At 40.5% G+C, this 72089-nt stretch overlaps 3 protein-coding genes across 4 annotated transcripts; 1 reads left to right on the forward strand and 2 right to left on the reverse strand.

Annotated features, from left to right (window-relative positions):
• Positions 1-2131: 2131 nt before the first annotated feature.
• On the reverse strand, positions 2132-4109 carry sowahaa (sosondowah ankyrin repeat domain family member Aa). The gene has a single exon (XM_028595749.1). The coding sequence runs from the start codon at positions 3890-3892 to the stop codon at positions 2441-2443; it is 1452 nt and encodes a 483-aa protein (XP_028451550.1). The 5' UTR covers positions 3893-4109; the 3' UTR covers positions 2132-2440.
• Positions 4110-5992: 1883 nt separating this feature from the next.
• Positions 5993-38911, forward strand: septin8a (septin 8a). Its single transcript, XM_028596372.1, has 10 exons — positions 5993-6384; positions 17856-17970; positions 18238-18433; positions 22526-22712; positions 27486-27647; positions 29265-29361; positions 35364-35532; positions 35671-35803; positions 36374-36543; positions 38609-38911. Exons 1-10 carry the CDS (start codon positions 6355-6357, stop codon positions 38610-38612), a joined length of 1263 nt encoding a protein of 420 aa, XP_028452173.1. The 5' UTR covers positions 5993-6354; the 3' UTR covers positions 38613-38911.
• A 6546-nt stretch (positions 38912-45457) lies between these two features.
• On the reverse strand, positions 45458-55744 carry ccni2 (cyclin I family, member 2). 2 transcript variants are annotated; one of them, XM_028596373.1, is made up of 7 exons: positions 55408-55744; positions 54202-54358; positions 53590-53724; positions 52001-52075; positions 51682-51822; positions 47972-48271; positions 45458-47151 (listed from the first exon to the last, which is right to left on the reverse strand). In XM_028596373.1, the coding sequence occupies exons 2-7, from the start codon at positions 54313-54315 to the stop codon at positions 46825-46827; spliced, it is 1092 nt and encodes a 363-aa protein (XP_028452174.1). In that variant the 5' UTR covers positions 54316-54358; positions 55408-55744; the 3' UTR covers positions 45458-46824. The 2 variants fall into 2 exon arrangements, with proteins under 2 accessions (XP_028452174.1, XP_028452175.1); XM_028596374.1 differs by lacking the exon at positions 55408-55744 and adding an exon at positions 54738-54822.
• Positions 55745-72089: the final 16345 nt, after the last annotated feature.

Below are 72089 nucleotides of genomic sequence, written 5' to 3' on the forward strand. Positions count from 1 at the left end.
TGACATCATGAAACACAAGAGAAATAGAGGGAGACGACTTGAGGCAGGAACCAGATGAATGTTGGTCACCACAGGACGCCTACCAGTTTTCTAACATTGCTTTTTCTTTACCCACGATTCCTTTAGCTCCCAAACAAGCTGCACCTAAACATGTCACCTTGACACATTCAAAACCTTACTTTTATTCTTCTCTTGTCAACCAGGACCAGGAACCAAGACAGACAGGAAACAGGCCAGCATTAATACAAACTTTCAGCCACATATGCAAACACACACACATTCCTAGTCAGCTGCTCATGTGGCTGACTCACAGCTGTCTCAACAAGCCAGAAGATGGATCCAAGCCACATTTCAGAGACGTTTTTGCACCTACGGGGACTCTAATGATTCATGGAGCACCTGCACACCTCTTTATTAATGACACACCCTATGCCTTTTCAAGTAAAATACAGTCCAGTGTAATCCAGTGACGTTTTCTTTCAGGGAATTTCAGTGGGATGTTTGTTTCTTCCAAATTCAGTGTTAAATAATGAATCTGTGATAAAGTGAAGCGATAAAGAGGCAAGTCCTCTAAATCCTCCTCAGAGGTACAAACAGTATTTATTTTGTTGCTTCTAGAGGTCTGATTCACCGATAAGTCAGCACATCCTCAATTGTCAGTTTGCCTCTGGAAATCGAGAAGATGACCACTTTATTACGCAAGTTCATCTCAGTTAGTCAGAGGTGAAAACACACACAAGTCCAGGCTTGATCTCTCTTCAACTTCAGTAGCAGAATTTATTTGTCATAAATTGATGTCCTTGTTAGCACTGATTCATTTTGATCAAAAGCGAATTAGGGAAGACATTTTTTTTGTGATTAACACTTTTTTTTTTATAACATACAAAACATACAATTTGTAACATGAACACACACCACCCTTCGTTATCACCACCCACCCTAACCAAAATCAAGAAAAGATGACACAGTAAATACAATATTCAAGACCATTCAACAAAATAGACAATACACCATAAACAAAATATACATATGAATAAATGACAACACCATAAGCCCATCATAAATGTCTCTCCCCAGCACAAAGCTTCTCTAGAAAGCTGGAAACTTTCCCCATTTTCTAGTTTAACTCTTGTGTTGTCTTCCCGTCAACCTTGAAAAAAAACACTATTTTTTGACGTTTTTTACGTCTTTTTTCAAATTGTTTTTTTTTGCCTTTTCCAACGTTTTGAATTGTTAAATTTTTCCTCTACACATGTTCAGCGCTTATTTCTACGTCCCATATTTTCTGATATAAAAAAAAAATTTAAAATGTGTCAATGTGACCCGAAGTCAACATTCAATCTGGCAAACCGTTTATATTACATCTTTTCAAATGCCGCCACCCTAGCCATCTCACAAGCCCACTCCTGGATTAAAGTAGTCTGAACCCAGCTTCTTAGTGCTTCTCCATCCCGTTAAGGATTGACCCATCTCCCAGAACGAATCATCTTGGGCTGAATAGAACCTGGGTCCCTGCAATCCGACATAGGTTATCATGTATCCCGGTCCAAAACTCCTGGACTTCATCACAGGACCATAGGACATGAAGTATTTGGCCGTCCCCTGTCTTACATTTCCAACAATTTGGTGTGTCTTTCAGACCAATTCTAAACAATCTGGAGGGAGTCCAATAGAAGCGTTGCATAATCTTGAACTGAATGAGGCACACCCTCACATCAGTGACATACTGTAGTTTTAATATTCAGCTTCTGTCCCACTCCTCATCCTCCAGTGTAATAGGGAAGACATTTTTGAAAAGAACTGGCATTTAAAAAAAGAGTTATGAATGCACCTAGGGAAAAGAAGTAGTGTACAGTCTGACTTATTGAGTGCAGTTCATTTAAAATCACAATAACTGGGACTATATGACACAAGTGCATTTTTTTTTTTAAAATGTAAGTGAAAAATAAAAACTCTTAATTTAAAAAAAACAGGGATTCATTACAGTGATTAAACATAAAATAAACATGATTTAGGGTTGTTTTGTTAAGCTTAGCTGTGAGCATAAAAAGGCAGAGTGAAGATGAAGATGATGCCTTTGAGATACCATAGACGGGTGAGTAATCATGATGACTCACAGGACCCACTGGAATATTCTCTGAATCATGTTTTATTTACACCGGTTTACCTTTGAATACAACTCATGGGCCTACAGGTAACATCCAAAACTAAAACCCTACTTTTATAACTAAAACAATTATGCTGATAAGAGCATCTTTTCATTAATTTCCTCTTTCATATTTGATGTCATCTGACAAATATCAATGCCAAAAAATGTAAATAAAACAAAAAAAAGGAGTATTTGCTTTTTTAGTCACTGTTGAAGACGGACTGAAAATCAGAGGAATGCCAGTCCCACTCTCGAATGACTGACAACGCTATTCCTCACGAATATAAGACTTTACATAAAAACATCTGATACGGTTCTGTGTCTGAAGCTGCTGTCTTCTCGTTCCTGGCTGGGGTCATGATCGCTCATGGAGTAAAGTCCTGGCCTCTGCTTGTGCTTCTTCTTGTGGCCCGTCACGTTGGGCTGGAAGAGACGGCTTATTGAGTGCAGGCCCTTGGAGAGATCCGGGAAAAGCTCCAGCTCTTCTTTCTCATGCGGGCCCTTGTCCTGAGGCTCCCGGGCTTTGGGTTCGCCCAGCATCTCTCTCACAGTCTCAGAAACGCCTCTGTGCACATAGTGATAGGCCTTCTTCCCGTAGTTGTCCCTGATGCTTGGATTGGCCCCGTGCTCCGCCACCAGCATGGCCATGATGTACTCCTGGTCGTGCAAGGCAGCAATGTGCAAAGGAGTGTATCCGCCGTGTGTTTTTGCATTAACGTCAATGTCAACTCCTCCTTGCCTCGACAGGTCGATAATCTTCACAAGCATGTCACCGTTTCCGCATTTGGCTGCCCAGTGCAGAGCGGTGAACCCTGACATGAAGTCCCTTTTCTCTGCAAGCTGGTTGTCTCTCAGTAGCATGCCGTAAACTTGGCTCCAGTGGCCGGCTGCACACTTGACCAGCCATTCATGCTCCGACGGCTCCAGGGGAACCAAGTAGGGGGCCTTTGTCTCTTTGGGCTCATCTGACGCCTTAGTGCTCTTCCCTGACCGTCTCAGCTGGGGTGAGCTGATGCCAGTCTCCACTGCAGGGGGCCTTTTCTTATTCCTTGAGGAGTCCAGTTTGGGGCTTTCAGGATCTTGTTTCAGGTTATCTGGGGCCACATTCAGTTTGCGGATCTCCACCCTGGTCGTGGTGGGTGGCATCCTCAGAGGTAAGCCATATGGTTTGCTCTGGATGCCGGTGGGCTCATTTACTGCACCCCTTCTTGAACAGTTATCGCCATTTGTGCCCTGCCTTTGGATCTCAAAATTCAGCGTTCTTTTAACTCTAACATCCGAATATTTGGTCCTTTGCATCGCCAGCTGCATTGGAGAAAGTAATTCAGTAGGATTTTCACCACTTTCACTCGCCTGTTCTGGGTCAGGCTCAGAAACAGCTGATATCTCCCCTGCTGCATCATCAGAGCTTCCTGTCTGCTCACTCCGCGCAGGTGGGCGCTGCTGCTCACCTGTCAGCGGGATCTCTTTATTTTCAGTCTTTTCCACAGGGCTCTCCGCAGTCTGGACACCGTCCAACAAATGCTGATACACTTTCTTGACGACAACGTAACGGACTCCGTCGATTTCTTTGACAAAGGCGACATTGTTGACAATAGTCTTAAAAAGCTCCCTGTTCCGTTCTCTCTCTGCGGGATCGTCGCTGTCTATCGAAGCTTTGAACTTCCCCACCAAGTCGGATTTCTTCACTTTGCCCCCCTCCGCTATCAGCGAAAACAACACGGACTCTTGCGTCAAAACCATTATTAAAACTGTAGGCTTCACGCGGATTGAAGTTAAAACGCCCAATGAGCCGCGATACCTGTTCCTGTTCCACCTTTGTCCCGGTGACGGATAGCCTACAGTAGCCCTCACTTCTCTCCTCCCCACCTGGAGGAGTCATTTTCCGGGGGGAAAGCGCAGACGTGGTGGACACAATTTGAATAATATATGCATATATTTTTCCTACAGGCAAAGCGAGTTCAAAAATACAACAAACATCAAGTTTATTTTTCTGTCATAATAAAAGTAAACTTTGGTAGGCTATAGCAGTAAGTAGCCTAGGCCATTAGGCGTAATGTTTTTTTGTTTTGTTTTTTAAGAAATTGAAATAAACAAATGTGAAATGCTTTTGTCAGTAGACCTATAGCCTACTCCAAAAAGACCACATAGAAACTAGTAGGCCTAGGCTAGGCAACTCTCATTCCCATTTAGATGGTAGGCCTACAACCAATTTTAACAGTATTCATGTAAAGTACATATAGAATAGCCTATAGGCTACTTTAAGCTAGGCACACACACACACACACACACACACACACACACACACACACACACACACACACACACACGAATAAGAAAGACGTGTGTAGATCAGATAATATTATGGTATTTATATTTTATATTAGCCTATCTGAGCTGGCCAATTTTTAATAACTAACTAAATTTAAGGATGACCAAAAACGTGTGTTAGGCCATCATTAGGCCTAGGCCTACCAGGTTTGTGAAACTATCAACATCACCTTCAAAATCTAGTATTGTTCGGTGGGATTCTAAAAACACAGATAGGCTACACAAAGTTGATAAATGTTTAATGTAAACGGGACGCCAGCAGAATTAAGGCTGTAAACTGTGGCCAACAAGTCCCCAGGGCGCGTGCACAGTAGGCTACAATGCACACAACAGATAGGCTAGGCTACACTGGTTTTATAATTGGAGTTATAGTATTGGAACAATAGCAGATAGCTTGCTCTGATTGGCTGAATCGCGTAAAGTCAGTATGTGACCTCAATAATTAATTTAAATTAATATGAATGCCATATCTTAAAAACGACACACATAGTTGGCTACACTTATGTAAAGTTTAGCTGTTATATTATCTCCACCGCTCTTCCCCTGTCGCTCTGCGGTGCTACTCGCTCCTGTCCTGGCTTGCATGTGTGCAGCATGACATTCCTGACTGAATGGGAGTTCCCGAGAAGTGGCCATATTGGAACGTATCTGTCCCGCCCAAAGATGTAACCCCAACGTCAAGATAGTTCACCTCCTACTTTAACGTAGGAATAAACGTTGACCTTTACACTACCCGGAACACTCTGAGGCAACATAAAACTGCTCCACATTTAAAAAATACATATCAACATTTATTTGGCAAGCACTCTTTGAAATGAATGTAAATAGAAGCTAATTTGAAAATAAAGTGAGTATTTTTTATTTTTTTTATGTGTGTCCCATATACTTTATTCATTCATTCATTCATAACATGCATGAATGGAAAAAATAGAACAGGAAGAAGAAATCTTATGGTACCTGTCACTTATTTGTGCACATCAAAAAAACAAAAACAAAAAATAGCTGCTTCATGAGTGGATCAACCCCAATCCTCACCCCAAACACCAACAATTATCAGTACTACCTATCTTTACATTTAATTATCATCATTTTAAGCGTATTAGTCATAATTTTTCTTATAACCTTCCTGTATTTTTTTCTTATACAAATTCTTAAATTTACAAACACTTTTGCAGCACTTCAGTTCATAGCCCAAGGTGTTCCACAGTTTAACTCCATAAATGGACAAACACCTCTTGTTTTGTATAGTAGCCTACGTGCGAAAAGAGTTTTAAAATGATATTGCCTTCTATGGCCATCTTCCTCTGATATAGGAGTAAATACATTTTGTAAAACCATAGGCAAAACTCTCTGCTTAGCTTTCCACATAAAAATCTAAATCTTCAAATCAACCAAATCTTTGAAATTTAGAAGTCCAGATTTTATAAATAAACTATTAGTGTGTTCTCTGTAGCCTAGTATTTATTAAACGTTTATATCCGCATTCATACGCATGCGCAAAACATGAGTACATTCCAAACTGCTGTTAGCTCTGTTTACCGACTTTTTTTCTACTATCCCGTGCTACATAACAAAGAAATATCAGGCAAGCTCTTTTACAATCGTATCGACTCCAATCCAAAGCCGAAACGAAGAAAAGAAACGATTTAGCCTGAATGGGCGAAACAGAAGCGAAGTAGCAGTGATTCCTCTTGTCGCCTCCCTGCCCAGTTACCAGCTCCTTCTCCGCCTTGTGCCTCTCTTCCTATCCTATCTCTGTGTCAGCTCGGCTCAGGCAGCCTCTCAGTAGTTTAGCAGGCTAGTACGGAGAGACGAGGGCTGCTCCCTTTCGCCTCTGCTCAGTAGTCTGCCCAGCACACCATACATTCCGCACCATGGCTGCCATGGACGTTGACGTATTTTCGGTAAGTAACCCACCGGGTTTCTTATTTTTTTCTGCCCGTTGCAACCGAACCCATTGCAAGTGCAGCCACGGAATACTTGTTGTGGTTAGCAAAAGTGTGTGTGTGTGTGTGTTAGCGGCTGTAAAGCTAAGCCTCCCCCGCTTTTGAAGACTGTAATGTGGGCTCAGCCGAGATGGTGGAAGTGATTTTTGTGATGGTGACTGGGGTTTCTTTCAGTTAACGTTAAGACAAATTAAAATTACGCTGCTATTCGTTGACTATTTTAATGTCGTGTCGTGTAACGTTAATTTCCGTATTTGCGTTTCTGTCCATTTAACGTTACGTGCGTTGCTGCACATTTGGGTGTAAGTTAACGAATAGCACCAGTACACTGTTTGCTGTTGACGTTATTAGAAATGGTTGTAAACGCAAAACATTTAGCTAGGAAAGGTAATATATCATATTATTGTTTTTGAATACAACGAACACAGTGGCTAGTGTGTGAACTTGCATGAAACATTGTTTTTCTTTTTTTATTCAAGTTTGTATTACTGATACTCTGCTCACCTGGCTCCTCTGTAAACAGAAGACTACTGTTTCTACATGATGATGTACACATGACCATTTTATATTTTATCAAGACAATCATGCCCTTTTTCTGAAGAAACTATATTTTATATATTTTCTTTTCTCCCTGGTTTTCCAGGGTGTTGTGACAGGGTTGGTCTTTCTTTTATTGTACAATAATTACTTTAACTATCAATCCATCAGTGTTGGTGTGCATTATGTCATACTTGTTTGAGTGCTTTCAGATACATTCCACAACGCTAGATAGCAGTTACTACAGTGTGTGAGGAGTGTCAGTCCTAGGTAACAATGTGTTGACAATGACCTGGTTTAATTTTAACTTCCGATTCAGGGGTGCAAAATTAAACTTGTGGTTCACTTTCTTGACTTTTAATGTGATGTTTACACCAAAGGCCATGTCACTTTTACCAGCCAGATGCTAAACAAGCTCTGGCTACGTTGCTGATGGCCTGTGTTTCTCTATAGTATTCGGTTGGGCATACTATCAGATGATAGTGGAATGTATCCTGCATTGTTTTCATTGTGACAAGCCCTGTTGCCAGTCAGGTGTGTCCCTGTAGTTACAGTATCATGGTGATGCAATTCAGGCTAAAGGGGAAAAAAGAACAATAACATACGGTAGGATAGTCAGTTCTCAAGCATGTCAAAAATGTACAGTCACCCAACAAAGCATTTGGAAAACCATTATTATAGTGTTTGTACACAGGATGGGATTTAAAGAAGGTGATTAACTTTTTGGCAGAGGCTTGAAGAGATCCTTGCGGTGGTGAATTGGACAGTAAGCAGCACTGAGTTTCAGGGATAAAGAGATTAAGAACACAATCCGGGCCACTCCTAACACTTGTTGGTGGAACCTGCGAAGAAAGGCAAGGATCAAAAAAGAAGGAGCATGGGATATAGCACACTTGGCATTTCTTTTATTAGGAAGGTGTCCAAGACGGGGTGCGTGGTTGCAGAAGATACTGCAGACTTGCGATTTCTAAAATGTCTCTTTTGGAATACAAAATTAGAGCATTGATGAATGAGAAAAATGCTGATATTGCAGTGAAACGGGGCAGTGGAACAACAGTGTTAACAGTGTTAGCAGTAGCACGGTTGCCTGACTGTCTGTCCGACTTCCTGTCTAACTTTCTAAACTAAGTGAGACCATATTAAACAAACTGAGGGCTCGCCTGGCAGTAAGCGTAAAGCCCGCGCTGTTAATTATGTGCAGTTATTGATAGGGATTTGTGGTTGGTTGCATTATTGGACAACGGCAATCCCATCCAACAGATATCGTAGCTTTGGGATAACTTTCTAGGCCAGAGCCACATGAGGCGACCAATGGAGCCAACTACCCATATATTGTTTTCACTCATTGATTGCATTGTGTGTGTGTGTAGCATATAGAAAAGGGATGCTGTTCATTTAAATGGTTATGTAATGAAATGCCCTACAACATATTTAGCATGTACATTGCTTACTGACCCTAATGAGAATTGTCTCTCCCGTGACATGTTTGCATGCATAAAATGAAATTAGCTTCATAAAGTGCTTAAAGGCTAGAGACAAGGAATGAGGAATTATGGGGTAAGTCGCTTGCACTTTAAAACTGCAGCTTTGCTTGTTTGTGCAGAGGGTGATGTTAACTTGTGAATACATTATCTCTATATGGGCTCTAGTTCTTAGAGATTTATTTAGTGAGTTCAAATGTTTTCATTTTAAACACATTCTAGGACTTAAACCACACTTCCTACAAACCTTAGCCATTGCCTTGTCCATGTTGTGCAGCTGTATGTGGCTCACAAACGATTGCAAGTTGAGTACACTGACTGTTGTGCGTCAGCAGTAATATTAGCTCTTTAAAGAACATACAACCAGAACTGCCTAGAGGCAAGCTTGTCATATCCTATATTGTCGATGAATCACGACAGCCGAGCTGCATTCACTGTGGTAATGAGTCTACACGTCTATATAATGGGTCAGAATTTCTCAAAGACCTGTTCGGAGCCCAAATTGTGATGCTCTAAGATTACAGTAGCTTTCCAAATAATGTTGGCAAAAGCTGAATGAAGATTTTGAGGCGGTAATGTTTGTTTTGATGTTGAAATACCATCAGAGCTCTTTCTGTTTGCACAAAGCAAGGCAAGTTCACCATAAAATGTAGTCCACATTGAACAGCTGTTGACAGGATGGCCGGGAAGTTGGACTGTAGCCTCACAAGTTTAAAACTCGCAGCACCCAGTGAATCCATCAGCAGTCCTATATGTTGGTGAAAGGCTTTATAGCTCAAAGGTCCCTAATTCTAATGTTTATTTGCTTCAAATGGGATATGGATGTGTTTTTATAGTAAAAAGGCAGCATGGAGTCACATTTTTTTCGATTCTGAACCATGCAACTTGCACGAGGCATGTGAATGCCGACTTGACTGAGACAGCTCTCCAGCAGGGCGGACAGCGACACAAAACCGTAAATAAGAAAAATGCAGTAGCTTGCTGTTTTTTCAAGTCCAAACTACACGTATGTGTGACAGTGCAAGAAATGTCTTGTTTTTCTCTCTGATTAATCGGTCCTATCAAAACAAAATGAAAGGAGGATTTACTGCATCCAAAAAAGGCACAAAATAATACATTTAATTCCCTGAGCGGTACATGTCCGATTTCAGTTACTAGCTATCATTTTAACAGCATTCAATAACATGCAGAATTAGTCTAGATCTTGAATACTTAGCACTTGTGAAAGCTTTTTACATGCATTTGAGAGAGAAAAGCTCAGTCTTGTAAAATGGTTCCTGTCTCCTCTCCCGTCTGTCTCACTCATTTTTTTTGTTTGTCCTGTTGGGCATAGATGAGTGATGAGGCTGAGCAGTAATGTGGCCGTGCAATTATTGTGCGCAAGTGTGGGACTAGAGATATAGAGAGCGAGGACATTTTGATTGTAAGATTATAAACCGATGAAAACTTGTTTTTATCTCTGTGCTTGTGAATTCCTGATGGAACACACATGTCATCCAAATCTCGGCCATCAACATTTTTACCATAACCACGTCACCGCCAACACAAGTAGCAGCAGGAGAACGGCTATTGCAGTACACAAAATCTGTTGGTGTGGTTAGAGCTGCTTGTCAATATTGCAAAAACATATTATCCAAGTATATTAATTGTTTGATGACATTGGATGGGATGTAAAATACTTTGTGCTGCAATTTATAATACAAAAAAAAAAAAAAAACTTTCAGATCTCAGAAGTATGATGTACTGGTCCACACACAGCATGACCACAAACAGAGGGCATCAGGCACTTCCCTAAATCTACATGACAGTCAGTGGACAGGAAGCTCCAGCCACCACCCACCTGATCTAATGAGTACTAAATGTGTGTGTGTGTGTGTTTGTCACTGAGGTATTGTGTGGTCTCCTTTAGGGTTGCACGATATTGACAAAATGTGATATTGCGATATTGATTATGAATATTGCGATATCGATATTAATTTTGATATTTTTAAACTTATGCAAAATGACAAAAGTTACAGGGAAACGCATCAAAATATATTCATAACAAATTAAACAAGTTTTCTTACAACACAAGGTCTCGAGGTCATATTGGACTGGTAAAACGTGAATAAATAAATAAGGACCATGTCTACAGAACAGGACATGTTTTACTGGTTGGACAGTATAAAATATATAAATATGTTCCATGTCTACAGAACAGGACATGTTTTACTGGTTGGACAGTATAAAATATATAAATAAGGACCATGTCTACAGAACAGGACATGTTTTACTGAGAACAGGACACAACTTTTCTTTCTCTTTTCTGATTCGTTCCATTTTGTTGTCTCTATTTCTTCACTTAGACTGTCACTCTGTCGAGATACGCACACACGTGGTACGCTCCATAGGGTTTGTCACGTAGTGGACCCGTGCGCTGATGTGCACTAACATGTGCAAGTGGCACGGTAACTGGCCAATGAAACATGATCATTATAGCGTTTCAAGCGGCCTCTAAATCGAACACAACTAAGCCACACAGCCAACGGACGGGACGCAGCGCTCCACAAAATAAACAAAATATTGCATATTTATTGCGACACTTTCGATATATTGCGATAATGATACTGAGTCGATATATCTTGCACCCCTAGTCTCCTTCCCTCACAGATGCTAAGTTGAATTAGTGTGTCAACAGAAGCCACCAAACCTATATCCGCTTTCAACACGATATGTAGCTCATGTGGCTTGCAGTGAGTACGGCTTACTTCCCCCAATTTGTCAACCTACCACAGCAGGCTAATGAGATGTCTCATCTTTCAAAATCAAAAACCCCATCCCAGACCATGTTAGCTAAGCTTGAGTCCTTTGACACTCTTGAGTATATGCAATGTCTTCTACAGGTCTCAGTTTAAGTGCAGATTCTATTGTCAAGTTAAGTCTAGGATACGAAGGCAAGTCATTGCCATTAGTGTCCATTATCAGATTGTGTGTCAAGTTCAAATGTTAAAAAAGTCAATTGAGAAAAACAAAAAAAATATATCCGTCTATTCAGTGAAATATAATATAATACAATATGTATATTTATCTCTCTATCCATCTCAAGTAGTGCTGCAGCAAACAATTATTTTCATTATTGATTAATCAGTTGTTTTTTTTCTCAATGATTTATTTATTTTTACTTTGACAAAAATGCAATTTTTAAAATATTGATTCACAATCATAGGAAAAGGAGCAAAATCCTGCATTTGAAAAGCTGGAACCAGCAAATGGTGGCATTTGTGCGTGATAAATCACTTCAATGATTAATTGATTATCAGAGTGGTTCTTTAGTTGTGATTCTTCAGAATCCTGTGTCAGTATAGACTATGTCTTAAAAATATCGAATATAAATTATAGATATAGGAAGCGGAAAATGCCCAGTGAAGTGAACGAAAGAAAACAATACCATTGCGAAAATATTGAATACTATCTGCTAGCAGTCGATCTGACTGCCTCCTTAAAATTTTATGTGAAAACAAGACATTTAAGGGAAACCAGTTCTACACAAAGTGCACATCAAGTTATTGTAAATATTTGAAGCCTTCAGAGGCCTTCCCTTAGTGTGTATCCCCCCACACATGCATCAGCTGCAGCAGTGTTGTCAGGTTGCTGCTGGCTGTCGGGTAGAGGCTCACTGAGGCAGTAGCAAGCTGCAAACACAAGTCAGACACAAGTCAGCTGGGAATGGGGGCCAGAACGTGATAGAGAAGCTGAAGATGGGTCTGCAGTGGGAGAGAATAAATCGTAGGAGAATTTCAGGTCGTATTAGGACTGTTAAGGAGTGATGGGTGCATTAATCAGATCTTGGTTTTACCCTTAGTTTGTGTCAGGTTGGATCTGTGTAGCACATTTATTTAACCTTTCGGAAAGTCGATATCAAAGTGTCACTGGACTAGACTAGTGCTGGAAAAATTAGTTGAGTTCAGAGGTTTTCAAACTATGAGGTGTGGGAGAATGTATACCTGGGTACGTATATATCTAGATTCACTGTGACTTACATTTCCCAGAAATATAATTCTCTTTGTCCAATGTGAATAAACCTCCATGAATCGGTTTTCATAGAAGAAAGATGCTGCTTATAACTTCAGAGCTTGCCAGACATTAATCACCACTTTTTTTAGTTTTCTTCAGTATCAAAGGAATCCAGAAATAGTTCTGTATATCCATGGGTAAATTGCTAATAGCACATTCTGCATACTTTTTTTATGGTGCTAAAATGTAAACTATGTAACTCACTGGATCCATGGCAATATTAGGGTTTTGGTCTAAACGGGTGGCACCCGGTGTTACGCTTTAAAAAAGAACTGGTTTTTACATTAGTTCATAGTGTTTGCTCTGTATACCTGCATATGGCGCTGTAAAAGATATTTCCAGCTGCTGGATTTAACATTGCAGGACTTTTTTTTTTTTACTGCAGACATTTTGACTTGTCATAGTAACAAAAGCACAAGTGTTACTAATAATGTAAACGATGGCTCTGTTCTATTCATTTAAAGTGCTCATATTATGCTTCTTGGCTTTTTCCATTTCCTTTATTGTGTTATATATCTTTTTTGTGCATGTTATAGGTTTACAAAGTGAAAAAGCCTTACCATCTCCAACAGAAAACACTGTTCACAAACTGCTCCAAACAGCTGTGTTGTAGTCCAGCCTTTACTTCCGGGACGAAAGTGCGTCACTTTGTAACACATGTTATAATGCTCGCCTAGCTGCTGGCACGCCCTCATACTCTGCTTCTGACTGGCTAGTAGTCCTTACCTAGCTACTGCGCATGTGCGACTCCCAACAAAGATGGAATAGAAGTGTGATGTCTAACTCTGTAACTAAAACAGAGAGCTCAACACATAGGGTGAAAAGAGGAGCTGCAGCAATAATAATAATAAATTTAATTTATATAGGCTAGTGCTTTTCAAGGACTCAAAGTCGCTTTACAGGGAAAGGTAGAAAACAGAAACAAGGCAAAACAAGATTCAGCCACAGATGAAAAGGGAGGGGGGCGTGGGGCTACGGATAGGCAGAGGTAAAGAGATGGGTCTTGAGGCGGGACTGGAAGATGGTTAGGGACCCAGATCTGAGGGACCGTGAGGGTTGGTAGGGGGAGAGGAGGTAAGTGAGGTATGAGGGAGCCAGATGGTGGAGGGCTTTGTAGGTGAGGACGAGGATTTTGTAGGTGATCCGGTGGGAGATGGGAAGCCTGTGGAGTTGTTTCATCACTGGAGTGATGTGGTGCCAGGATTTGGTCCGGGTGATGAGTCAGACGGCTGCGTTCTGGACCAGTTGGAGTCGGTTGATGTAGGTAGAGCTGATGCCAAGGAGAAGTGAGTTGCAGTAGTCCAGTCGGGAGGAGATGAAGGCGTGAATGAGTCTTTCAGCAGCGGGGGTGTGAGAGAGGGTCTGATTTTGCGGAGGTGAAAGGAGGAGGTTTTAATGACATGACGGATGTGGGATTCAAGGGAGAGGGTGGGGCCTGGGGAGATGGGGAGACAACGGTGCTGTCGATGGTGAGAGTGGGGTAATTGATTTGGCTGAGTGTGGATTTGGAGCCTATGAGGAGGAATTCTGTTTAATTGCTGTTGAGTTTGAGGAAGTTGTTAACCTGACTCCGCCAGATGGATTGCTTTGCATCGGCATATCCATCTGGGAACTTTCCGTTGGAGAACTTTTGGGAAGGGGCGGAAATACTGGTTAGCTTATTGGATGAACCATCTGTTTATCACCTATGTTGGTGATAGACGGGCCAAATCAACCAATCAGATCCACGAAGCGTATGAAAATACAACCACAAGCCCGCCCCTGCTGCTGCAGGCAAAGCATAGCTCGTTAGCTCAGCATGCAAGCAACATGTCGGTAAAGGATATTTGCCGTTTGTGTAACGAGAATTTAGGAATAAAAGACACCATTTCAGGTTCCCGGACCATATTCCAAAAGAAGGATCCAAGAGAAAAAAAGCATTAGCGAGCGGCTAACAGAATTAGGGCTACCGCTGTCTGAAAATACTGGTTAGCTGATTGGATAAACCATCTGTCTATCACCACCTAACCCACCTCAAAACCAACGCTGATTGGCCCGGTCGTTTGGCTAACGGCTCCAAATTTTCTCTGCCTCAAGATGCCAGACTGATCTGCGAGTGGAAAACTGGAGCTCGCGAGATCAGGACGGTCTCACGAGGCTAGGAAGTTGTGTGCAGTACAACGAAAATATGGTGTTTTTTGAAAATTAAACCATGTAAACCTATTTTGATATAACCTCTAAATACAATTATGAACCTGAAAATAACAATAAAATGAACACTTTAAGTGTCCTAGTAAGCCGTGACAGTGAGCATGCACAATACCAGGACCCTGAGAGCGAGAAGACTGTAAAGAAAAGGCCTATTGCTGACAGACATTTTTTTTTCTCCATCACTCAGCTACAAACATTTTGAACTAGTGAACTGGTTTATGCCTCATTTCACTCTGAAGCACCTGGGGCCCTTCTCTGCCATTTCCTGTTGGCCTGGTGATACGGTGGCTTGAGAACTGACTGTGTTGTTTCCTCACTCTGAGACAGTTAACCAGAAGCTTTTCATTCCTGTCATACTTTGCTGCTCTTCTCTGAACTAGCTTGAGTGGGTGGACAGATGCCTTGTTCAGACTGCCAGCCCAAATCCAGTGTTGCCCCACACATAGACTAATATTTAGACCAGCTATCTGTCTGGATTTACCCTGCAGAGATCTGAGGAGCAGTTAACCATAGTCCTCATAAATCCAGCAAACTTTAAAATTCCAACATAAAGAAAGTGGAAGGTAGCGGATATTTGGCTGAAAAGAGGGACTTTGCGGAAGTGGAATGTCGTGAATATAGATTATATCCTGATTGATTTTAGAAAGTCTGAATAGCAAAAAAACACATGAAGTGTGATTTTTGCAAATCAAATCAAAACCATATTTGGAGGTGGTTTGAAATGCGATTCCTACTGATGCGTGTCAGTCTGGACGCTCTGGCTGCTCAAATCAGATTTCAAAGTGTATTTGCATCACTTGTGTAGCCAAGGTTTATAAATTGTGCCTATACTTATGCAGATAATAGAATAGAAGCACAGAGGCTCTCTAGTCTGAAGCAGTGTAAACCAAGATGACCTTTATTTACTTCCACGTTGTCAATGGCAGTGCAGCTTTCATGTTTTACCTTTCACAATAAAAGCCCAACTTAAACTCACTGATAAAGTGGCCGGGTTGGATCAGTGGGTAGAGCGGGCGCACATGTGCTGAGAGGTTTGTGCCTCGACGCAGAGGTCCAGGGTTCGGGTCCGGCCTGGGGCAGTTTCCTGCATGTCTTCCCCCTATCTCTCCCTTTTCTCACCTAGCTGTCCTGTCAAATTAAAGGCGGAAAAGCCTGAGAAAAAAAAAAAACTCACTTGTTAAAGAGGCGAGTCAATAAAATAGCTTAATGTCACTTGCAAGCTAGTACACTACGACGAAGTCAAATCCAGAGTGACGGAAGTGCTGAGCAGATGCTTCTCCAAAGGTTCAGATATGCATTGAATAAGCACAGTGAGTTTCCCGAAGCAAGCCTGTGTGACCTGAAGTGTAAATTTCCAATGTGGTGTGAGGGAGAAAAAAAATCGCTCGCACAGAAAATGTTGTCAAAGTGGTCCTTGAACAAGACGCCTAAGTAATCACCAACTTTCTGCAGTAAGGCAGCTACCACATGTGAAACTAAACAAAATGGGGTTGATGGAAAATGAGCATGCCATGCAGGCCTTTTTTTATCCTTCCCTGGAATAAATAAAAGCTTATAAATCGTCGACTTCTCCTATTTTAAACAACTCATGAGAGTCATTGCACCGGTTTCCTTCCAGGCCTGTGACCAGAGGTCCCACCCTCCCCCTCCAGCAATCTATCTGAATATCTCCACAAGCAATAATGTTGTTTGACAAGCTCTGCCTTTACAGTGATTAATAAACAAAAAAATGGTCACTTCCTCTTCCTCATCCCTGTAAACCTGTTACTGAGTACCACAGGCAATACAGGATTTTGGCAAATGCTTCTATTCAAAGCAACTCACAATAAGTACGTTCAGTCTCAAAAGGAACGAGCTAGATGTAAAAAAAATAAATGGCAAGTGCAACCTTCCATAAAGAATTTCAAGCGTTTGACTGTGGCTATGCTGTTACCTGACTTGCCATAAAACACATTCCCTTGGCTTGGCTGTATGTTTCACAAACAACAACACATGTTAACATGTGTTAATGTAATAAACTCACAGGGCGCTTAAGCTCATTATTGCTTAGCTCAGCTCACGTCAGATTACTTCAGTGGTGTTGCCTGACACATTAAGACACACACACACACACACACACACACACACACACACACACACACACACACACACACACACACACACTCTCCTCATCCTTTACTCTGCAGTTCGGTGGGGTTTCTAACTCGTCTACTGTGTATGCAGAGCCTGCCTCCACCTCTCAGTTCAATACATTTGGGTTCGTTCAGCTGAGCTGTGCTCTGCCCTCAGGCTGCCTGTGTTCTGTGACATCAGCCTTCAAATATGCAATCCTTCGTGGCTGAGCCAGACGAGCTCGGGTGGCCCCATTCATCTCAAGGTGCTGTCTGTCTGTTCCTCCACAGCTCTTACACACTGTCTCTTGTCACGGACCGACTCTCCCTCTGATGGGTTAGATAAGGGAGATCAAAGGTGAAAACGCTTACAACCCAATAGTTTTGTCTGTCTGTCTTTGGTTGGTTGTACATCAGTAATCTTTCTGCTTTTAGTTCCACGATGCTCTCTCCTAAATGCAGATTGATTATGGAGGGGTTGTGCGTGGTCAGCAGCGGTGGTGATTGGAGATCATTCTTAGTTTTGAGGACAGGTTTGAGTGGTGCATCTTGTTGCATTCAATTTGATTGTATGAAAAACATGATGATACAGGGGCTAAATTACGGTTTTATAACACATATTAACATTGCTTGTACTATGTGGCTGTGGTGATCAGTGCTGAAGTAATAGAAAGGAGTATCTCTGAAATGTTGTTGTTGTAATTATTCCAAAGAACTGTTATACTTACATCCTGCAACTTTATAAGTGACATTTATTCCCAACCGAGGATGTTCTCATTTTCCGCACTCTCTGCACTCTGTAATGAATCTCTGAATGAGTTAATTTGTCTGGCTGCCTCTTATAAAGTGTATATTTTCTCTGCAGGCCCTAATTACCTATCTCATAATGTTAGGCAGATGAGTTTTGCATCTGCAGAATGTACGCAGGGTCTTTTATTTGCATAGGAATGTGAATGCTTCAGCTTCAGCTCTTCCTACCTCTGACTAATGTGTTCCCCGTGTGTTTTCCTCACATGCAACCAGACTTTTAAAGATTTGTTTTGTTTGTGTCCCTCAGAATGAAGAGAAGCGTAACCTGAGTTTGGGCGGACATGTTGGATTTGACAGCCTCCCTGACCAACTGGTCAGTAAATCGGTCACACAGGGATTTTGTTTTAACATTCTCTGTGTAGGTGAGTACAAAATGACAGCGTGTGAGCAATGGGTGTGAGTGTGACAGAATGTAAAATACTGTTTACAATTAGCAACTCACAGAAATGCCATGCTGTGATTATTTTCCCTCCAAACATGTTTAACTACAACAGTACAGTAGTGACAATCTGTTGTTTTTCCTGGCCTAACAGAAATGCAAAACTGTGTTGCTGAAATAAAAAGTCAGGTCTGAAAGCTGATGACTGACTCTCTCTGTCTCATCTCTCTCTACTTGCTACCACTCACAGGGGAGACTGGTATCGGCAAGTCGACGTTAATGAACACGCTCTTCAACACCATGTTTGAGAACGAAGAGGCGAGCCATTATCAGAATGGCGTGTATCTGCGGCCGCGAACATACGACCTGCAAGAAAGCAACGTCCACCTCAAACTGACGATTGTTGACACTGTTGGCTTCGGCGATCAGATCAACAAAGAGGACAGGTGAGGATGGTGAAATGATGGATCGATTCGATGAAGTGATGTGTGCAGGTCAAAAGATGTCTAGATGCCAGGATGCAAATAACGTGCTTCAACAGCATTATAGCCACTATATTTCAGTGTGAAGCTGCTCCTAGTTCATGACCTGTAGCCGTTGCAGTTGTGGAAGAAGCACTCCGATCTTTTTGTTTGAGCAAAAGTACCAATGCAGCAAAGTAAAAGTACTCCATTAAAAGTAGAAGTATTTCATTCAAAATCATACGTACTTAAAAGTACAGAAGTATTATCAGAAAATTGTACTTAAAAGTATCAAAAGTAAAAGTACTTGTTGTACAGAAAAATGGCCCTGTGAGCTATGTATTATCGTACTGAATAGATGAATACTGATGCATCAATGTGTAAGCAGCATTTCGCTGTTGTCAGATAAGTGTAGTCGAGTAAAAAGTAAAATATTTCACTTTTAAAATGAAGTGGGAGTACAAGTATAAAGTAACATAAAATAGAAATACTCAAGTTAAGTTCCTCAAAATTACACTGGGTACATTCCGTGAGTAAATGAGCGCCGTTAGGTTCCAGCTCTGAGTCATCAAAAAAGCTTCTGAAACAGTGGATATATATTTAATGCTTTTAAACCAATTTGAACCCAGTTTTAAGCCATACTCTTAGATGTTAATTAGGGTTGGGTATCGGTTTTTTTTTTTTTCGATTCCGGTGCTAAATCGATACTTTTAAAACGGTGCCGGTGCCTAAACGGTGCCTGAACCGGTACTTTTCAATAAAGTAAAAATAAATAAATAAATAAATAAAAAATAAAGGGTAGTAAACAACAGTCAGTGACTTGTTTATTGCTAAGGCCATGGTCAAAATTAAAGATTTAATAATAACGTAATAACTATAACAATAACAATAACTTATTTCACCAGTAAACTGCTGTTGAACCCCAGATGGGAAAAGGGTATTTTACAATTACTGTCAATGCACCACGAGGCTACCAGTTTTAAGTGAATCTGTGTTGTTTAATTCCGACAACGGCAGCTGCAAGTGAACGCACCGTCTGTGTTGTTTAATTCCGACAACGGCAGCTGCAAGTGAACGCACCGTCTGTGTTGTTTAATTCCGACAACGGCAGCTGCAAGTGAACGCACCGTCTGTGTTGTTTAATTCCGACCATATAAACATACTGTATATCTATGAATTGCGACAACGGCAGCTGCTGTGCTGCAGAGCAGACCGTTACATCCCGCTGTTGAAGTCCTCCACAGTGAAATACAGTCACACTTTACACTGTTTAACGTTAGCTGTCAGCATTTTAACCGTGATTAATCCAGCTGCTAGCTAAAGGCAGGCTAACGTTACATGCTGTCAGGTGTAGTGTAAAGTCAGGCACCGAAATGAGGCACCGAAACTTTCGTTCTTATTCTGTCTCGTTACTACCGTGTACGTCGGCACCGGTTCCCTATTGGCACCGAGTTTCGGTACCCAAACCTAATGTTAATTGACCAGCTAATCACCAAAACCACACAGTGCATGTTTTAAATCGAGCTGTTGCAGAATTTAGATGAAACTGTGGATGAAACAAATCGTGGTAAATCTCACAAATGGTGCCATTTACCGCATTAGGACAGTTTTGATGTAGTCTGAAAAACAGTACTCATTGTATTGTCCTATGAGTGAAATCCCATTCATCTGGTCCTCTGAGTACATGCATTAAACACACACGTCAGTGTGTTTTCCATTTGAATCCTGACTGTTGCAATGACAGTTTCTTGTCAATCTTTATCCAAAGCTACCTTTCCATTTTCAAGGTGGCAACGTCATAGTTTTGCCCAGATTAGGTCCATGTTGCTTAGGGATACAAATGAGAGAAACAGAACCAAACTAATATCAGTCCAGGTTTGGGTTTTCTCTGTAGGATGGAAATAAGACAAGGTGGAAAAGCATAAAGAGGAAATAGCTGTTTTTTTTTCTAACATGCAGCTGTTGAATGGAGTGTTCTTGTTGTGACCTAGCCAGCAAGCAGCACTCTCACGCCCTTTGATAGCAGAATTCTCTGTAGGCTGTATAAACCAACATGCTGAAGGACAGACCCTGCAGCGGACTGTAAATGCACACAGAGAGAGCCTCAAAAGGTCAGAGTTGATGCATTGCTCAGAGAAGATTGAAGATAGATGTGAAGAGAGAGGACAGATGACTGTAAACATGGTGCTGGCTGAGGATATAGAATATATTGTTTGGATGTCTCACTCTGAGCTGTGAAATGTGGGGGGACTTGCTGTTGAGAATTTAACATTATATTCTGCTGTTAGAAGTACTTAGCTACCAATAAAGAGCATGCAAGAAACAGCTGGCTATCCCATTTAAAGATCTATCTACTTTTACCCCTGAGACAGTGCATTTTGGGCTTGTAGGTGGCTCTGAGTGGCACTTTTACTGTAGCAGGCACTTCACGTAGACCTGATAATGTGGGTCGCACTTCAGTCACTTTGAAACATTTGGGGTGCCTATGACTGATGGGACGTCGATTCAGATGTATGACAATTTTACAATTGTTTTCAAACTTGTCTGCTTGTCAGTCTTGCCAGTGAGAGCTGGAGGAAATGTGAAAGCAGAGGTGACACGAGCTGCAAACAATGAGGCTGAGGTGGTCATGTTGTGCCCAAATATAGCAACATAACATAAGCAATGCACATCTGTTTGAGAACCACAGCAATGTCTGTTTAAAACATTTTTGAGACATAAATTGGAGGCGAGGCTGGTGGAATTGTGGAAATGGAACAAATTTATTGAGCATCTCAAACACACATTATCACAACGGCAGATATGTAGTACCAATGCCAAGTGATGTCGTGAGAATTAAACTATGAGAGGCTTGTATCTATGGTGACTGATAAACCACAACCTCACTTGAAAGAGACATTTCAGGCAGCTATGATGCAGTTTATTAAATATGTGGCTGGCTCTCTCCAAATGAACTGAACTAAATGAGTTAAAGCTGCAGAGTCAAATAAACTGCTCCAAACACACTTGCTGTGAATGCAGCATTGATTTCTTTCAAACTGTCTCATGACCTAACATCAGGCTGGTGACCGTTCTGTTATGGAAAGACATTTAAAAACGGCATGCAGAGACAAACTGTATTGCTGCATTAACAAACATCAGATATTTTAATAAAGGACATTTAAAATTATTCAGCACTTTTTTCTCAGCGCAGTTATTATCAAGTTAAATGTAAAAAAAAAATAATAATAACTGCGCTGAGAAAAAAGTGCTGAATCGGAATCACTTCCATTGTGCCCTAATTGAAGTGTGTGTCTTGTTTTGGCTCCTCGGTGCTACTAGATATATTTTACAGTACAGCCCAAAAGAAAATACAAAAATATTGTTCATGAAACATGAGCTATTGTAGTGGCAATGTGTTAATGCCATGTTGTATTCATCTCATTTATACTAGTGGATAATGTTTTCCAATACTGCCATACAGGTATGTCTTTGCAAGGTGAATCTTGGATGGATTTTTGATATAAATCTGGTGAGTTAGACGAATCTGTAGAAGCTGTACCATCCTCTATTATTTCCCCAGAGTATTGCTTCATGTCAGAGTTGGTCTCCTCTAGCAATGCAGGTCATACACAGTGTTGTGGTATTCCGAATTGTATTGAATTCGACATACATTTCTGGTCTCTTTGTTTCAGCTACACATGCAAAAAGCTCATGAGCAAACACTACAAACCATTGATCTTTTCATATCGCACATTACAAATTTTTCTGAATTTACTGGTGACACTGTAGGCTACACGGGCCATCAGAGCACTGTGAGAGAGGACAGGATGTTTTGCAGCCTCTGTGATTTGTTTCTGTGACTCCCATAAGCCGAGCACAAATGTCATGCAGCACTAAGCTGTACAGCTCTAAGCTGAGATCTTGGCATAGAATCAAATCGCACAGTTACTGAAAACATAATTGTCTTGGTTCGTTTCCCCAGTGACAAGTCCATATTTCCTTTTTATATTTAAAGACTTGAATAAAAAGACCAATATTTATGCTTTTTCCCCACAGACATAAATCCTTATAGCTTCTCTTTGGCTGTCTCCACAGTTACAAGCCCATCGTTGACTACATTGACACTCAGTTTGAAAACTATCTCCAGGAAGAACTGAAGATCAAACGCTCGCTTTTTAACTACCACGACACCAGGATCCACATCTGCCTTTATTTCATTGCCCCGACAGGACACTCCCTCAAGTCCCTGGACCTCGTCACTATGAAAAAACTGGACAGCAAGGTACACACAATTGACATGCATCCATATGCTGTGGTTTTTCCCCTTTGGCAAAAAGCACACCCACACACTCCTTTCCCATTGTCTGTGATAACTCAGTGTTGCTGAAATCTGATCTCCCTTTCACTGTGACCGGTGTGCATTTCACTGAGACGTGGAGATCCCTGATCTTTTTGTTGGGGTGTGGACTCTGTGTCCCAAAAGAAAAGGAAAAGAAAAATGTTGCAGTGAATGTGCAAGCTTCCATTTAATTTTTTTTGTACAGGATTTCAAGAAAAGTTCACAGGACCTGCCCTAGGCCCTCTGCCCAAGGTTTCACACTTAAAAGCCAATATGTTGCATGTTTTTGTGAAAATGTTGCTGGGTTTTAAAGTCCATCCTACTGTCTAAATTGCCCTATAATAAGATATATAAAAAAAAAAAAAAAAAAAAACTGGTCATTGTAAGGCAGTGATATACATTGATAAATAAATAGTACATCCTCAACATGGTCATTTTACTAATGCGGAGTACATATTTGCAGTTTAAAGGCCAGTTGTACAGCAGTCAATTGTCACATTCAGAGCCACATTGATTTGTGGCTTTTTCATTGCTCGTGTGTGAGTATTCCTACACAGATTATTGGTCAGTGGATCTGTGTTTTGCCATACATTCGATGAGTGCAGCTCAGTGGAGACACAATCACTGGCTTGGCCTCAATTAGACAACTGATTGAAAAAAAATCTCATCACAACAGCACTTGGATCATGAAAGTAGGGGATGGGGGAGCAAGTAAGTTTTAGTGGTGGAGGACGGCGTCACAAATTGTAAGGAGGTGAATTTTAAGGTCTAAGATAAAAACCATGTTGTATTTGTTGAGATTACATTATTTATGTTGTAATTTTGTGGAAATCTTTTCTTTGTCAGCGGTTTTCCTTGAATTTATCAGTTGAAGATTGAGCCTCTGTTGCTTGCTTCTATCTATCTATCTATCTATCTATATATATATATACATACATACATACATACATACATACATACATACATACATACATACACACACGCTATTGATATTGAGGATTTCTTTCCGCTTGATACCACACTTAAATAAATTAAACCTGTTGGCATTTTGAGCAGATGTTTTGGAAAAAAAACCTTGTGATTAACACAGCTAAAACCGTTCAGTGGTTTTTGATCCTAAATTTTGGTTTCAACGTGTGGGAAGTGTGGAATTTCAGGAAGGGAAAAGAGCCTCAAACATTTTTAAGCACATGTTCACGAAGCCCAGAAGAGAAGAAATGACAGAGAAAGAGGCAGTTTAAATGCAAGTGAAAGTGTTTGACCTAAGGGGGTTATACTAATGTCGTAGATATCTACAAGCACCTAAACTGAGAAAGCTGCATGTACGTAGATGACAAAATGCCATTTATGTCTTTTTGTTGAGTCATGTGCGTTTGCTTGTATAAGTTTTGGGATATGTATATGCTTGATGTTAATAAGCTTCAGTGATGAAGTTTTGTTACACCAGTCAAATTGATTTACACAGTGATGTATACATATAACTACTGTTCGCACTGTTGTATGAATGACAAAGTGGCAGCGTCAGCCCTCTTGGTTTTTGGTGATACAATGATTATAACACCAGATCAAAGCAGATGGTCAGAATTCAAGGCTGAATTTATAGCATTTGCCACCCTATTGGCTAGGAGATTGATCTTACTCAGATGGAAATCCTCCACTCCACCCACAGTTTATCACTGGCTGAGAGATATTTTGTCCTACTCCAAGCTAGAGAAGATGATTGCTACATTGCAAGGTTCCACCACTAAATTCTACAAAATATGGAATCCTTTTCTTGAACATCTGAAATCAATTCAGTTCCCCTCTGCCAATCTGTATCGTACATTTCTAGACGTGTGTAGTTTGTGTGCTATAAGTAAGTGGAAATAACATTTAATGTACACTTCCAGCAGGATCGTGTCATTCACCAAGGCCTCTTTTTGTTTGGTTTGGTTTTGTATTTTGTGTTTTTCTTTTCCATGTGTGAGGCTTTAATTGTAATCTTGTGTGTGTGTGTGTGTGTGTGTGTGTGTGTGTGTGTGTGTGTAAGTGTATTCAAGTCTGAAAATTTGACCGAGGATTTAAACAATGAGTTCCAAAATAAATAAATAAAAAAAAGCAGATGGTCAGCCTGTGACCAAAACCTGCTGGCTTACCTCTGCCAACTATCAACGCATGGCTGCCCATCTCTGCCAAATATCTCCCGGTACTATTTAAAACATTAACCGGATACTTCAGCCAACTGTCATTCTCAAGGAACACTTCATTGTTTTATAAGGACATCAGAAAAAAAACGTTTTGTCATTGTAATATATTAGACAGTGGATCTTAACCCTGTTTTGTAGGTTTTGATGATGTTTAAATTCGTAAATGTTAAGAATTTTTATTGTTTAATATGTTTACTTTGTAATTTATTCCAGTTGAACCCATCCTAACTACTTAGAACACATTTTGCCTGATGACCAACTGTATTTTTAAAGCCAAATTCATGGTCAAGAGGAATGATAGCAGTACTTCTATTTTTCTTAATTATTTCTATAGGGAAACCAGAATACTTTTCTGACCTGAGAGAAAAAAAAACAAAACACAAACGACTGAAAGGACTTTACACAGAAAGGGCCAAGATCCAAATGATCCAAGATCTTATGAGGTGACAGAGCTGACCACCGAGCCTCTGTGCAGTCTTTAACAGCCAACAGAGTGATCAAAACCTGGCACCCTATGTTTGCCAACTGCCTCCTGATGCCATCCAAACCACCCCAGCCAACTCTCTGTAGCCTCTTCTTTGAAGCAAGACATGGTAGCTTACCTGAGCTAAATATTTTCTCTTTATCCCAGTATACGACAGGGGTGTTGACATTAATCATTTCAGGCCCACAGTCACATTTTTATATATATATTCAGGTCAAAGGGAGCATTACCATGTAAATATGAATTTTTATCTGGAAACTAAAGCTAAATGAACAGAGCTGTCCGGTCTGCCAGATAGCTCTGTCACGGAAGCAGGGAAGCAGACCAGAAACCACTGCTCCCTCAGTCTGTGGAGTCTGCTTTGCTGTCAAGACTAGACAATGGTGTTTTTCTTGTGAATGGGGTACCCTCCCTACAGAGGATGGTTAAAGGCCAACCAGAGTGAACGTGGTAGGTGAAGGCAGGAAGAGAGATAAGGGCCTGAAGGAGCTGTCCTTTTGTTTTAAGTGTTTTTTTCTTGAATAGGAGGAAATCTTTACCATTTAATTATCTGATATTAGGATGTAGAGGTCATTTGACAAACAAGGATTGATATTTCCTTCTAATATTTTCAAATGTCTCATAATTTGCACTATAATCAGTCCGATGTTTTGCTTAGACTTACTCTCAGACTTGGATGATATAGTATTTTCAAATGATTTCTTTCTCTCTTTGGTTCGATTGTTTTGCCTGTTTGCACCAGACCAGAGGTTTCTAACTGTTAAGTTGATGTGGAGGCTCAGAGTGAAAAATGTGAGTCAAAGATACTGTGTGAGGTGAAAGATACAGGTACATGTATGTGTTATAAAAACGAGAAGTTAGTGTATGTAATTGGCCTCAGTGCCGGATTGCCTCAAATTGCGTCATTATGTTTACTCCTTAGTCAGTCTATCTCTTTTTTGACATTATTAAGGCTCAGAATGTATCAACATGGTTCTTATATCCCTTGAACGCTGACACTCTATGCATTCATATAGAGATCTTTGACCGTGTAAGATGAAAACAAAAAAGATAGAAATATCAGGCTATGTGATTTTTTTTTTTTTTTTTCTTTTTTTTTTTCTTCAATTATTATTTTACATGGTTACAGCTACCCATCTGCTGCTCCTCGTTGTTCAGAACAAACACGGAGAACTGTTTGGGAATACTCTTTGGCCGGCTGGGAAAACCCAATTGTGGGATGTGGAAAAAATATCACTGTCCCCTCCCTCCTCACTGAGGTTGTTGTCAGCACTGGATCGTGATTAGTGAACTTTGTTAAATAAGAGTTAAAACATGATACTGGCTGCCCTGCTGTAAATTAATGACCCAATAAAGTATGATGAGTCTGTAATTTGACTCCTAATCAGCTCTTGCTCTGAGGCACACTACTGAATGGATGAGTGAATCCGTGTGGATCCTCCTCGTCCTCCCAGTTAGGGATTTGGGTAATACACCCGTTCAGAGGAATGCAGACAAACTGTGTGTTTATTTCTGCACATCTGCTGCTGATTGAAGATGGAGCCTAGTTTGTTTTCATAATCACTGTTTGTTTTATGTATCTGTTAGGGTTCTAACTGCACTTATTCACTGCACAGTGTTGCTGCATGTGGTCTGCTATGCCTCCTCAGCCATATTTAGCAATGCACTTAGTTTGGTTTCTGTTTTTAATTAGGTCTTCAGTATATTTAATCAGTATTTGTTCATGACCCGCTGACAAAGGGATGGTAATTGCTCCAATCTGTAATTCCCCTAACACATTGTGTTGATTCTGTGTGCATCTGCTCTCATCATATTGAGCTCGACAGGTACATTTTGTCCCATCATGAAGATACATGTCAGACCAGCCCATGAAAAACCATTACATAATGAATTCCACGTACATACACTTTAACACAAAGCAGCTGTCAATATAGAAACACGTATATTTTTGGCAGACTCAACCACAAAATCGATGTGAATGCTCTACACATTTAATAACTTTGTTTATTAAATCTTCCCTCCTTTTTTTTCTCGTCCTTTCCTCAGGTCAACATAATTCCCATCATTGCCAAAGCGGACACAATCTCCAAGAGTGAGCTGCATAAATTCAAAATCAAGATAATGAGTGAGCTGGTGAGCAACGGTGTCCAGATATATCAGTTCCCAACAGACGACGAAGCCGTCAGTGAGATCAATGCCTCCATGAATGTAAGTCAAATTTCATACAATCAGTCTTTCTATCTTTTTTTTTTTTACCTTTTTACCAGAAAATATCAGATGTTTTTGTACAAACGTGGATGGGGTTGAAAGTAGAAATTATAGTATTGTACTTTAAATTTGTGACACAACAAATAGGATTTAGATTTTAAGATATGAGTGCCTAGCCTTCCGACTTGTAACATCATGTCTTTAGCACCACATGTGTTACACATATGGTAACAGCAGCATATGTTGACACAATTCTATTGCTTTTAACACGTGCTGAAAAGTATGTTTGTCTTATCTAGACACTTTGCAATCCCACAAATCTGAGTGTATACAGGGAAAAACAGTAAAAAATATTTGCAAACACCAGCTGACCCTGTGCATGTTCTAGGACATACAGTATATGCAAACATTATACATACTTTTACACAAAACTGTATGACTACTTGCTCCGTTCGTTCGCACCAGTTCTCCATTCCTCAATTCCTTCCATAATAAAAATATTTTATGAACTCGATGGCAGCACATGCTTGCCTACAGCTGGCTTCATGTCCTTTTTTACATTTTCCATTGTAAATATGATTCAGTTATTTAGAAATACTGAAAAGAATATGCACGTAGCAGTATAACTGAACATACGCTTTTGCTCAGGCAGCAAGCACAAATACATTTTCTTCAGATTGTTTAGCCTTTTTTAGTTCTGATTGTATAATGAGGATAATGTGTATAATTACACCGTGCTCAAACACACACCCACACAAATGCCCAAACAGTAAATTATCTCTAAATAAGACTGCATTTGGTTTTCCTAGACACAGTCTCCTTGTACAGTATCCCCATCATCGTCGGTTACGCCAGCCAGCTGGTTTCAACTCACCACCTAATTTTTGAGGTTGCGCATCGGCATGTTTTCCCCATGATGCTTCACTGTCGATCCTAACGAGGTGTAGTAGCTCTGAGAGCAATAAGAAAGTGTTTTATTACTTCAACAAAATAGGTCTTTCAGCCCCAACAGAGCCACATGTTAAACTTAAAACACAGCTCTGTTGCAGCTCATATGTCAACGTGGTTACACTCTTCTCTGGTGTGGTCTGCTTTTGAAAGATAAGAGAGATGACAGCCACAGGGAAACAAGTTTTATTTGAAAGTAAACACTCAATTTTCCTTCATCCATTTTGTGTTTTATTTGCATTTAACAAAATGTTTGTGTCAAGTGCAATTTGACTTGTGAAGTGGTTACTGTGCTGTAAAGAGCAACGGCACCGTATAGGAAAAAAGTCTTCTAGAAAATAAGGGTGTGCAAAAAAATGGATTCACATTCGAATCGCGATTCATAGAATTCCAAAAATAGATTCATATATTTATTTATTGTATGTCTACTGTAATCACATGGGAAAAGTAACTACATTTACATACTGTGAATCGTTTTTTGAATCAAATCGATTTTGAATCGAATCTTGAGCCTAAAAATTGATATCGAATCGTGACATTTTCTGATTCGTGCACCTACAAGAAAATGTAACCCAGAAGAAAGAGGGAGCTGGGACTCAGCCCCTATTAATGGCTCCAGTTCTGTGGCCTCTTGACCTTTTTAACACTCTACCATCCTTTCCTGTGCAGGCCCATCTGCCTTTTGCTGTGGTTGGGAGCGTGGAAGAGGTCAAAGTGGGGAACAAAACTGTAAGGGCAAGACAGTACCCGTGGGGTGTCGTGCAAGGTAAGAACCATTCACAAGCAAGTTAATCAGAGTGTGTGGGTGCTTGTGTTTCTCAAGCAAACACAACAAGTGAGTACATGAAGGGGGTCATTGAATGTTTGAGTCCTTTTCGTAGACTGCCACAGAATGAATATTCAAAGCAAAATGACAGAGGGAGTGCCAAACACTGATATTGGCCCTTTAAAGTATTTAAAGTGTATTCTTGGTACCATAGTACAGTTCTGTTAACATTTATGTTCAGTCAATAGGACATCTATGGAAAAATAGTTTTACTTTGAGATTATACAGATAAATAGTTCTATTTAAAAAAAAAAAAAAAAAAAAAAAAAAAGATTTCCGCAAGTGGCAGTTAATTATTACTCCACCATTTCCTGCTAGTAACTGTTCTGCTGATCTATGTCCAGTTTCACTCACGTCACAACTTCCCTTGCCTCTAGTGAAGCAACAGAATGGCCTTGAACAGTAGTTGTCTGTGTCATTGTCCCTGCAAGGTGACCCGTTTGAGAGCTAAACACCATTTGCGAATACAAAAATAAGAGTTTTCGAAATAAATAGTTGTAATTCATTTTTGCCCTGTATAACCCTGATGATGCTGGTTATTTTGTATATCTGTTGGCTGGTTGTTAGGTTGCTTGGTTACAGGTATGAACTAGGTAAATGAGGTGGGGTGATACATATAGAAATGGGAGGAGTGCTATATCATGAGATATTGGCACTGACTCAAATTCCTCTCAACCAGTCAAGGCACAGTGTCAGAACTTGAACTGTGGTACAGTCTTCATCATGCCATAATATGGGTGTGCATGTATAATGATAATAATACAACATAATGTGACGAGTTGTTGCTTTTTTGTCATATATAATAGTAAATGAAATCATCTTTGTTTTGTCAGACACTTAACCTGACCTAGATGAGCACATGGCAGGAGAATTGAGGAACACTATAATTAACTTTAACCTTTCTACTTTGCAAATATCATTTTGGTCACGCCAATATATGTTTCATCATAGACGCAAAATTGAATCGTATGATTCATCATCCAAAATAACCTGTGTAGGATCTATTTTATACCACATGCTGGTCGTTTTGAGGATGCTTTGTGCTTATGGAGAAGCGGCATGCATCCTAACTCAGCAGCTGAGAAAACAAGCGGTCTAATCAGTATCCATGGTGAGAGATATTGTCCTGCTCACGGCAGAGTGGTGAACCGTCCCACAGTTTGCCTGTTTATTTATACCCTCCCTCTCAATGCGGAGCGCCCTCCACAGCTGCGAGTGGGACTTTATGCAGAGTGACACTGCAAAATGAAGGGCGAGTGGGTAGAGATTGTCGGGAAATTTACATTGTGCGTCTGTGTGCTTGTGATGTGTATGATGGTATATACCAGGTTTCTCCCTATACATTTCTGCCTTGGTGTGTGCACGTGCATATATGCCTGTATGTTTGCGTGCATGCATTGCCCATGGAGACATCACCAGGGATTTGTTTCCCACAGCTCATTCCTCCAGTCTTGTCAATGAGAGTAAACATTTTAATTTGATAATGTCACACAGAGTTGTGCTGTGAGAATATTGCTGTTTATATGGGAGTTATACTCTCAGAGAAGCTCCCTCCCTCCAGCTTTCCCTCTTTTCCTTCTTCTCCTTGGTTTACTGCTCTTGTGTTCATATCCGGTCTTCCTTTCCTCTTAACATTATCCACTGACCACTCATTCCCCAACCCTCAGAGGACACACTATGGTTATTTATAAAGCCCACTGTGTGTCTCCTGGGGGGACGGATTCCTTTGGACTCCCATCACATGAAGCTATAGTCCTGTCCTGTAACATACAGTTGTGCTGTCTGCAAAAGGTTATTTCGGCTTTACTGTAAACTAATTTCTTTGGGATTTGTCTCCATCACTCTTATAATGAATTACATATCTGTCATTAGAACAGCATTAGATGACTAATTCTATATGTGTAAAAAATATTTGTTTGCCCCAGTAAACTTTGGGTTAAAACCATCTATAAAATGTGATTAGATGTTGCATTAAAATAAAATTGATTGGGCTTTTAATTAATGAACTGAGTTGGCAATTGTTGTCATATTCATAGAAATTATGCTGCTGTGTTTCCATAAGCATCATACGATAGTATTATTTCTAGAGAAGAAACTTTTGGAAAACTCTTTGGTTTCGATATTGTTATTGTCTGCATCTAATTATCTTATCAACCTTGTCTGTCACAGCCTAACAACAAACATCTAGTCTGATGGGATGTATCATGCATTACAAGAAAACTACTTGGGTTGTAGTCAGGCCTGCCTGCCAACTGATGGCTCACCATTCATACAGCACACTTTGTCAGAGTATCTGAGGACAGGGACCGAAGAGGACAGAAGTCTCAGTGTTTTACTCCACTTGGCCGACTGAAAGGAGAGCCTGTGTCAATGGAAACAGTTTGCGTATGCCAGATGTCATATAGATGGGTTATGGTAACCTCTCAAAAAGCTATGGAAAATTTCCATAGAGTTGAAGGAAGACAGAGGAAGAGCTGTCTCCTGATAAAAAGTGTGTGTGTGTGTGTGTGTGTGTGTGTGTGTGTGTGTGTGTGTGTGTGTGTGTGTGTGTGTGTGTGTGTGTGTGTGTGTGTGTGTGTGTGTGTGTGTTCCTTCAGGATCTTAATGCTCTATTATCTCTGAACTCTAGACATCTGTGACATGTAGCAGACCCCCCATATTTCTTTTCTGCAAGCTACTATGTGTTTATGCAACTATGCACACATGTTGAAGTGGGTGTTTGTATGTGAACATGGATGTTATCAATCACTGGCTTTGCATTACATTCTCAGTTGTTTTATTTTTTTTCCCTTCTTTTAATTACAGCATTTTTCAAGTTATCAACAGATATATTAGCAGCTCTGTGAGGCATGAATGTGTGTATCAAATAGTTGTCTAGACATTTACCTTAAAACCACAAATGTGTACCTCATGGTGGTGCTAGATGAAAAGTTATGGATACGTCTGGGAACTATTAATGTTAACTGTTATTAATTATGCGCCAATCCATTCAGGAGATGTTTGTTTCGCTGGATAAGTGAAACGTTCACCTGCTGGTGGCTCTAAAGGAAAAGCATGGATGTGTGTACCAACTCTCATGGGAATCCAGCCAATAGTTGTAAACATGTCACTGAGACCCATAAAGTCAACCTGCTGGTAGCACTAGAGGAAATGTCAGGGGATTACCAAAGTAACCATTCATCTTCTGGAGACCATAGATGTCTATACAAAATTTGATTTGCAGTAGGTGAAATAGTCAGTCGACCAACTAACTGACCGAAATAGAGACTACAATCTGTTTTAAATTAGCAACCACTTACAGATAATGTGTGTCAGAGATTTGCTCAATATCTTGGTTTCCACATCTCTTTTGCAATTAAGATTTGGGTTTATTATCAATTAACAAGCAAATTTACAAACAACGTTGGTAACTGCAGATTTATTGCAGCCATGTCTCCGTTTCTGTTCTCAGGCTGGCGTGTGTATGTGTCTGCAGTGCCCTGTGCGATATCTTGAGGGCTCAGTGCTGCAGTCAGTCAGAGGATTGGCCCTCATTCAGCCCTCCATGGGGGGCCAGTACAGAGAGAATATGAGATGCCAAATGAACAGGCAATTTCAGTAGCCTGGATGCAGCCCCAGAGAACAGCTCATGTCTGTTTTTAACTCTTATACTCCCTCTAATGATGTGTGGTCAACCAGCAAATTTGAGTAAAAATAAGTGATTCAGACAGCTGCATGACTGCTACTTTTTCTTTTTTTTTACGTCTTTTTAAGAGTTATTTTGCGTGCAAAAACATTAAAGTAGACAAGGGCAAGTTAGTGCTTATTCACACTTTTTTATGATTTTTATTTTTTATTTTTTATATATATTTTAATGAAGGACGTCCTCTTTCTTTTGGTTGGTTGTTCAGGCACTGAGCTGTTACGTTGCACTTTTCTGATGCTGCATTGTGGTTTGCTATCATGCACTGCAGGCTGCTTTCCCAGTATTTTCCATCAGGAGAAGCTAAATGCAATGTTAATTAGGCTTTTTTTAATATCGTTATTGTCGCCTTTACATCCTCAGAGCTCACAGCGTGCTGTGGTATTTAAACACAACACGCATCCGACTCTCCACCACTGCCACCCCGGGGTTCATGGCATATGCTCCAGCCCCTGAAACGCCACGTGCCTACACTCTGCGCGCACACACACGCACACGCGCACACACACACACACACACACACACACACACACACACACACACACACACACACACACACACACACACACACACACACACACACACACACACACACACGACACAACATTTTTTATAGCATCTTTCTGAGGTTGGCTAACAGGTTGATCACATTAACCTCCTGAAAGGGGAAAGTTATTTTTCCTCTGACAACACATGTTTTAATGAGTCACTCTAGTTTTTCCAAGATTATCCAGCTGCTGTATTAGGTTATACAGTGGACCACAGCTGTACTGTTGTGCTCCAGGTTTAATACTTTGCAGAAAGTTGGCACTTCAGTGTGCCTTCTTTTAAAAATTGGAGATTGAGCATATCAAAGTTTTCCAAGATTCACATAGCCTATTAGGTATTATCAAGTCTGTAAATGGGGGGGAGGGGGGGGGACGTCAAGAAGGGAGAACTTCATTTTCTAAAGGTAGGAGTGATTTTTTTTTTTTTTTTTTTTTTTTTTCGATGAGAATGGGAGAGTCGGCAGAAAGGATTCTGGCTGCAGGGATATCTGTGCTGGTCTTGAAAGGTCATAAAAAAATGTTGCATTCAGTTTCCTCAAAGGCAGTAAAAACGTTTGTATGACGTTGCACACAAACTAAAAGTGGGAGTGGTGCAACAGTGGAATGTGTGTGGAGGAAGCTTCCAATCCTTTCTTTGGTTCAGTCAACATAATCAGACCTGTCGCAATCACTGTAACTACTGCAAGCTACAGTATCTAGGAAGCTCATCGTTTTTAATGGGCAAATGTCAATTTTAGCAAAACATTTTTTATTTGTTAATCCATCCATCCATTTTCTGCCGTCTAGCAGAACTACTGGATTAAGTATCATTAGGAATTATTGTTATATACTTTACTTTCAGAAGTACTGAAAAAATGTGATAGCATAAATCATACTAGGCCTTATTGTTTTTCGACTGGTTTTCCGTCATACTTTTATATTTTAGCCGGTATGATCTTGGTGCAGCTTTGTGGACCGTGCAGTTAAACCCTGTGGCTCAAAATTAGCAGTATATGTATGGCCATATTATTACCCACTTATCCAGACTACATCCTCAATGTTCAGTCCACATTCAGGCACCTCTGCCCACTTGCTCTTCTCACATTGACCTTTGTTGTGGCCTCTAACAGAACAAAAGATCAACGTTGTATAACATTTGTTATATTATTGATGGAGTAAATGAGGTGACGTGTGAGTAAAAAGGCTTCATCAGATTGGAAATGACCCTCCCCTGAGCTTTCAGTCTGTCAGACAGGAAACTCTTCTGCCCTTTCCCCACCATGCAATCATTTAACTGTGAGAGTCACAGTTAAATGATAACTACAAGTTGGAATTTATCAACTCCTCTTTGTTGGCAAAATGTGATACATTTATTTAATGGATTCCAAATGTGTTATATCTAGTTGTATTTTGTGCAGAGTACTTAACATTCCTGTAGAGATGTGGTATGATTTCCTGCTTTTGAGAGAGAGACGGAGAGGAAGGGAGGGTGACAGGGTGACAGATGGGGTGTTTAAAATAAGTTAAAAGCAGTGGCCAGGCACAGAATGAAAGCGAGAAACAAAGACTCCGAACCTGAAACAAGATGTGACTGCACATTTGTAGCTCTGACGCTGACAACCAAAACCAAATCTTCAAACACCATAGCAGAATTTGCTTAGCACGTACAGTATAGGAAACAATTACCTGAACCGCAACTGCTCTCCTAATTCTGGTGTGCGTTTTCCCTTTAGTCGAGAATGAGAGCCACTGCGACTTTGTAAAACTCCGAGAGATGCTGATCAGGGTCAACATGGAGGATCTGAGGGAGCAGACCCACGCCCGCCACTACGAGCTGTACCGACGCTGTAAGCTGGAGGAGATGGGCTTCAAAGATACAGATCCCGACAGCCAGCCATTCAGGTAGAGGGAGCACGTGGAGAGTGAAAACGGACACACACAAAATCCAAAACCAAAGAGATACTCAAGTGTCAACCGCAGAGACAGTTTCTATTGTTAAGAGACAATACCTAATCTATTCCTGTCTATCCTTCTCTCCAGTCTTCAAGAGACATATGAAGCAAAGAGGAAAGAATTTTTGGGGGACCTGCAGCGGAAAGAGGAAGAAATGCGACAAATGTTCGTCAACAAAGTAAAAGAGACGGAATCAGAACTGAAGGAAAAGGAGAGAGAGGTCAGTCTCAAGGGAAGTTATGGTTATAGATATTCTCAGAAAAGCATTTCTACTCTCTGTCCGGTGCTTCTCAGGTGCTGCAAGCATATCACTCCGCCCAAGTAGCAGAAGTAGCAGTGCTTCACCTTTCTGAGAATATAGTTCCCAGTTTATATACAGTTAGAAGATAGCTGTCTCTCATGTGACCTTGTTATTGGTACACGCTGTGACTATACAAATCACGGGTAAATAGGAACATGTTGGTGTTATTTTGTCACCTATTCGGAGCAGTAGGCTAGTTGGAACCAGTTACCTTCAGTATCTTTGCTAGTCTAAGCTAATGCTGGGGGTGTCAGACAGCGTTACAGCACGCACGGAGATGAGAAGGGTATGTATGGACTTATCTAACTCTGGGGGTTACTGTGAATAAGCTAAAGTCCCAATAAGTCGGCGTGTTCCTTTTAAGTTTGTTTTCAGTCAGTTTGTCCAGTTCACCAGTTAGCTGTTGGCAAGTACCAGTTCAAATCTCGTGTCTCTCCTCCTATCATCCCTGTCCCGTGTGTCCATCACCACCTCCCCCCCCCCCCTCAGCTGCATGACAAGTTTGAGCAGCTGAAGCGGATGCACCAGGAGGAGAAGAGGAAGGTGGAGGAGAAGCGCAGAGACCTGGAGGAGGAGATGAACGCCTTCAACAGGAAGAAGGTGGCGGCCGAGACACTCTCCTTATCTCAGCCCCTCAAGAAGGACAAGGACAAGAAAAAGTAAGCCGATCCCTCCTTTTTAGCACTCACTCGCCTCATTCTTCTTTATCATAGCAGGAAGCTGCTTCTTCCAACCCTGCTCCTTTCTTCAACTAATTCTGTTGTCTTTTTCTTGTGCCTTTTAAATCCTGAAAATATTTCGTATACTAGCTTCTCTTGCTTCTTTTAATCCCTCTTCTTTTTGCTCTCTAACCCCTGTTAGAAGTCTTTAAAAGCAGGAAGTGTGCATTCTGCCAAGTTCTGTGGCAAAGTCCCACATTAATGAGCCTGTTAACTGGAGGTGCCGTGCAGTTGTCGACCTATCTCCAATACACAAGCATTTCAGCTATTATAAAGGCCTGGCATGTGTTAAGGAAACATCCTCCCCTTTTTGTCCTGCCCATGCTTAACATTTCCTGTCCTTTCACTCTTTCCTTTTGCCTCGCTATAATTATTCAGGAAATTCAGCGAGGAGGCAGTGAAGCAATTACAAGTTTGTCTTATAAACTAGGTGATGCAGAATATACAGCTCACACGGGGCCAAACTGATTAATGATTGTGCATACCATGTATCTATGATGGATGGCACAGGTATAAAAACAATACAGGCCTTTTTAGCTTATACACGACAGCTCATACTTCACTGTACTGTATTTTCCAAAGCATACTTTTCTTGAATTGTTCTTTACCTTCCAGACAGCTATCGGTGTCTGTTCATTTCAGTACAGTCGGACAGTCGACTTGCAGACATGTAGCAGACCCATTATTCAGTAACCAATGGCAGCAAACATCATGTTGCATTTACTTACCTTTTCAAGACTCTGTTTTCATTGGTGCGGGGATGCAGTCAGTTTACAGTAGGCGTTGTTTTAAAATGACCTTCCTTGAAGGTGCATTCAATGAACCTCCCTTTTCTGGCTTTGATTTACCAACAATGCACACTATGTGGCCAAAAGTATCTGGACAGACCTTTTTGTGTTTGGGCAAGTCCCCTTGGATCCAGTCAAAGGAAATATGAATGCTATAGCACACAATATTTTAAACAACAGTGTTCCTCCAACTTGTTGCAGCAGATTTTTCTTTTGTTTTCAAATGACAATGCTCCTGTGCACAAAATGAGCTCCATAATTAAATGTTTTTTTTCAAGTTTGATGTGCAAGAACTTGATTGGCTTGCACAGAGCCCTGACCTCAACCCCATCCAACACCTTTTGGATGAATTACAACCGCAAACCACTGTAAATATATCATTTTAGTGTATCTCAAAGCAAGTTTTAAGTCTCTGCAAGTTCATCTTTCATCATCTGCACTGACAATATATCTGAAGCTAATGGCTGTCTGGGGTGTATAAAATGATGTGAAAAGTATGCTAAGCTGTGGTCAATGATATGCGTTAAAGTATGCATGGCTTGCAGTCAGAGGTGTCAATTCCAGGTCCAGAAAGTAAAAGTGCTGCCATGTGTTTATTCCACCAATGAACTCAGCCAGCTGATTTCACTACTAATTAGTGAAATCAGCTGCTAATTAGTGAAATCAGCTGGCTGAGTTCATTGGTGGAATAAACACATGGCAGGACTTTTACTTTCTGGACCTGGAATTGACACCTCTGCTTGCAGTTAATGTCGCCCCAGCCTTGTTGTCTTTAGCTTGAAATCGGACAGTTAATGTGAAGATGCTTGGCTCCATCTTGTGGCTACTCACACACTTTGCTGTCAGTGCTGCTTTAGGAAACTGATCTTCCATTTTGTGGTTTTGTGATGGACATCCCACAGGTCATCAGTTCACCTTTTTATGTGATTAATTTACAGTCTCTAAAGTTTTGTTACACTTGAGGAAAAACACGTTTTAGCATTCCAGAGGAAACATTTAGGCTCCCCTGCTGACTGACTAACTGCATCAGACTATTCCTTTCTATTTACTAACCCAAGCACTGGAATGTATTTAGCTGTAGCACCTCTTTGCTTCAACTCTACTTCATTAGTTTTCTACAGAAGTCTTTATTATTCATTTATTATTTCCACAAAGTAGTTTGTTTATTTGTTTATTCATTCAATTTATTTTGTTTATTGTTTGTCATTGTTTTTCAGTTAATTTATGGCCGCTGCACACCCTCCCACACACGACCATGGATTTGTCCTCCATCGCCATAGCAACGACAACACCTGTTTAGTTTGTTTGTTTGTTTGTTTGTTTGTTCTTTTGTTTTGACATTCCATCTTGACATTGTGCACATGGACCAAAGACACTGAGGATGCTCATGATGAAGCCACAGGGGAGAAAAGAGTGAAAGATGGTGAGAGATTATGAGTAAAAAATGTTCACTTGCCAAACAGTGGCCATCTCATTTATTCAGGATCATTCATTCTATGCTTTTTTGGACACTTTTTATATATATATATATATATATATATATATATATATATATATATATATATATATATATGCAATTAGTTTTTTCTATGTTGTGATTTAATGTTTTTTTTGTTTTTGTGTTTTTCCATCAACTATTCACACCGAAGCGAGAGGTTTAAACCTTTTGGTACTACAGTGGGCAAGTCATTTGAAACCGTTCATTATGTATTTAAAGAATTTAGGGTGTGCCCGATTACTAATTGAAGATATCCGTGAAATCCAATATTTCCTAAAGCTTTTTTTAAAATACCTGAGCTGTTTGAAATGTTGTCCAGCTGTAGTGTGCCTGTTAACCTTTTTGTAATCTTGACCATTTAGTACATTTCACCGTAGAATAATTTCCAGAGCCCAAATAATACATTTAAATATAGCATTATATCATGCAATAAAACTGAGTACCTGTATACTGTATATATTACTGCATATACATAGGTACTGACAACCTAAAGCTTAGTCTTAACTCTTAATAAAAATGTATGCAATATTCTGGTGCTGTTTCGTATTAACTCAATAATGTATGTGAATATTTTCTAGAGTTTACCCAGCTTAATATGCAAAATGTACCTACAGTTTTTAATTATGATATTGTTGTAAGAAGCACATATGACGGTGAACATTGTCCACAATTGATGTAACTTTTTTTCTTTCTTTTTTTTAACCATGAGAGACCGCCTTGATGTGAGTGTTGTGACAGTGGACACACACACAAACATAAAGCCAGTATATATATGTATACACACACACACAGGATTCAGGAAAACCTACACACCTCTGCTCCCTGTAAAAGAGTTTACACTCTGTCGTGGAAGTTTCCTTTGCAGCAGGGGGAAGAGTTTTTCAGAGTTTAGTAAATTGAAACTGGGTCGGGTGCGTTGTCACACGGGTGGCAGTGAAGGTCAGGGGCCTCGACGGACCAGACCCGGGCAGCAGACGCTGGCTCTGGGGACGTGGAACGTCACCTCTCTGTGGGGGAAGGAGCCGGAACTGGTGTGGGAGGTGGAGCGCTACTGGTTAGATCTGGTGGGGCTTACCTCTACGCATAGTCTCGGTTCTGGAACCATACTCCTGGATAGGGGTTGGACTCTTTTCTTCTCCGGAGTTGCCCAGGGTGTGAGGCGCCGGGCGGGTGTGGGGATACTCACAAGCCCCGGCTGAGCGCCCGCCACGCTGGAGTTTACCCCGTGGACGAGAGGGTCGCCTCCCTACGCCTGTGGGTTGTGGGGGGGAAAACTCTGACTGTTGTTTGTGCATATGCACCAAACAGGAGTTCGGCGTATTCGGCCTTCTTGGAGACCTTGACTGGAGTCCTGCATGGGGCTCCAGTGGGGTACTCCCTAGTTCTGCTTGGGGACTTCAACGCGCACGTGGGCAATGATGGAGACACATGGAGAGGCGTGATTGGGAGGAACGGCCTCCCTGATCTAAACCAGAGTGGTTGTTTGTTGTTGGACTTCTGTGCTAGTCATGGATTGTCTACAAACACCATGTTTGAACATAGGGATGCTCATAAGCGTACTTGGTACCAGAGCATCCAAGGCCGAAGGTCAATGATCGATTTTATAATCGTTTCATCTGATCTGAGGCCGTATGTTTTGGACACTCGGGTGAAGAGAGGGGCGGAGCTGTCAACTGATCACCATCTGGTGGTGAGTTGGGTCAGGGGGTGGGGGAAGACTCTGGACAGACCTGGTAAGCCCAAACGGGTAGTGCGGGTAAATTGGCAACGTCTGGAGGAGGCCCCTGTCCGACAGACTTTCAACTCACACCTCCGGCGGAGCTTTTCGTGCATCCCTGTGGAGGCTGGGGGCATTGAACCCGAGTGGACAATGTTCAAAGTTTCCCTTGCTGAAGCTGCGGCGAGGAGCTGTGGTCTTAGGGTCTTAGGTGCCTCAAGGGGGTAAACCCACGAACACCGTGGTGGACAACGGTGGTCAGGAAGCCGTCCGACTGAAGAAGGAGTCTTTCCGGGATATGTTATCCCAGAGGACTCTGGAGGCGGTTGCAGGGGCACCGAAGGGCCGAAGGGCTGCAGCCTCTGCCGTGAAAGAGGCAAAGCAGCGGGTGTGGGAGAAGTTTGAGAAGACATGGAGAAGGACTTTCGGTCGGCACCAAAGTGCTTCTGAAAAACTGTTCGCCACCTCAGGAGGGGGGAAGGGGGAACCATCCAAGCTGTGTACAGTAAGGATGGGACACCGTTGACCTCAACTGAGGAGGTAATAGGGCGGTGGAAGGAGCACTTTGAGGAACTCCTGAATCCGACTAATACGCCCCCTATGTTAGAGGCAGAGCTGGAGGATGATGGGGGATCATTGTCAATTTCCCAGGCGGAGGTCACTGATGTAGTCAAACAACTCCACAGTGGCAAAGCCCCAGGGATTGATGAGATCCGTCCAGAAATGCTCAAGGCTCTGGGTGTGGAGGGGCTGTCCTGCCTCTTCAACATTGCGTGGAAGTCTGGGACGGTGCCAAAGGAGTGGCAGACCGGGGTGGTGGTTCCCCTTTTTAAAAAGGGGGACCAGAGGGTGTGTGCCAATTACAGGGGTATCACACTTCTCAGCCTCCCTGGTAAAGTCTACTCCAAGGTGCTGGAAAGGAGGGTTCGGCCGATAGTCGAACCTCGGGTTGAGGAGGAACAATGCGGATTCCGTCCTGGTCGTGGAACAACGGACCAGATCTTTACTCTCGCAAGGATCCTGGAGGGAGCCTGGGAGTATGCCCAACCGGTCTACATGTGTTTTGTGGATCTGGAAAAGGCGTATGACCGGGTCCCCCGGGAGATAGTGTGGGAAGTGCTGCGGGAGTACGGGGTGAGGGGGTCTCTTCTCAGGGCCATCCAATCTCTGTACAACCAAAGTGAGAGATGTGTCCGGGTATTCGGCAGTAAGTCGGACTCGTTTCAGGTGAGGGTTGGCCTCCGCCAGGGCTGCGCTTTGTCACAAATCCTGTTTGTAACATTTATGGACAGGATATTCGAGGCGTAGTCGGGGTGGGGAGGGGTTGCAGTTCGGTGTGCTGGGGATCTCATTGCTGGTCTTTGCAGATGATGTGGTCCTGATGGCATCATCGGCCTGTGACCTTCAGCACTCACTAAATCGGTTTGCAGCCGAGTGTGAAGCAGTTGGGATGAGGATCAGCACCTCTAAATCTGAGGCCATGGTTCTCAGCAGGAAACCGATGGAGTGCCTACTCCAGGTAGGGAATGAGTCCTTACCCCAAGTGAAGGAGTTCAAGTACCTTGGGGTTTTGTTCGCGAGTGAGGGGACAATGGAGCGGGAGATTGGTTGGAGAATCGGTGCAGCGGGTGCGGTATTACATTCAATTTATCGCACCGTTGTGACGAAAAGAGAGCTTAGCCAGAAGGCAAAGCTCTCGATCGACCGGTCAGTTTTCGTTCCTACCATCACCTATGGTCATGAAGGCTGGGTCATGACCGAAAGAACGAGATCCAGGGTACAAGCGGCCGAAATGGGTTTCCTCAGGAGGGTGGCTGGCGTCTCCCTTAGAGATAGGGTGAGAAGCTCAGTCATCCGTGAGGAGCTCGGAGTAGAGCCGCTGCTCCTTCGCGTCGAAAGGAGCCAGTTGAGGTGGTTCGGGCATCTGGTAAGGATGCCCCCTGGGTGCCTACCTAGGGAGGTGTTCCAGGCACGTCCAGCTGGGAGGAGGCCTCGGGGAAGACCCAGGACTAGATGGAGGGATTATATCTCCAACCTGGCCTGGGAACGCCTCGGGATCTCCCAGTCGGAGCTGATTAATGTTGCTCGGGAAAGGGAAGTTTGGGGTCCCCTGCTGGAGCTGCTCCCCCCGCGACCCGATACCAGATAATGGGACGAAGATGGATGGATGGATGGATGGATAGTAAATTGAAACAAATAAAACAGACTGAGACTAAAACCAAGTTGGGTTTTTGTATTTTATTAAAAACCTATATATATTTGCAAATATAGGAGCAACATGATTTCACAAAAGGCCGCAGCCCAGTGTGGAGTCAGTTTCTCAAATGAGTGAACAAGAACACCAGGCTTATATGCATCTTCAGAGTGACAGCACACACGCACTTGGATTATTATGACGCTACAATTTTGACAGGCAATCTGATACACATGAAGACAATCAGAGAAATGCAAGAGACATCTTGGAGTCATCTCACCTCCTCCTCCCTGTATGACTTTCACCCCCCAGTTACATCTTAACTGGCATGGGAAAACATGAGATAGTTTTGGGGTGACCTTGTACCTTTATCGGTTCAGGCAAACAGAGCTCACATAATGTTCCAGACTGGATGTCTCACAAAGTTAGAATCAAAATCTACATGTGGAAAATGAGACTCTTTCAGCATTTGTGAGAGAATTAAAGTAGAAATAAAACAAAAATATAAGGCATCATGCTTAAATGTCATTTTTCCCATTACAACTCCGAGAGAGAAGAGAGCAGCTGTATTTACTGTCTGTCGTTGGAAATAAATGCAAACACCCCCCGCCCCCCCGTAACTTTGATTTGTCTTTGCCATGATTTGTTTGACGATATTCAGCCGGGAGGGAGATGAAAGTGAAACACAGGCAGGTGAAGGCACTTTATTCACACGCACGCACGCAGAGGCTGTCAGCCTCAACTGTAAGCCCAACAGCTGTCCACTTGAGATGCAGCGTTTCCTGTTTAGTGATCCCTAACTGTCTGCACATAAGTGTGTGTGTGTGTGTGTACATTTTTATTAAGGGGACTTCTTCAAATGTTTTGTCTAAAGAACATTTCAAAAGTTTAATTAATTTTCTTGTATTATGTTTATTTAACGGGAAAGAATGTGTGTGCGACGGATGGAGGAACTCCCAGCACAGTATTGAGATCTTTTCATAGTAATGGTTTTGTCTTTACTGTGAAGGCTCTGCCAGCAGCACTATTATTATTCTGTCCGCCACCTACAGGGCTCCCTGGATCTCATCCAGCAGTACAATCTGTTCACAGCTCTCTGTTCTCTCTATCCTTTAGTACACCAACACGCTCTGCTAACAAAGCTGAGTGGTAATGGCTCTCTGACAGTCTGTTCTACATTCAGGACAACATGATGGTACACACTGACATCTTATATGCTTGAGGTAATAGTGTTGTCGTCCAACAGTGTTTTGAGAGGTTTATTTAAGGAATTAGGAAATGACATAAGGAAGGCTGAGATGTGAGTACGTTAATTGTTAACTGCACATTCAGCACACTAAAGTCATATGGGGCAAACTTCACCCTTTTAAACTGCTGACTAGATATTAAATACTGGAGTCTGGTTATTATGGAAGCCCATTCCTGCCAGCTAAAGGGGGGAAATTACATTTAAGAATTTATCAAGTTTACATAATATTTAGTATTTTGACTCACTATCTAATTTCAAATTAGGGTAGTACATCAATTTAGAAAATTGACTCCGTAAAATAAAATGTTTGGATTTTTCTATGGTATATTTACCATATGAAGTTTGACTCATAAAAGTACGTTATAACTGCTCTTTTTCTCTGTTGTGTATGTTACCAGAAGATGTCTTGTTATATTTATGTTTGATATGTAGGTGTCTAGTACTCCCATGCAGGAACACAGAAAGTCCTAATCTAATATAGAATCCTGCTCCTCTAATTATAATTGACATGGAGTGCTCCACTGATTAAACATTGCACTTTAACATTTCCAGATTCATGATGGACTGTTAAAAAAAAAAAAAGGTTCAAAATTGATGCAGCACAACCAGAGATTTTTTTTCATGCTGCTCCTTATGGAGCCAGAAACAGCTTTATAAAACCTTTTTCTTACATGTCGTGCAAAGTAAATATAGAAACCAACTTGCCCGTTCATGCATCATCTTATCGTCTGAGAATGCTTGTTGAATAATTTGAATGTGCCGTTGGCCAATCAAGAACTGAGTTTGCGCTTGACTTTTTTCCCCTTTTTTGTAATGCTGTAGATGCTTTTGACGTTTTTGAAGCTTTTTTTTTTTTTTTCACGCTTTTTTTCCTCCAATGTTTGACATTTTTTTTATTTTCTTTTCTCCTTTTTTTGATGCTTGAAAAACAATTTATAGGAGCCAGTAAATATTGACTTTGGGCAAGTAGAATTTGTTTTCACTTGCCCGACCGGACAAGTGGAGGAAAAAAAACAAAAAAAAAACGTTGAACCCTGCAGTAGTATTTCCAAAGTCTGACATTTCAAATTTTTCACCCTTTAGTTTTTTCTCTCCTAGTGGTAATGGGTTTCCATAGATATACTCTAAAGGCCCATACAGGGGTTTAATTAACCTGGCTGATTAGACCCATGTCCAAAATCACTCCCTATTTACTATATGGACTGTCCAATTGTATCTTAAGAACTCTGTACAAACACATGCAAAGCAAAATAGATGAGTAGCTTGCTCAAGGGCACTTTGTTTCTAGACGATAAGGACAACGTGTTCTTCAGATTATTTTTTCACTATCTGACGCAGGAACAAACAGGACAACCTTCAAAAATAACCCTCCCCCCATTAGAAATTGATAAAAAACAGAAAATTACACTTAAGACTTTTGAAGTCATAGCTTTATTTCTGTGGTTGACCAGATAATAAGATATAGCTGCCTCAGTAAATGGAACGAATATGGAAAAAAAAAGAAAAAACACCTTTACATTGGTCACTGCTGGTGTCGAGTCCAGCTTGACTAGATCAATCAGAGCAGACTTTACAGTTGAGAAAGACAGTGACCGGTTCACATTAAAGATCACGTTCTGAACACAGTAAGCATTTTCAGCAGCCTAGAGTCCGTTCAGTGTCTAAAGGCTTCGAAAGCTTGGCAGTGGAGGTAAAGTCCCTCCGGACACACTGCACGTTCTGTATCTGCCAACATTAAATACAGTTTAAATTGAAAACATAATATTGTCACCATATCGGTATCAGGATGGAACAGAACTAGGTGGTATTTACAAAATAAAAAAACAGGATACAGTTATCCCAATACTTCACAATGTGACATTATTTGGGTATATGATTATTGGTGCTCCCATACAGAACAATATGTAATCAAACAATTTTTAAATGAGAACATTAATGCTGGGTCATTAATCAGGTAATCTCATGTCAAAACAACCATTATTGGCCATTCTGCTCTAGTGTTGAACTAATCTCCCAAAGGTGCTCTTGTTTTGTCTGATATGTAACAATAGTTGCATAAACAAAATCAACACAGACTGAAGCATTAATGAAATAAAAGCATTTGCAGCATTTAGTCAGGAAATTAAAGCTTTTTTTGTAAAAATGTCACTTTTGTAAATAACTGCTAAATAAAACAGCACAGAAATTAGTACAAGTAAGATTAAAATAATAAAAAAGGGTTGTGAAAAAATATAATTTGCATTAAAAAAAAAGAAGCTTTTCTTTATCTCAAAGTGCGATTGTGGCTCTGGGGGAACCTGAGCACCAAGATAACTCACAACTAACAAAATCAGGATCAACTCTCAAACTTAAGAAAAAAAAAAAAAAAAAAAGCCATTCTTGGCTTCAACCACACAAAGAAAAACACACACGCAACTGCCTATTCTTATCCTTTAACTTCCAACCATTTGTGGTGGATATTAAAAAGGACATGTAGGTTAAAAAGTATATAAAAAAAAAAAAAAGGCATTAATAATAATCATACACACCTAAAGATTCACATTTGGGTGTGGACAAGTACATGAAAAACACTAAAACAATATCTTTTAAATCATTTCTTTAAATGTTGTGGCAGCAGAGTAACATCTGGAGTTACTTCAGAGCCCCACAAAACTAACAATTGAGGTCCTTAAATGTGCTGAACTACAGTATATTAAACTTCGTAATGTTCTCACTGTGAAATGGGAGGACTGTCTGTGCACTAGTAAGAGGTGGGCGGTGTGCATAAATGGCCGACTAGTTGACGGCGGGGTGCAGTGGCGGGCAGGGCCAGACGCTTCCCTGCTGGGAATCAAACAAACCCTCAACTTTGTTTGCCTGCACCCCTGGAGTCGTCTCCTCGTCGTACAAACAGCGGAAACCGTCGTAGTACTCGTCAGAGTCGCCCTGCTCTCCAACGGCCGGCCCCCTCCTGAGGCGCTGCGTGGGGCTCCAGGCTCGCTCCTCGTCCGGGATCTGGGCGCTGTCAAAGATGTAGACGGCGTTTGCCGGCAGGGAAAACTCCAGGCTGTGTAGGTACTCGTCCACCATCTCCTTGCAGTGGATGAACTCGCCACTATCAACCTGGGAGAGCACACACATCCCAATAAGTATACGCTACAATGTTGAGTGCTCCAAGCTGGAACTAAATGCTAAGTTTACCTTTCAGAAGGAACGATTACAAGAGTCATTTCAGAGATTATCTTGGTCGTCAACTTTAAAGCCTTCACTGACCTTACATGGGGTGCAAGTACTTTCCTCGCAGGTGTGCAGTAGCATTTTAAGTTGTACACCTTTTGTGTCAAAGTTCACTAAACTAGCCTTTCCTTCCCTCAGTGCGATCATTATTCTGACCATGTTGGACCTGTCGAAGCAGACCAATGAATGCTTTAACCAAAGCTGCGTGTTGTTTTTTGGCAGTGGGGAGCATCATTTGTTGACCTGAATGGGCCAGCATGTGCCTTTTCATCAAAAGCACCCACCAGTATGAAGGAAAATAAAAAGGCTAATTCTGCACTACAAGAAGTTTGTAAACTGAAAAGAATCTAAAAAGATAAAAACAAGGACTGCTAGAATACATGGCAACACGGCAATTAATCAATTCCAGTTGAAAAATAAACCTGTCCGTGCTCTCTGGTGGACAAACCATGCCATGTTTTCTAAATTACCTCAAACTTATGGAGGCATTTCTGTACCGCAATTTCTTGCTATTCATTAACCAACTTAATATACAAATGTATTTGTAGCTAAAAATCGGCACAATATCAGCAAATGCCAATGTACTGGTTGGGCTCTAGTATGCTGTACATGTCTTCAGGCAATTAAAAAAAAAAAAAAACATCTTTTCTTGAAGCAACTATAATCCTAGAAAAAAAGCCTTAGCAGGCCGCTGCGTTTCTCTTACCTGTGCCTTCTTCAGCAGATCAGTGAAGATGGAGAACCAGTCGGGCGTGACCGCCTCCAGCTCCAAAGTGATGATGGCCAAGGCCAACGTGGAGCCCTTGAACTGCCAAAGCTGGTGGCAGGCCATACAGTGCTGCACCTGTCTGGTCCACAACGCCGCCTGGAAGCCCGCAGGCCTCTTCTGATGCTCCGGCCCGGCTGGAAGCAAACCGGGGTCCGTTGCAGAGTCCCAGCTGACGCCGGAGCCGAGCCCGATGGACGGAATGAGGTGAGGGTGGCCGGAAACGAGCAGGGCGTGGAACTAGACCGGAGGTGAACAGACAAGTGAAGAGGAACGAGACCAAAACGTTAGCATAATGATGTCATTGTTGCCTCATTGTCCATCCATCGCTCACCCCTTACCTCTACGGCTTCATAATTAGGGTTGGGCATCGAGAACCAATTCCTACTTGGAAAAGTTTCAGAAATTACGATTCCAGTAGAATAGTTTCTTTATTGGAATGGTTTGGATTTCAAATCCAATCATCGCTTCCTAATTTAATAAGCGCAAGTTTTGGTTTCCGAAGTGGCCAGGCACTTGTGGTGTTGCAGCCTTGGAGCGCAGTAAGCAGCGCTCTAGTGTGGCTTTATTTTAGATTGAAAAAGCCCCGTCAAAACTGCAAACCACCATTGAATCAAAATAAAAACTTTCCTCTTATTTGTGAAAATAGGCATGTGACCCGTTTCAACTCCACCCATCAAAGAATCAGAATCGTTAAAATCCAAACGATGCCCAACCCTATTCATAATTCATATCAACATCAGATATACCATAGCATTTAACATCAAACCTTGCATATCTGACAGAGGGTTACACCACACACACCCCCATTTATTCCTTTGACCTAACCTTCATTCTCATCCACCCAGGACACAGTCCCTTTGCAGTCCGATTCTCTACCCTTCTCAAGGGTTCATTGCTGCATTCAAAGCTACTGCGAACAAACCTGAAGCTCTGTGCAGGAGGACCCTTTGAATAACCGATAGAGAATCCCACCATCAGGTTTTAACTAATGAAGACCCTCCCATTTGCCTGAGGAATCATAGTAATCTTGTTCGTATCGTACGTGCAGTGCTTTTCTGTGTTCCCATCTGTAGGCAGGAACTGTAAATCCCAACCTGAGTGTGGGCTTGATGTTTATATATATAAAAAAAAACTCGACACATCGTGATCAGAAAAATGTCATTGTCATGTTGTGTTTAGCTCATTTGCTTTAGTTAGTCTCTCGCTCTGTAGCAAAAATAAGCCATGGGGTTTTAAAAGGAAGTGGAATTCACTGGAAGGTATATGCAGCGATGTGGCGCGAGAGTCAAAAAGCATTGTCTTAAACGGTTGCTCCCGACTAGTTAAAACTTCCTAAACTCCCTTCCTCCTCCTTTAAGATTTTCCTTCTTCACTCCATTATGGAAGCGTAGGGAATTCAGGGCGATGTAGCAAACACGGGAAACTGAGTGTTTCGAGTGGACCGTCCTGATGGAGTCTCAGATGGTGAAAGATTTGAGCATCACATCGCTGAATCTGCCTTTCAAAGACTTTTACTTGGATGTTGAAGCATATTAAGGATGTACAGTAATAACAAAAGCATCTCTGTAAATCTAATTTATTCATATTAAAGTGTCACAGTGGAGAGTCTGTGACATATTTATAGAATTTTATCGATTGCTGTTTTATAGACAATGGAGACTAACGCTTTATTCAGGAAAAGGGAATGCAGAGTAATTTCGTCGAGGCAGGGGGAAAATGTCGTTGTGAGATACTTACAGTATTGTTCAAAAGTATTTATTTGAAGAGAATATTTATTTGAATAGTATATAAAAGAGAAAATGTCTTTATTTTATTATAGTTTTTATTAATACATAAGGTCTCATTATTTTAAAAAGTCTCTTGGATTTTTTTGTAATACCTAAAGTGAAGTGCTAGGACAATAACCGATTTACAACAATAACTCCACACGCTGTAAACATACCACACCAATATCCGTCAGATCCACAAGCTGTAATAGTAGGAGAAAGTGCCATTTTTTGTTTTGCAGAAGACACTGAAATCAGTCCAAATGTGCCAAAAATGCTTTTTAGTGACAGTTTATGGCTTTAAGAAAAATGTACCGGCCCTCTAATTTCAAGATCACAAACAAATCTAACGCAGTTATTCATTTGTTGTTGGGAATGTAGGCCATCCTTTGGTCCAGGGTGAGACTATGGGGACCTACTAGGGGAACCGTCCCCCTACAGGTGGTCTCATTGGAACTACAGCTGCAGCTAAAAGTTACATAGTGTTGCTTTAAATAATCATACTGATGGTCAATGAAATGAACGGATTTTGCATACATTTGCCACAATAGTGATAAATGAAGATATACAGAATATCACACAGCCCTGTGTGAAGCCCATCAAAACAGTACCTGCTCACACTGTTGCCTTGGCGCTGTAGTTCCTGGTCTTTAATCATCACGTCCCTCAGGACTTCTCGTTAAAGCGTTATGAATACAGCCCTGGGCCCAACAGCATGAAGGGACCCAAGTGATGTGTGCGTTTACTGACAGTTACTGCCTCAGTCAATGATTTGTGAGGGTTTGAAAGTTACGGTTAACAAGCTGTGAAACAACATTGTGCCATACACTCAGTAACACAGCATGGGCATTTTTGACAATGACAAACCTGCTTCCACTTTAAAAAAAAAAAAAAAACAGTCACAGCATGTTATGGATTCGCTAACGACCCAAGTGGTCTACATTTCTGTTTCTGTCTCGTGAAATTTGAAAGCCTGATGATCGTATATGTCTGCACACCCCCTCTGGTGGAAGCAGGATTTGGTAGCCACTGTAGGGCTGCAGCTAAGAGTTAGTCAGAAGTGCCTTGGCCTGATATGCAACACGCCGGTTATTTTGCTTGTAGCTTGCAGCTTTTTGTGCACCTACGCAGGATTTGGGTAATTGGCCTGGGTTATACTGTAACTTGGTTTTGTCCGATGATGTCACCTTTGCACTTAAGCTGCAGATAGCTGACAATACAAATCTTTAAAATCGGGTGGAAATAGACCTTTCCTAAGCATTTAAACGACGCAAGCAGTGACTTTTAGGGTTAGCAGTTATTTAAAGCAAGGGGATTTATTCCATCAACAAGTGTGCAAAGTCAATGCAATGTCTGTTTTTTAAAAATAGCTGAAGTCAGGCCGCATTAGAATATTAACCAATAAGGAATTATATTTTAGTCAATTGTATTCTGATGTATTGGAAAACAAAATGTAAAACCAACATATCCTCTCATCAGACTCTTTGATTTGATTGTTCACATTAGAGAGAAGCGTGGTTTTATTTTCCTTTCTTGGCTACAGTGATGAATTAAAAAAAAAGGAAAGGACACACTCCAACCAAGACTGAATGGAGATTATAATAATGGGCACAATGAGTTAAATCAAATAAATGCACAATCGCTACTAGGACCAATTCTTTGCTGAGGGGGCAGGGGGATGTTTGTGAAACAACCATCTTGAAGCAGAAATGATGCAAGAGTGATGGTTTAATGTGTGCTTTTGTTCAGCTGTGTTTTTAGGCAAGACCAGGACCTGAATTGACAAAGCATTTCAAAGTCCAGCCAGCTCACTGTGAAATGCTCTTGACAACTCAGATCCAGTTAAAAAAAAAATATTTGCCCGTCTATCTGCTAACTTACTATGTGAATGAAGTCGACTGGCGACGCCGTGTACAAGTCCCAGTGCAACTTGTCTAGAATGATCCTCTCCATGCGAAGAATCTCAGCTGTTGAAAAGTTGCATCCGCTCTGCACAACCAGATCTTGAACAGAACCTATTACCTGTTTAAACAGACACCAACAAAAGGGAAACAAATAAACGTATTGTTTTGAAATGGCATTGTCGTGGGTGTTTCGTTAATTTCTTTTTTTTTTTTTTTTTTTTAAACACAGCTGTTATTTTGGTTATTTGACAGTGTTTTTTTTTTTTTTTTTAATTCTTATATCCTTAAGATTGTACCTCATCTTCCTCGTTGATTTTGGCAGCCAAGACCAATGAGGTAAAAGCAATGCATTTCAGGTATTTTGGTTGGGCCTAAAGAGAAAAAGACATTTAGTGCTTAAGAACCAGAGAGATCTATGGATGTGAAAACAAACCTCTGAAATCAAATGCTTTTCACTGCTATCAGCAGCGACTGACTGGGATAAAACAAACAAACAGCCCTGGCATTTGCAACACACCAGCCATATTTTTGTCAATAACCTAGCTTGGAAATCAGTAACTGCCTTCCGAGTGGATCTTTCCACGCACTTTGCCGCAGTACAATCTTGAATATTTGTGGCTGCATGCATAAAATAACTTAAATAAAATTAACCAAAGACAAATTATCATTAGGGGTCCATAGAGGGGCAGCCCTTCTGGCATTTGCCCAAATTCCAGATGGCCAGTCTGTCGCTGGCTATCAGTAAGTGCATTTGCAAAATGAGCACATTTAGGTTGGCATCTCTCAACCCTAAATCAATTCTAGTGGACATGAAGGATACAAGTCCTTTAATAGGGCATAATAGGACAATTATACTTGTTCGTTAAGGTCACACTGAGTGGACCAAAATGTATCGCTGTCCTATTTCTCCCTGCAGCAAAGCTCAGTTCATATCCACCGGCACTTTAAAAAACTGTTTTATGAATATCAAACAGCAAAGAAATGTAAGATGCATGTTGTACATTGTTGGCTGTCAAAAGGTCAGAGAGCACTTTATGAAAAGCAAAGAGATGTTTAAGGAGGTTTTGATTGTAGAGTACACGGGCTGTTCTAAAATTAAATACACTTTATTCAATCTGATTGGCAAGTAAATGGACTAAAGATATAAAGATATGATTATTCGTAACTTACTCTGCAGCCCTATTTAGAGTACAATTTAATGTCAAATACAGATTAAATGTAGCCTAGAAATCTAGACTCAGCCTATCGGCAGCAAATGTAATTTGCAGCCAGGATCAGTCTAGCAACTCTCCGTTGGCTTGCGAGCTGGAAAAAACAAATTCTGGTCAGGCCAATCACATAGTGTATAGAGTCAGTGGGCGGGCTTAACATAGGGACGGCAGAGTTGCGACAGTTGCGCGTGAATTCCCTGCTACTTGAAAACAAAGAAGATGGCTGCTGCTGCTGGCGAACAGCGGTCTTTCGAATCGGCTTTGGCTCTAGAAGACTTTGAGTTAAGCACTGAAATCATTCTTAAAAAAGGAAGATGTGTTCAGAGTTTTGCCAACCGGATACGGCAAAATTTTAATCTATCAACTAGCGTTGCTCTGGTTGCCTATGAGTGCAGAGGGAATTTGAAAGACAACAGTTTATCCCGCCCCTTGGATTGAGCCCTGCCAATGGTGAGTTCCCAGACCAAACATCTTGATGTGGGTCTGGCTTGTCAGGCTAGATTAAATGTATTGCTTTCATTGAATACAGACTTGAACCATTAGCTAAGGGGTCAATGGACCATTAAAGAATAAAAAGAAGATGTTTGGTGCTGTACTATGCAGCTAACTGTGCACATTATTTCCATTCATTGGTCAAAAGTTGGAAACCATTATCACATGTTGTAGCCGTCTACCTTGACAGTAGACAGCAGTCGGTTGAGGACACAGACTCCCAGTGCAAAGGTCTCTGGACAGAACTGGAAAAGCCTATTCATCTCTCCGAGCCAAAGGATAACCTCTTGGTGTTGGGATGAAGAGATGTCCGTGCCCTGAGTGGTCAGAGGAGACAACCATTGGTTAATAAATGAAAGATTAGAAGTCAGGCGTTTTTTTTTTTTAAAGCAAATACTTCACTGTGTTTTGGATTAGTCAAACAGGCCTTTCCCACAATATAGACTATTAAAAAGGCAACACCAGCACAAACGTTCTTTCACGTGACTTTTTGACAGTTTATCAGTTTGATCAGTTCCACTTCAAGGCCCCACTCGTTTATGATATCTCATATACACATTAGGTTAATCCAGTTTACTCACAGATTTCACTTTCTTACTTCAAATATTGATTTGTGTATCTCAATAAGCTGCTTTTCAATCCCTTTTTTGTCATCACACAAAAACTCAAGACAGATTGTAGCCCAATCTTCAGTTATTCAGAGTTAGTATACCTACATATGGAAGTGACGGTTAATGTTTTAATAACATTAACATACTACACTTAGCACCTTTAAAAAAAAATCTGCAAATCACCTGGATGCATCCATTCTTGAAGACAGGCGCCTTCCAGAGGCGAGCCTCCCGGAGCAGAGCGGCCTCCAGCAGGCCGACCAGCCGGCGGCTCTCCACGGCTCCTGGGTTCTTCATCGCCGCTACAGCTCGGGACAGGCTGCACCCAGGGCACACACTCCTGGTCAAGAGGAGGCAACACGGGACATATTACAATGGAAACAAAACCTCCCTTGACCCATTTGCACGCCAATAGTCACTCAGAATGCACTTACATATAATCAGGTATGTAAGCCAACAGTATTCCTTTCATATGTAACATATCAGAAATTAAAGCTAAACTAATCGTACTGTCTTTCAGACCTAGTGTTGAATTGAAGGACGCACTGCGCACGAGAGAGAGACAAATATAGGCCTAAAATATATATTTTTTTCTAAAATGGCACATTTTCCAGCACACTTCTAAGTGTGTGTGTGTGTGTGTGTGTGTGTGTGTGTGTGTGTGTGTGTGTGTGTATCTGGCTGTCGAAAACTCGTGGGTAGGACTTGGCGTAGCACACCTAAAATACCTGGCGGAGCAAGTTCATCTCCGTAGGCTACACCTCTTGCATTCACCCGGAGGTCAGTCAATAACCTGCTCATTCAGCGGTGCTCCCTTACATTTATTTAATTCACATTTCACCTTCATTTTTATATTCAAGATTTGATGAGGATGCAAAGTAGCTGTCCCCTCTTTGAGAGGTAAATAACAAGGAGAGGCAAGTTACCAAAATGATTTACTGAAAAGAGAAACGTTCAGGACTTTTTTAAAATGTAGCCCAAAAAAGCAACTTGAAGAGCTCCTTTTAAATTTCAGACGGGGTTGGGACGCCAGTTGGTAGGCTAGCTGTTCATGAAACCAGCAGCTATCTGCTGAAAGAGCCAAGTATGCAGCAGGAAATCGCTCAGTTAGCTAAACAACGTCGCCATTTTTTCTGACTTTACAGCGCAGGTTTGAGCAACGTTGACTTAATGCAAAACGTTTAAATTAACTGGTGTGTGACTTTGTTTCAATCTTCTGTTAGTGTGTGCGTGGGGGGGAATGCTACACATAAAAGGATCCAGGCGGGATAATGGGCTGCAGCTGCTGCAGGCAGCCTCTTGCACAGTTGTTGTTGTTGCTGCTGCGGTCTACATTTGGCTTCCTGTTTTTTTTTTTTTTTATCTTTGCATTTAAGCAGTCGGACTTACCTCTTCGTTTTCAAAAGCAGGGTATCCTTTGGACGGCAGGTGCATTTATACAGTTTTTCAATTAGTCCATATTCACCGAAAGCAACAAACACGCAAACAACAGTAGGGTGCTGTTAGAGAATACAATCCCGGGGAAAAAAACGTATTTTGGGGTGAATATACGGAAAGCAGCCGCATTATAATAAAAGGACAAATAAAACAGAAGGCGATGAAGCGCGAAGTACTTCAAATAACTGGGGCAGTGGCGAAAATAAGCGAAAAAATAAAAGAGGCAGGAAGCAAAAAAATCAAGGAGGATTGAGGGCAAGCTGTGTTTTGAACGCTCCTGACTCCGCCCCGCCGTGACGTCACTCCATCTATTAAACAGAAATGTGTTAGTGGGTCAGACATACGGGATCCCTCACACAAAATGGTCGAGCTTTCACTGGAAATGGAAGATTTCTGTACTGTATGACACAACAATATGTTTTGTTCGTGTGCTAAAATATAACTTTAAGATTAGCCTCTTTATGTGACTGAATCCTGCTGAGAGCCAGACTGCAGGTCCAGCAGCAGCTGATTATTTCTCTCTTCTGCAGGCTGATGTTTGTTATAAAAAAGATTTATGATCTTGAAATGGATCGTTTTTGGGATCTTATCTTGTGCTTGTTTGACACCTGCAGCTTTAAAAGACTTCCAATGTCTTTTTCCCCTTTAGCTGTGTGAAAGGTAGGCCTTGTCTCTGTGCTTGTCTTTACTTGTAGGCTTTCATTTACATTTTGTCTAGTCGTAGCATAGAAAGCACAGGTGTAAATGATGGCTTTGTTCCATTTAGGCTATATGTGCCAGGTCCAGAACATTGATGATGTTCATAATTAGAGGGCCATTTGTAAGTCAAAATGTCTGCCAATTAAAAGTCTGTTAAAGAAAAGAACGGATGAAATTTACATTTCTAACAGTTATATTAAGATTAGTCTATATCCACGATGTTCCACTTCAGGGATCAGGGGCGTCGGACAAGGGGGGAAAAAGGGGACTGAGTCCCCAGGGCCCTCATGTGAGGAGGGCCCAAAAAGATGCTAGAATGAATAGCCGTGGATGCGGGGAGGGGCCCATATAAAATGCCTTTCTACAGGGCCCAGAATTTGGTGCTATGCCCCTATCAGGGATTGCTCCGGTGCCATCGGAGAATGACTCTCTTTTTGGCCGGATGTCCACTTCCTTCCGCTTCCATCCGCTTCTTTCCACTTCCTTCCGCTTCCTTCCACTTTTTTTGTTGTAATTTTAAACTCTGGTGGATTTATGAGGACTATGGTTAACTGCTCCTCAGATCTCTGCAGGGTAAATCCAGACAGCTAGCTAGACTATCTGTCCAATCTGAGTTTTCTGTTGCACGACTAAAACAACTTTTGAACGTACACATGTTCCACCAAAACTAGTTACTTCCCAAGGCTATTTTGCAGAGGCACTATGTGATTGGTTTAAAGAAATGCCAATAAACCAGGGCACATTTTACTCCCATCCCGTAATGCTGTGTGGACTCGCCAGACCTTCCTCCGCAGTGCTGTGGAGGAAGGTCTGGCAAAGCAACACTATATTAAGATTAGCATCAGCATTAGCATTGCTAGCAGAGTTGGACCTGTATGATGCTGACCTGAAGCAAGGCTGGATTACGAACCCGACAAAGAGACCCTTAAAACACCAGGTATAGTGCGTGGCAATTTGTTTGTGGTAACTTGATAAATTACTATTTTGTTTAGTTACATTGAATGCACCACCAAAGAACAATTAAAATGATAGGAGCGTAAGTTCACCATCAGACAAGACAAAGAAAACAGAGATTGTTGGAACCAGCATAGTTTTGACATTTTTACTTTTAAAAAAAAAAAATACTCACACGATTAATTGATAACCAAAATTGTTAACGATTAATTTTCTGCGATCGACTAATTGATTAATCAACTAATCGTTTCAGCTCTACCCAAAAGAGAAACGGATCAACTGGCCGATCAACACTGCTATCAAAGAACCAGATGCACTTGAACCACAGGTATGTATGCTAATACTCTAATAACAGTTTATAATGTATTTAATGTATTAATGAATAGTTATGTCTGTTTACATACTTGTTATGGGTGGTATTAATGCAGACTGCCTAGGAGGAGCATTAAGGAGTTATAATAGTTTCTAGACATTTAATCTAAAAATCTTTTTTTAAACCCTCTTGAATGATCTCTTCAGATTACAACTCACCAAGAGCCCAGCTCTGTGTATTCTGGGTCTTCTGCCAGACAATAACATTCTGACCGGAAGACAAAGACTATGGATACGTCTGGCTACTACAACAGGATGTAGAATAATTCTGAGGCACTGGAAATCATCTACTCTGTGCTGTTTTAGGGAATGGACTGAACAAATGACAAAAATGGCTACGTATGAGTGAGTCACTTACAGAGTAATGGGGAGAGAGGATATCTTTAATCAAACCTGGGGCTCCTTCCTGATGGCAATAGAGGGGTTGTCTGTCTGAATATAAGGCACCGGTTCTGATCCAATCCAATATAGCGTCTGGCTGGTAGAATAATGTATTGTAATGTAAGGCACATGATGTTGTTGTTTTTTTTCCTTTTTCTTTTCTTCTTTCTGTATTCGTAAAACGGGACAGTGGATGATATAGATGTCTTTTTAGTTGTGATGGTGACATAGGTTGTACTGTCTGTCAACAATTTTAATAATAAAAAATAAAAATAAATCTTTTTTTAATATTATACTTATGTGTAAATTTGTTTTTGGTATGATTTTTGTGATGTTATCTGTCCCTGTTTGTACTTTCTATTTTGCTGACCATCTTGACTCCCTGGCAGAAGAGATATTGTATCTCATTGGGACCTTTCTGGTTAAATAAATGATAAAAAAAAAAGGATATATTAGGATATTTTCAGGGCACCACAGTCCCGACTTACACTGTTTGTTTGCACTGTAATATGATGACTTGCTGCACCCAGTTTTTCTGAATATATAGGTGTGAAGATTCAAATTCAATGCCATCTCAACTGATAATGAAAGTGAACCTCAAACTTTCTTCCCCATCAACATAACAATTTGTGTGGTTATGGGCTGAGATTGCAACATTCTCCAATGTTGCAATCCTTACTCAGTATTGTTCAATGCATTTTTTTATTTTTTATAAATGAGCTTGTTTTCCTTTTTGCTCCCCAAAATCGGTTTGTAGCACACTTGGTTGTAAGAATCCATGGACAAAACACACTTGTGATTGTGGTCTTGTACTAAACTGTCAGTTTTACCCAGTTTTTTTCAGATACAGTAGAGATCGGACAGCTTGCTGTACAAAATTCAGACTATGCAACAGTAAATCGATTATACTGTATTACAAAAATTGTTTCAGCTTCTGTGCTGTCAGGAAACCTCAGAAACAACGTTCAGAAGCACCAGCCCTTCTCAGTCCATATACAGAGGCAACAAACTTGACCTAACCCCAGTCAACAGACGTCAGCTGTGAGCAGAAAGTGTTTACTTTCCACTCTCAGTCACCTCACACAGCTGACTGATAAAAAAACAAAAAAACAAAGTTGACCAGTTTGTCTGAGCCCAGGTCACGACTGGAATGTTGATAAGAAAAGATGGTTACAGCGAGCAGCATATCTGCATGTTGACAGAGTGTTACACCAATGGGAACACTGTGGTTGTGTCCTGTATCAAGTCAGGTTGTGTTTGGCTGATACATCTTGTTTGTTCTGTGCTCTGAGTGCTTGATTCTGGGGCTTTAACCCACACATACTGTATCTCTGTCCCTCTCTTTATCCTCTTGTCTCCTTTCTTACTGCTTCTGCTGATCTGACGTTTTACATGTTTGCGCAATAATGTGTGCGTGTTTACATTCCATCACTCTCAGTCATACTAGTGGGAATATGACTGAGCGGAAAACTGTTGATATTCGTGGTTTTGAGTGTTTAGCCGCTCCCTGTTGGTACACAGTAGCAGCATTTGTATCACTCAGGTCAGGTTGGTTCTGTATAACACTACTGATTCTCATAGCCAGAGCCAGGCTAAAAATGAACACACCAATGGCACTATACAGTGCTTAGAGCAAAAAAACAAAACCATCAACCAATATGCTATTATTATTTTCTTCAAGCCAACAAAATGTTTTCAAACTAACAAAATTACCTGTCAATTAAAGGATAAGGCTGGCATTATTCTATATTTTTCTTATTGTCAACAAATTCCATTAAAAAGACCATAACCAATTTTGTGCTGTCTGTCTCTGAATACTGAAGACTTTCTTACCCCACTGTGGCACTCTGCCTCGAGCCAATTTGTTCCCACTGAAGAAGTCAATGTTTAAAACAAGTCCCACCAGACTTACTGTATCCTTTAAGTTAGAGATTCTGAATGTGGGGTCTGTGGCACTCTGCCACAGGGTCTGTGAGTTTTCATATTCATTCATTTAAATTATCATGATATAAAAAAATGTTTTAACTCTTAGAACCTGCAGATGTGTCTAATATATTTCTATTTCATGCACAAGCATTTCATGCTTGTGTTGTTCTTTCAAATAACTAAGATTCTAGGAGTGTAAAAAAAATGTCAAACATTTCCAAGGGATGAGAGGGTCCCCAGTACAGTATTCTCTCTATCTTGTAAGGACTCTTTAGGTGAAAAATAAATCTCTGCTTTGAGTGGCTGACACTCTGCACATCTGTCCATAGTGTTAACTGTTTAACGTCTTGGGACCATGTTGGATTGATGTGTTTTGTAGATTCATAAAGAAATCAAATCAGAATCAAAATCAACAATCAGGTGACAGAGCTAAACGATCCTAAGTTTTATAATTCACAATGAACAATAATACAGTATGATTAAATATGTAATATAATATGTTTTACAATTATAACTCTTTGGACTTTGAGATAAGCGAACCTTGAGTTCAGCTTTGAACCAATTATACAGTATGTTTGTCAATTAATCTTGATTTTTGCATTAAAAAGTAAAAATATCAAGTATGTCTTAAAAATGCTTACATTTCTCCCTTTCTTATCTAGTAATATTAATACTTATGGGTTTTCTTGGCTCTTTGTTAAAGAAAGTAAGACATTTTCAGACATAATTTTGGCCCCTGGTAACGTGTGATGCAAAAGTTAACATTATCTTTAAAATTCTTACATTTTTTACATTTAACATATTAAATGATTGATTAAATAAATGTTTAGAATAAATAGAATTGGTAAAACATGTTTTAGTTGTCAATTGAAGCCATAATTATAATATGGTATACATGTGTGTAGGCTTCTAAAGAGTTAATGTGTTGCATAAATATTGCCTTTAGCACATATTGTCCTGTTGAAATGGTAATGGAGAATCCAGTCAGAAAATTTACACACGCAAAGTTTAAAAGATGAAACATTAAGCATGAATTACCCAAAAGGAATACATATATGATCTTATACAGTGTGACAGTATATTCACAAGGGAGCCAAGCCGGACTGCTTGTACAAGAGATGAAAACACTCACAGAGCCTTGGCGGAACACTGGCTTCAACTTCTTGGATCCTAAGTATAAAAGGAGACTTTAAATGTTTAGCTTGATACCTCAGTGATGGCTTGAGCACAGTCTGCTCTGATCAGTTTAACAAGAATTTACAATGTGTCTGCCGACCCCCTGTGTCTCCTCTCTTCCCCCTTAGCCGAAGAATGCTTAGCACCACACCGTAAATCAATGTCAACCTGCCTGAACCAACTTTGTCCCGTCAGGAAAGCTTTTTGCACTTGGCTGAGCACATTATGTTCCTAAAGTCACATCTGATCTCTGACTTTGATCACTGCCTGTCGGACCAAAGTGAAATGTTTTTTTTCTTTTCTTTTTATCTTTTGGGGCCCCTCTCGAGCGTTGTCGCCCTTGCATCGGCTTAGCTAAACTTACAAACAGATTTTCAGGAATTCACTGTTTGAACATAATGTACTGACCACAGTACCCATGGTACAGATCCCTATAGATAACTACAGAGAAGAAGACACTTTCACACCATGTTCTTGGATCACATCCTGCAGTTTGAAATACTGTAGGATGTGATTTTAGAACATGGCACTGTATTTTAAACTGTCCTTGTACCAAATATATATATATATATATATATATATATATATATATATATATATATATATATATATATATATATATATATATATATATATATATATATATATATATATATATATATATATATATATATATATGTGTATATATATGTATATATGGTCAAATTTGTGTTTTTAGCCATGCTTTCAGTGAAATATCTTGACAATTATTAGATTGATTGGCATGAAATCTGGATGTGCCATCATCAGGTCAGAATTTGAATTTGTTAGATACTGTTGGTTTATGACCAAATATCTGCAAAACTAAAGACATTCCCATCAGCCTTAGCTTGTTTAATGCTAATCAGTGAATGTTAGCATGCTAACATCATGTCAGTAACATGATTAACTAAGATGGTGAACACGATAAACATTATACCTGCTTAACATCAGCATGTTAGCATTGTCATTGTGAGCATGTTACCATGCTTACTTTGGCATTTAGCACATTTTCATCTCACCTTTTGAAGGGTTCAGGGTTGAAAGATCCTTTTCTAACACATTTTATCGCATGCAGGACAGTGCATGGGAGTTTTCTCTTCTGTCACCTCATGATGACAAAATAACAGTAAAGCACAAATTAATGTTTCTTTAGAAATGTTCTCTTTGTTTTGCAGCAAGGTCATTTTAAGTGCAGGGTGATGTATCTCTTCCACTTGCTTTGAGTATGTCATCTAACAACATCAATTGTGTTTGCAACTATTATCAAATATTTTAACATATTAATCTGATTTTTTTTTTTGTGTGTCCATGGAAAATTTTCCGGGGGCCCAAGGTGCCCTAGTTGAGTCCAAAATTCAACGATGTACAATTTACAATGACATAAAAGAGAGAAAAGTAGAAAATACTGCACATTGGAAAAGCTTGAACCTAAACAATTGAATTATTACTGGATTATGAAAATAGCTTGGTTCATTTTCTGTCGATCAACTAATCGAGTCATTATTTTACCACTAAAATCAATTGCACTGCCAAGCCTTAATCAACACCAGCCTTACACTGCAGAAGTATGCCTGTTATGTATTGATTTGGTGATTTACATATCAAAAGACATCTTGATGTCGAGGTTAAAACAGAGCTAAACTGGTTGAAAAGGTATCGTTTTCTATATGTCTAGGTTACATATAACCCATGTTTCAACAGAATTTTAATGTTTATATGTCAACATATAGTTAGCACCTGCTTATCATTGACATACAGTCATTTACGCTACCGAATTTAGCATGATTTAAACTTAGATGTCAGGTCTAATCACCTAATAAAAGGAATGCTTACTGAACGGTTTTCACAATTGACAAATCTTTAAAGCAAAAAGGGAGATGTGAGCCTGTGATATTTTTAACCACAGTGTTTAATTTGTGTCTATATGTGACTTATATTAATACTTATATAGTCATATTTTAAATATTTAGCCTTCCTGCTCAGCTATAAGCATCCGCTGTACAGATACAATAAAACCATTTAAGCAGATTAGCCGATGGTTCCTGGCCAACATGCCTGACTGTGTATTCTGCATTTATCCATCGACCTTGAGACATCGACATTGTGCAAATACAGGAAGAGTGACTGTAAGTTGGGCATCAAAATGCTCCTGGAATCATTAAAGCCAGACTGCCAACTGAGATGATCGTTAACATTAATATCTTTAAAGTTTGTTGATCTACCCTCCTACCACTGGAGGGAGACAGAGGCCAGATCATAGCTGTCTTAACAGCTGACACCATTCATCAGCTTCCCTTAAAGTGCTCATATTATGCTTTTTGGCTTTTCCCCTTTACTTTATTGTGTTATATATCTTTTTTGTGCACGTTATAGGTTTACAAAGTGAAAAAGCCCAAAGTCCACCCCAAAGGCACTTACCATCTCCAACAGAAAACACTGTTCACAAACTGCTCCAAACTGCTCTGTTGTAGTCCAGCCTTTACTTCCGGGACGAACGTGCATCACTTTGTAAAACACGTTATAATGCTCGCCTAGCTGCTGGCACGCCCTCATACTCTGCTTCTGACTGGCTAGTAGTCCTTACCTAGCTACTGCGCATGTGCGACTCCCAACAAAGATGGAATAGAAGTGCGATGTCTAACTCTGTAGCTAAAACAGAGAGCTCAACACACAGGGTGAAAAAAGGAGCTGCAGCAATGTGCAGTATCACAAAAATATGGTGTTTTTTGAAAATTAAACCATATAAACCTTTTCTGATATAACCTCTAAATACAATTATGAACTTGAAAATGAGCATAATATGAGCACATTAACCCCTATCATGTTTTGTTCTTCCTTTTCTTCATCATCCCTGTGATATGCAGATTAAATTGTGAACTGCGCATCCATTCACTGCTCATTTAAAAAAAAAAAAAAAGTCCCTTCTTTCTTTTCCTCCTCAGAAGCACCCCACTGCGGTTGGTTCTCAGATGTCAGATCTCACCCCCCTGCCTGCCTTATGAAGCATTAGTGGAGAATTTCCACAGGGAGAGACTTCACATCGTTAGGTTTGAAGAAGAAAGAAACAGTGAAGAGGTGGGAGCAGGGAGAGCAGCCTGTAGCTTGACCATTATCACAAAGTGGGTCTGAATAATACAAAAACACTTTGTTCCTTTCCCCTCACATTCGTGTCATTATGAAAGGTTGTACGCTGAAGGTGGAAAACATTGAGATAATAACATCGAGGCCAGCTCAATCAATTTCATGGTCTGTTTAATGGAAAAGTGTTGGGTTGTCCTATTACTTTGTACAGTCAATCTGTATGATGTGGCATAATAGATGGAGATAAAACAGCGGAAGGTTACATCACCAGTCCACATGTCTTATTAAATCCAAGACCTTTAAACACATTTGAATCTCAGCACAAAATAGTCTAAGAGGTACAAGTGCTCAGAGGAGATTTATGCTCTAGTTTTGGTGATAATTCTCAGTTTTTACAGAAAAGTAAATAAAGGATTAAATAAGTAAACTATTTTTCAATAAAAATCTGAAATGGTACGGGTACTTCAATGCTTCAGTGGTAGATGAGGCAAAATGGCATACAAAGTGTCTTGAGTGATTTGGAGAGTTATTCCATTGGTGGCTACAAAACCAAACATTTGTACTCTCTTGAATCTTTGTTACATAATTAAACCAACTAAAATAAGTGGGCTTCAGTGTCATCTTATTGTACTTATAGACTGTAGCGTGAGATCTGTGCATGACCTTGCACATATTTTCTTCTTATTCTCTGAGTGCTCACCTTCTGCTTTTTCACAAAGTGGAAAATAGAAATAAAATATGGGATAGGAGACACATGAAATATACTGTGACAGAGAGCGATTTGCTCTGGAATCGTCCATGTCATGGTTATCTTTTGGCAACAGGCAGAGAGGAGCACTGAGCATGATGCTGTGGTTTTCTTTTCTTTCTTTTCTTTATCAATAGGGGGCAGTAGGGTTACACTGTTTCAACATCCTTTGCACACAAGCTCTCCGGAGTACAAAGAGAGGAACATATTGTATAGTAAAATCATCTTGGAAGCACAGCAGTGGTGCCTGTGAATTTCTTCAAACTCAATCTCTTTCTGAGTTTGAGTTTCTATCTCTGATGCTTGTGTCGCCTTTTGCCTTCAAAGCTCATATTAAAACTATCTCAATACTGCAAAAACCTTCTCATTTTAGTGTAGAGATTGATTTTATTTTATGGTGGCTGTCTCTCCCTTGGTACTTGATTCTGTGATTGGAGTATAGACCTTGGAAGTTTACTTTTAGATTCTGGTTGTAACCTTGTCCAAATACTCCCCAAGTGCATCAAGCAAACTTCTTCCTTGGGTTAGATTTAAGAACAAAGAGTCAATAATTTATTCTGTAAAAATAGTTTTTTTCTGGTTCAGTTTATATCCACCTTCCCATGCGCACAATTTTTTTTTTATAATTCCAGTGGAAAACCAAACAAATATTTGGTTGCAGTTCAATTTCTTATTGGCACACTTGGAGCCTTTTGTAAAACATTTTTTAACTTTAAAATTAATTTCTAATCACCAGTCTCATGAAAGTGCTTAACATGGAACAAGCACATTTCCATTTAAATCACTTCTCTGTTGTATAGCACCTTGGGTGAAGAATTGAATTAAGGCCTAATCAGTATTGAGTGTGAGTTTACTTCGGGCATTAAACAAATTAAGATTTATGGCATCAGATCGCTTGGCTGAAACCATCCACTGTATAATAATGATTATTGCACAGCTAATTGTCCACCATTGTGCATATCATTATGGTAATGATACCTGCGAGGGCATTCTTTACTGATTCTTTACTAATCACTGGAGATTAGGGAGAAAATCCTGCTCGTTATGGGAATTATTAGCATTTCTATAATACATGCTGAACAATGAAATTGTGTGGTCAAAATGACCACAAATCTATATTGTTGAGTTGCTGCATAATGTAGCAGCAGTAGTTTCATGTTGAAATATCAAAGTATCTTCTGAACCAATTTCATGAAGATGAAGGAGGAGTTGCAGCTGCAGATTTTTCATGCCGCACTGTAACTCTCCAGCTGTTTCTCATCTGCTCACTCTGCCTTGTCGTCTTTTATAAGGAGTCGACTGGACTCCTTCACAGCCCTGGAAATGTGTTACTTGATTTGTTTCAGAGTTTGGGGGGCTGTTTCTGGAGTATAATCTCATTACTTTATAGCTGTGGCAATGTTGGTCCGTCAGCCACTTTGGTCTTGACTGAAATGCACAAAAACAACTATTGAATGTATTGCCGTGAAATTTTGTGCAGCTGTCCATGGTGCCTAGAAGCCGAATCTTATAACTTTGGTGATCCTTCCTTACCTTGCAATGCAGCTGGATTCCCGCAGTTCTTGTCAGTGATGTGTTTGTGTCTGAACTACCAATTAACATTTCAATCAAACATTTATTTATATAGCACTTTACAGCAACCAGCAGGTATCCAAAGTGCTTCACATCAGAAACCAAGAATAAAACAACATAGACAACAAAAAGAATGAAACCGAAACCAGTAAAATCAGAAAAGGTTACATAGAAACAGGAGGAGGAGGAGAGTGAAATTGTCACACCACTACTACATATTAAAAGCCATTCTAAAACAAATAGGTTTTGAGTTTGGACCTAAAAAGAGCTACATCTGTAATAGTGCGAATATCAGGGGGTAACTTGTTCCAGAGTCTCGGGCAGCAACTGCAAAAGCCTGATCACTCCACCGTTTATACCTTGACCTCGGGACTTCTAAAACCAGTTGATTTGAAGACCGCAGTGACCGGTTGTGCTCACGCAGCGTATCAGTTTACCAAACCAATCAGAGTCTGTTGAGGAGCTACAGTACTGGAAGCTACGGGCGTGTTTTAGGTGTGTGTGAGAGCCGCGAAAGTTTGTTCAAAACAACAATGGCGGAAGTGATAGACAGATGGTTCATCTAATCACCTGCCAGGTATTTCTTTTGAAAGTGTCTGCCCTTTTCCAAAAGTTTGTCAAGTTTGTCAGCTTCTGAGATGGTTGTGCGTAACAACCCATCTGGCACGTCAAGTTAGATCCTTCCATCATCCACTCAAAATTTAATTTGTCAAAAATATAAAAATAATAAAAAATTGATCATAAAAAAATGTATTTGTCCAGTACACTGGTTTATGACCAAATACCTACACAACTGTTGACATTCCCATCAGCCTCAGCTGCACTAGCCTACTTCTCAAACTACGCAATGTACAAACATCCTCCCACATGCATTTAAAAAGAAATAGATCAACTGGCATCTCAAGGTCTTGTTGCTACAGTTTAATAACCATGACAACCTGTTGGCCACGTCTTTACTTCTTGGAAAAAAGTCACATGGGGGAGGTTGCATTGAAGAGAGGGGCCATTGCGTAGGTGGAGGAAGAGGAGGCGGCGGAGGAGGCACAAGACATACCAACCATCACCTTTCTAAGGAAGTAAAACACATAAAAGAGAAAGAATGAAAATTACAGGAGATTTCAGACTTTTCTCCTCAGAGGCATAACGCAATGAGAGACATATGAACGGCTGGTTTGTTAGGCTCACTTTATAATTAGACTTTGGGCTGCCACCATCATTTCTCATCTCTGTGGAAAGGAGAGCACCAGTCCTCATCAGAGCAACCTGCCTGGAAGGTGCTCATTAATGAAGTGTCACACACACACACACACACACACACACACACACACACACACACACACACACACACACACACACACACACACACACACACACACACACACGAGCCCTTTCTACTTTATTTACTCCAACAGCTCAAATAATTGTTTTTCTTCCCATTTTTAAATGAGGACAGGTTTTTAACAGCTGTGCGATAACACGCCTGCCCCACCAATCTGAGCATGAAGACACACACACACACACACACACACACACACACACACACACACACACACACACACACACACGATGGCAAGATGAAAGCTTGACATCTTAATGATCATGTTGAAGTCTGTCCTATCATCCATTTCATTCTCTTCATCATCAACAAATTCTCTGTCAGTGTAAAGATGATATACAAATACCAATCATGTTTTATTATTTTAATGTTTATTTTTCAGGTATAGAAACACAGCATTGTACTCTTGGTGTATAAGGCCAGCTTCCGCCAGCTCCCACAGGCTCTCCTCTCTTCACCTCCTACCAGCCAGTGAGAATATACAAAAAGGATAGACAACAAGCCTTTTTGTAAAACATTGTTAACAGTATCATACAGTTGCAACATATCGCCTTCCTGGGATTAGCAAGGGTGGATAGACTTTATTTAAGCTATCCTTTCCCCTGATTTAGGTGTTTAGGTACTAGGGGCTAAAATTCCTTGTTGCTGTAGTTATGCAAAAAACTGTAGGGAAACTAAGGGAAAAGACTGAGAGTACATTGAGTACATTATGGTGGTTTTATAGACATTTACTTGACATATACCAACATTTGTGCAGGAAATTGTTCTGTCAAATAGATACATAAATGTGTTGTCTGCATACAGTACATACATAAATCTGCTACTAGACACAAGGTGGATAAATAATTTATATATGTATAAACTAAAGCGAAGTGTACCAAAGACAGAACCCTCTGAGATATGAGATGATTTCTCTTGGACAATAATAACACTGTACACTGTGGCAAATATAAGATTTGAGCTACTATTGAATGAGTGATGACATTTGGAAAATTTAGAAATGACAATATCATAGGTCATAAAACCAAGCTGAAAGCCTATCCAAGCACTGCAAGAACGTCTGCTAGATTTGTTTTGTCATAATGCAAACAAAAAGGGATTTTCTTTTTTTTTTCTTTTAGCTAGTTATATAAGCACTGGATTGTTCAACAGATGGTACAAAGTATAGTAAAAATGTCCAAAATCTGAGACCAGCTGACTCTCCGTTTAATTATACTGGATGATATACATGTGTTTATACATGTCATAATATTAATTTGTTTTTAAACTGCTGAGCCGTTTCTTCTTTTCTCTGTGATTATTTAAATTTAATGAGATGGTATTTTGCTTGTACTCTTTTTAGATCTTTATACAATGTAATAATATTATTGTAGCAGCTTCTCAGTGCAGTTTGTGGTGCACAATCCCATTGTTTTATAAGATTTAAAATCAACACATTTAGCGATGGTGGGTATATTTATCTATTTTATTATATTTCTTTTCTTATTAAAAATGTGTATTTTATATTCCAAGATTAATCTGAAACACTGTCAGAATTAAAGATCCAGCACATTAGAAGCATTCATAATGTGGATATACTTGCACAATTTCCCATGCCTGTCAGTATAAATGCTAATAGAATATTGTACCTTGACATTTTGAATATTGCCTGCCTATTTTTATGATCAAACGGCTCATGTTAGGAGTAAAAGTCCTATTAGCATTCCTCACTGAAGCCAAGGGGTAGTGAGAGCTACAACCTCGGTTTGGTCTGTGGATTAGAAAATAGATTTGTGTGTGTTTCCATTGATAAATACACACACACACACACACACACACACACACACACACACACACACACACACACACACAGTGATGTGATTTATTTGACAGCTATCTTTACTTTGCAGGTCCAGATTTCAGATACAAAATACATTATCAACAAATAAAAATTATTGCATAGACTGAACTGCCCACACTTAAAAACTAAATCGTGTTTAGTTATTTCCACTAGTGGTGCAGATCAGTTATGGATATAAGACGTGAAATTCTCTACTGTCTCTTTAAATTTAATCATACGACATGCAGCCTCTCATAAACCCACACATGAACAGCAAACAGCTTTTTAGGTCTGTCTGAATAAAGATAAATGATTATACATTATCACACAAGCTTAAATAGACATGCAGTTTTATTAAAATTCAAGCACATTAAAATTGTATTGATTTTGCTGAATCTAAATCATTATGTTACTGTCCCATAAGATGAGCTCCAGTATCCAATTACTGAACAGATTTCCAGCTCAGTAGACCAGCTGATGCTTCTGAACTAAGTCATAAAACATACATGGTCCAATGGTGGGAGTTTCCATTCCAAAAACATTGATCGCTGTTAAAACATATACCTTCATTATAAACGTTTCTTTTATAAAAGGGCTTTCAATTATGCCAGACATGAAAGTGGAGAATTCATATATCATGTGTTTCCCTTTTTCAAAAGAAACTAAGCTCTTTGAAGTCTCTAAAGTTAATGAACAAACAAATACTTTCCTCACCCGAAAAATGCCACCATAAGTATAGTAATAATTAGTCGTTTGTTCAAGCAGCAATTCCGACCCATATTTATTAGTTATTAGTTGTGGCGTCCTCTAGTGGCTGTAGTAATTAGGATGGGAACAAAGCAGGAAGTAAGGTGACGAAATATAACAAACACAGGGCTTTCGTGTCCTGTTTGAAAATAAAAGCAGAGTCAGTCTACGGAGAGCCATTTCACTCCCTATTTAGCCCCATTGTGCCGAATTTGGTTGTAGGTCCACCAGAGTTCCACTGGGGGTGATCGCAGGCAAGTGTAAAATGAATGGGACGGCTAAGTTTGTCTCTTTCGCCTAATTGCCGTTGACAAATCTCAGATTTGATTGTAGTTTTTGCAAGTTCAACATGGATTATAGGTCTAAAGTTGAATGAACGAGTATTTATGTCCGTTTTGATTTCTTACAGGTTGAGTTGTTGCCTATAACACGCTAGCATTCTGCTAATGAATGCTGATTGGTCAGTGAAGGACTGATTACGACCAGAGATCCCGCTTGATGGCATCCGAAGCGGAACCAGAATGTCAGAGTGAATATTTCGGCGTGGTCTTTAAAAAATTAGCAAATCTTTTTCTAGCATGTTTATTGACAGGGAGAGCCTAACCTGTCAGCTGTGTTGTCGATGCCTTGAGAGAAAAAAGGAAGCGACTCAGAGCTTGACGTAAAGCAGTATCTCCAGCCGTACAATGTGTATGACGTCGTCGACATTTTAAAAGGCTTTTTAGAACAAAAAAGCCACCGCAGCTGCAGTCTTACACCTAGCAGTGTATATTTTCTTAGCCTCCCCTTTTGAATACAACATTCAAATTACTAGACAAAAAATTATATCCTGAGAAAAGTGGATTTTGAGGGGTGTAGCTCCATAGACCACCATTCATTCTGCACTTGCCTATATGGAACCAGAGTGGAACTGCAACCAGTTCAGAAGCCGGAAGTATCGAGAGAGTGGAACTTCTTCCCTTATTAGAAATTGTTTGATAAAAGTAAACTGCAAGTTTATTTAACGTTACGGAACAAACGTACTACGTTAAGTTCTGCATCATGTGCATAACCAGAAGTGAAGTAACATAAGAAATGTACTGATTTTAACCCAAACCACAATCTTTTTCTAAACTTAACTAAGTAGTTGTTGTGCCTAAACCTAACCAAACTGTGACTTTTTTTCAATGTTACAGGCATGTTTAAAACCGCGACGTTTTGATATGAGGATGGAAAACACTTCTGTGGGTCGTATTTCCTGCGACCGCTGGGAGCACTAATTTATGAAACACTCTTATGGGTCCTATTGGAGGGTAGGAAAACCCTATAAACTATATTGTTTACAAACAATAAACAGCCTATAAGGTTGTATAGGTTGGACAGCCTCTTTTATTAGACCTTACCTTTCAAACTACACACCCTCAGTTCATAGCGCAGGCTTTCTCTTAAAAAGAGATTATTCAAATGACATCACTTGAGTCATTGAGTACATTAGAAAAATAAGTGGACTTCCCCCTTTAAGCGTGATGTACTTGTGTATCCTCACTGCAGCATCCTGTGAAAGGCTTCTTGCTCCTCTCTGTCCTTAAAGATGGTGGACCTCAGTCAATATTTGTGCCATGTGATGGACTAGAGACAATAATACAATAAAATAGAGACCACTTGCCAGAGAGAGAGAGAGAGAGAGAGAGAGAGAGAGAGAGAGATGGGACTGAGTGTGAGCAGGGCTAACAGGGAGCTAATAGGACATGTGTTTGACGTAGCCACATGGGTTGGAGAATTATCTGTGGTAATTGGGGAAACACACACACACACACACACAC

This window comes from Perca flavescens, chromosome 13 (genome assembly GCF_004354835.1).
Source record: "Perca flavescens isolate YP-PL-M2 chromosome 13, PFLA_1.0, whole genome shotgun sequence".
NCBI lineage: Eukaryota > Metazoa > Chordata > Actinopteri > Perciformes > Percidae > Perca > Perca flavescens.

What these genes read in the sequence shown, in the direction of transcription:
- sowahaa (XM_028595749.1), bottom strand. Translation starts at nt 3,892, where the DNA reads ATGGTTTTGACGCAAGAGTCCGTGTTGTTTTCGCTGATAGCGGAGGGG.
- ccni2 (XM_028596373.1), bottom strand. Translation starts at nt 54,315, where the DNA reads ATGAAGAACCCAGGAGCCGTGGAGAGCCGCCGGCTGGTCGGCCTGCTG. An exon ending in CAGTCGACTTCATTCACATA is followed by an intron (nt 48,272 to 51,681) that starts GTAAGTTAGCAG and finishes CCTCCGGTCTAG; the next exon opens with TTCCACGCCCTGCTCGTTTC. An exon ending in ATCTGCTGAAGAAGGCACAG is followed by an intron (nt 47,152 to 47,971) that starts GTAAGAGAAACG and finishes GTGCTCTCCCAG; the next exon opens with GTTGATAGTGGCGAGTTCAT.
- septin8a (XM_028596372.1), top strand. Translation starts at nt 6,355, where the DNA reads ATGGCTGCCATGGACGTTGACGTATTTTCG. An exon ending in TGAAAAAACTGGACAGCAAG is followed by an intron (nt 22,713 to 27,485) that starts GTACACACAATT and finishes TCCTTTCCTCAG; the next exon opens with GTCAACATAATTCCCATCAT. An exon ending in TGAAGGAAAAGGAGAGAGAG is followed by an intron (nt 35,804 to 36,373) that starts GTCAGTCTCAAG and finishes CCCCCCCCTCAG; the next exon opens with CTGCATGACAAGTTTGAGCA.